We start from the raw sequence: 72,089 nt of genomic DNA on the forward strand, positions 1-72,089 counted from the left end.
TGGAACTGAAATCGAAACGCTCACTGACATTTCCCCTATCTGAAAGTCTGATGAACGCCGGAAAAATGACTAAGTCCAAAAAAAAATTTTTTTTCAACTTTTTTCAATTTTACCCCCGTGGGATATATTTTCTACCCACACACATTTGAAACTCTCCTGGGGTACCCTCACACATATTATTCCCTCATTTAGTGGATATTTTCACAAAAAAGGGAAATTTTCAAAAATCCAAAATATTGGCTGAAAACGATTAAATATCACGGACTCATTGTGCGAATCACTCTGGAACTGAAATCGAAACGCTCACTGACATTTGCCCTTTCTGAAAGTCTGATAAACGCCGGAAAAATGACTAAGTCCAAAAAAAATTGTTTTCAACTTTTTTCAATTTTACCCCCGTGGGATATATATTCTAACCACACACATTTGGAACTCTCCTGGGGTACCCTCACACATATTATTCCCTCATTTAGTGGATATTTTCACAAAAAAGTGAAATTTTCAAAAATCCAGAAAATTGGCTGAAAACGACTAAATATCAAGGACTCATTGGGCCAATCACTCTGGAACTGAAATCGGAACGCTCACTGACATATCCCCTATCTGAAAGACTGATAAACGCCAGAAAAATGACTAAGTCCAAAAAAAAAAATGTTTCAACTTTTTTAAATTTTACCCCCGTGGGATATATATTCTACCCACACACATTTGGAACTCTCCTGGGGTACCCTCACACATATTATTCCCTCAATTAGTGGATATTTTCACAAAAAAGTGAAATTTTCAAAAATCCAGAAAAATGGCTGAAGCGACTAAATATCAAGGACTCATTGGGCGAATCGCTCTGGAACTGAAATCGGAACGCTTAGTGACATTTCCCCTATCTGAAAGTCTGATAAACGGCGGAAAAATGACCAAGTCCAAAAAAAAAATTTTTTAAACTTTTTTCAATTTTACCCCCGTGGGATATATATTCTACCCACATACATTAGGAACTCTCCTGGGGTACCCTCACACATATTATTCCCTCATTTAGTGGATATTTTCACTAAAAAGTGAAAATTTCAAACAACCCGAAATTGGCTGAAAACGACTTAATATCCAGGACTCATTGGGCGAATTGCTCCGGAACTGAAATCGCAATGCTCACTGACATTTCCCCTATCTGAAAGTCTGATAAACGCCGGAAAAATGACTAAGTCCAAAAAAAAAATTTTTTTCAACTTTTTTCAATTTTTACCCCCGTGGGATATATTTTCTACCCACACACATTTGGAACTCTCCTGGGGTACCCTCACACATATTATTCCCTCATTTAGTGGATATTTTCACAAAAAAGAGACATTTTCAAAAATCCAGAAAATTGGCTGAAAACTACTTAATATCAAGGACTCATTGGGCGAATCGCTCTGGAACTGAAATCGAAACGCTCACTGACATTTCCCCTATCTGAAAGTCTGATAAACGCCGGAAAGATGACTAAGTCCAAAAAAAAAAAGTTTTCAACTTTTTTCAATTTTACCCCCGTGGGATATACATTTTACCCACACACATTTGGAACTCTCCTGGGGTACCCTCACACATATTATTCCCTCATTTAGTGGATATTTTCACAAAAAAGTGACATTTTCAAAAATCCAGAAAATTGGCTGAATATGAGTAAATATCAAGGACTCATCCGGCGAATCGCTGTGGAACTGAAATTGGAACGCTCACTGACATTTGCCCTATCTGAAAGTCTGATTAACGCTTTAAAGATGACTAAGTCCAAAAAAAAAATGTTTTCAACTTTTTTCAATTTTACCCCCGTGGGATATATATTCTACCCACACACATGTGGAACTCTCCTGGGGTACCCTCACACATATTATTCCCTCATTTAGTGGATATTTTCACAAAAAATTGAAATTTTCAAAAATCCAGAAAATTGGATGAAAACGACTAAATATCAGGAACTCATCCAGTGAATCGGTCTGGAACTGATATCGGAACGCTCACTGACATTTCCCCTATCTGAAAGTCTGATAAACGCCAGAAAAATGATTAAGTACAAAAAAAAATTTTTTTTCAACTTCTTTCAATTTTAACCCTTTGGGATATATATTCTACCCACACACATGTGGAACTCTCCTGGGGTACCCTCACACATATTATTCCCTCATTTAGTGGATATTTTCACAAAAAAGTGAAATTTTCAAAAATCCAGAAAATTGGCTGAAAACGACTAAATATCGAGGACTCATTGGGCGAATTGCTCTGAAATTGAAATGGGAATGCTCACTGATATTTGCCCTATCTGAAAGTCTGATAAACGCCGGAAAAATGACTAAGTCCAAAAAAAAATTTTTTCTACTTTTTTCAGTTTTACCCCCGTGGGATATATATTCTACCCACATACATTTGGAACTCTCCTGGGGTATCCTCACACATATTATTCCCTCATTTAGTGAATATTTTCACAAAAAAGCGAAATTTTCAAAAATCCAGAAAATTGGCTGAAAACGACTAAATATCAAGGACTCATTGGGCCAATCACTCTGGAACTGAAATCGGAACGCTCACTGACATATCCCCTATCTGAAAGACTGATAAACGCCAGAAAAATGACTAAGTCCAAAAAAAAAAATGTTTCAACTTTTTTAAATTTTACCCCCGTGGGATATATATTCTACCCACACACATTTGGAACTCTCCTGGGGTACCCTCACACATATTATTCCCTCAATTAGTGGATATTTTCACAAAAAAGTGAAATTTTCAAAAATCCAGAAAAATGGCTGAAGCGACTAAATATCAAGGACTCATTGGGCGAATCGCTCTGGAACTGAAATCGGAACGCTTAGTGACATTTCCCCTATCTGAAAGTCTGATAAACGGCGGAAAAATGACCAAGTCCAAAAAAAAAATTTTTTAAACTTTTTTCAATTTTACCCCCGTGGGATATATATTCTACCCACATACATTAGGAACTCTCCTGGGGTACCCTCACACATATTATTCCCTCATTTAGTGGATATTTTCACTAAAAAGTGAAAATTTCAAACAACCCGAAATTGGCTGAAAACGACTTAATATCCAGGACTCATTGGGCGAATTGCTCCGGAACTGAAATCGCAATGCTCACTGACATTTCCCCTATCTGAAAGTCTGATAAACGCCGGAAAAATGACTAAGTCCAAAAAAAAAATTTTTTTCAACTTTTTTCAATTTTTACCCCCGTGGGATATATTTTCTACCCACACACATTTGGAACTCTCCTGGGGTACCCTCACACATATTATTCCCTCATTTAGTGGATATTTTCACAAAAAAGTGACATTTTCAAAAATCCAGAAAATTGGCTGAAAACTACTTAATATCAAGGACTCATTGGGCGAATCGCTCTGGAACTGAAATCGAAACGCTCACTGACATTTCCCCTATCTGAAAGTCTGATAAACGCCGGAAAGATGACTAAGTCCAAAAAAAAAAAGTTTTCAACTTTTTTCAATTTTACCCCCGTGGGATATACATTTTACCCACACACATTTGGAACTCTCCTGGGGTACCCTCACACATATTATTCCCTCATTTAGTGGATATTTTCACAAAAAAGTGACATTTTCAAAAATCCAGAAAATTGGCTGAATATGAGTAAATATCAAGGACTCATCCGGCGAATCGCTGTGGAACTGAAATTGGAACGCTCACTGACATTTGCCCTATCTGAAAGTCTGATTAACGCTGGAAAGATGACTAAGTCCAAAAAAAAAATGTTTTCAACTTTTTTCAATTTTACCCCCGTGGGATATATATTCTACCCACACACATGTGGAACTCTCCTGGGGTACCCTCACACATATTATTCCCTCATTTAGTGGATATTTTCACAAAAAATTGAAATTTTCAAAAATCCAGAAAATTGGATGAAAACGACTAAATATCAGGAACTCATCCAGTGAATCGGTCTGGAACTGATATCGGAACGCTCACTGACATTTCCCCTATCTGAAAGTCTGATAAACGCCAGAAAAATGATTAAGTACAAAAAAAAATTTTTTTTCAACTTCTTTCAATTTTAACCCTTTGGGATATATATTCTACCCACACACATGTGGAACTCTCCTGGGGTACCCTCACACATATTATTCCCTCATTTAGTGGATATTTTCACAAAAAAGTGAAATTTTCAAAAATCCAGAAAATTGGCTGAAAACGACTAAATATCGAGGACTCATTGGGCGAATTGCTCTGAAATTGAAATGGGAATGCTCACTGATATTTGCCCTATCTGAAAGTCTGATAAACGCCGGAAAAATGACTAAGTCCAAAAAAAAATTTTTTCTACTTTTTTCAGTTTTACCCCCGTGGGATATATATTCTACCCACATACATTTGGAACTCTCCTGGGGTATCCTCACACATATTATTCCCTCATTTAGTGAATATTTTCACAAAAAAGCGAAATTTTCAAAAATCCAGAAAATTGGCTGAAAATGACTAAATATCAAGGACTCATTGGGCGAATCGCTCTGGAACTGAAATCGGAACGCTCACTGACATTTCCCCTATATGAAAGTCTGATAAAAGCAGGAAAAATGAATAAGTCCAAAAAAAAAATTTTTTCAACTTTTTTCAGTTTTACTCCCGTGGGATATATATTCTACCCACACACATTTGGAACTCTCCTGGGGTACCCTCACACATATTATTCCCTCATTTAGTGGATATTTTCACAAAAAAGTGAAATTTTCAAAAATCCAGAAAATTGGCTGAAAACGACTAAATATCAAGGACTCAGTCGGTGAATCGGTCTGGAACTGAAATCGGAACACTCACTGACATTTGCCCTATCTGAAAGTCTGATAAACGCCGGAAAAATGACTAAGTCCAAAAAAAAATTTTTTTCATCTTTTTTCAATTTTACCCCCGTGGGATATATATTCTACCCACACACATGTGGAACTCTCCTGGGGTACCCTCACACATATTATTCCCTCATTTAGTGGAAATTTTCACAAAAAAAGTGAAATTTTCAAAAATCCAGAAAATTGGCTGAATACGACTAAATATCAAGGACTCATTGGGAGAATCGCTCTTGAACTGAAATCGGAATGCTCACTGGCATTTCCCCTATCTGAAAGTCTGATAAACGCTGGAAAACTGACTAAGTCCCCCAAAAAATTTTTTCACCTTTTTTCAATTTTACCCCCATGGGATATATATTCTACCCACACACATTTGGAACTCTCCTCGGGTACCCTCACACATATTATTCCCTTATTTAGTGGATATTTTCACAAAAAAGTGAAATTTTCAAAAATCCAGAAAATTGGCTGAAAACTACTTAATATCAAGGACTCATTGGGCAAATCGCTCTGGAACTGAAATCGGAACGCTCACTGACATTTCCCCTATCTGAAAGTCTGATAAATGCGGGAAAAATGACTAAGTCCCAAAAAAAAATTTTTCAACTTTTTTCAATTTTAACCCTTTGGGATATATATTCTACCCACACACATTTGGAACTCTCCTGCGGTACCCTCACACATATTATTCCCTCAGTTAGTGGAGATTTTCACAAAAAAGTGAAATTTTCAAAAATCCTGAAAATTGGCTGAAAATGACTAAATATCAAGGACTCATTGGGCGAATCGCTCTTGAACTGAAATCGGAACGCTCACTGACATTTCCCCTATCTGAAAGTCTGATAAACGCTGGAAAACTGACTAAGTCCCCAAAAAATTTTTTTCACCTTTTTTCAACTTTACCCCCATGGGATATATATTCTACCCACACACATTTGGAACTCTCTTGGGGTACCCTCACACATATTATTCCCTCATTTAGTGGATATTTTCACAAAAAAGTGAAATTTTCAAAAATCCAGAAAATTGGCTGAAAACTACTTAATATCAAGGACTCATTGCGCGAATCGCTCTGGAACTGAAATCGGAACGCTCACTGACATTTCCCCTATCTGAAAGTCTGATAAACGCTGGAAAACTGACTAAGTCCCCAAAAAATTTTTTTCACCTTTTTTCAACTTTACCCCCATGGGATATATATTCTACCCACACACATTTGGAACTCTCTTGGGGTACCCTCACACATATTATTCCCTCAGTTAGTGGATATTTTCACAAAAAATGAAATTTTCAAAAATCCAGAAAATTGGCTGAAAACGTCTAAATATCAAGGACTCATCCGGCGAATCGCTCTGGAACTGAAATCGGAACGCTCACTGACTTTTGCCCTATCTGAAAGTCTGATAAACGCCGGAAAGATGACTAAGTACAAAAAAAAAATTTTTTTCAACTTCTTTCAATTTTAACCCCTTGCGATATATATTCTACCCACACACATTTGGAACTCTCCTGTGGTACCGGCACACATATTATTCCCTCAGTTAGTGGATATTTTCACAAAAAAGTTAAATTTTCAAAAATCCAGAAAATTGGCTGAAAACTACTTAATATCAAGGACTCATTGGGCGAATCGCTCTGGAACTGAAATCGGAAAGCTCACTGACATTTCCCCTATCTGAAAGTCTGATAAACGCGGGAAAAATGACTAAGTCCCAAAAAAAAATTTTTAAACTTTTTTCAGTTTTAACCCTGTGGGATATATATTCTACCCACACACATTTGGAACTCTCCTGCGGTACGCTCACACATATTATTCCCTCATTTAGTGGATATTTTCACAAAAAATTGAAATTTTCAAAAATCCAGAAAATTGACTGAAAACGACTAAATATCAAGAACTCATCCAGTGAATCGGTCTGGAACTGATATCGGAACGATCACTGACATATCAACTATATGAAAGTCTGATAAAAGCAGGAAAAATGACTAAGTCCAAAAAAAAATTTTTTCTACTTTTTTCAATTTTACCCCCGTGGGATATACATTCTACCCACATACATTTGGAACTCTCCTGGGGTACCCTCACACAAATTATTCCCTCATTTAGTGGATATTTTCACAAAAAAGTGAAATTTTCAAAAATCCAGAAAATTGGCTGAAAACGACTAAATATCAAGGACTCATTGGGCGAATTGCTCTGAAATTGAAATCGGAACGCTCACTGACATTTGCACTATCTGAAAGTCTGATAAACGCCGGAAAAATGACTAAGTCGAAAAAAAAAATGTTTCAACTTTTTTCAATTTTACCCCCGTGGGATATAAATGCTACACACACACATTTGGAACTCTCCTGGGGTACCCTCACACATATTATTCCCTCATTTAGTGGATATTTTCACAAAAAAGTGACATTTTCAAAAATCCAGAAAATTGGCTGAATATGAGTAAATATCAAGGACTCATTGGGCGAATCGCTCTGGAACTGAAATCGGAACGCTCACTGACATATCCCCTATCTGAAAGTCTGATAAATGTCGGAAAAATGACTAAGTCCAAAAAAAAATGTTTTCTACTCTTTTCAGTTTTACACCCGTGGGATATATATTCTACCCACATACATTTGGAACTCTCCTGGGGTATCCTTACACATATTGTTCCCTCATTTAGTGGATATTTTCACAAAAAAGTGAAATTTTCAAAAATCCAGGAAATTGGCTGAAAACGACTTAATATCCAGGACTCATTGGGCGAATCGCTCTGGAACTGAAATCGGAACGCTCACTGACATTTCCCCTATATGAAAGTCTGATAAAAGCCGGAAAAATGACTAAGTCCAAAAAAAATTTTTTTTTTAACTTTTTTCAATTTTACCCCCGTGGGATATATATTCTACCCACACACATTTGGAACTCTCCTGGGGTACCCTCACACATATTATTCCCTCATTTAGTGGACATTTTCACAAGAAAGTGAAAATTTCAAACATCCAGAAAATTGGCTGAAAACAACTTAAAATCCAGGACTCATTGGGCGAATCGCTCTGGAACTGAAATCGGAACGCTCACTGACATTTCCCCTATCTGAAAGTCTGAAAACGGTGGAAAAATGACTAAGTAAACAAAAAAATTTTTTAAACTTTTTTCAATTTTACCCCCGTGGGATATATATTCTACCCACACACATTTGAAACTCTCCTGGGGTACCCTCACACATATTATTCCCTCATTTAGTGGATATTTTCACAAAAAAGGGAAATTTTCAAAAATCCAAAATATTGGCTGAAAACGATTAAATATCACTGACTCATTGGGCGAATCACTCTGGAACTGAAATCGAAACGCTCACTGACATTTGCCCTATCTGAAAGTCTGATAAACGCCGGAAAAATGACTAATCCAAAAAAAATTGTTTTCAACTTTTTTCAATTTTACCCCCGTGGGATATATATTCTAACCACACACATTTGGAACTCTCCTGGGGTACCCTCACACATATTATTCCCTCATTTAGTGGATATTTTCACAAAAAAGTGAAATTTTCAAAAATCCAGAAAATTGGCTGAAAACGACTAAATATCAAGGACTCATTGGGCCAATCACTCTGGAACTGAAATCGGAACGCTCACTGACATATCCCCTATCTGAAAGACTGATAAACGCCAGAAAAATGACTAAGTCCAAAAAAAAAAATGTTTCAACTTTTTTAAATTTTACCCCCGTGGGATATATATTCTACCCACACACATTTGGAACTCTCCTGGGGTACCCTCACACATATTATTCCCTCAATTAGTGGATATTTTCACAAAAAAGTGAAATTTTCAAAAATCCAGAAAAATGGCTGAAACGACTAAATATCAAGGACTCATTGGGCGAATCGCTCTGGAACTGAAATCGGAACGCTTAGTGACATTTCCCCTATCTGAAAGTCTGATAAACGGCGGAAAAATGACCAAGTCCAAAAAAAAAAATTTTTAAACTTTTTTCAATTTTACCCCCGTGGGATATATATTCTACCCACATACATTAGGAACTCTCCTGGGGTACCCTCACACATATTATTCCCTCATTTAGTGGATATTTTCACAAAAAAGTGAAAATTTCAAACAACCCGAAAATTGGCTGAAAACGACTTAATATCCAGGACTCATTGGGCGAATTGCTCCGGAACTGAAATCGCAATGCTCACTGACATTTCCCCTATCTGAAAGTCTGATAAACGCCGGAAAAATGACTAAGTCCAAAAAAAAAATTTTTTTCAACTTTTTTCAATTTTACCCCCGTGGGATATATTTTCTACCCACACACATTTGGAACTCTCCTGGGGTACCCTCACACATATTATTCCCTCATTTAGTGGATATTTTCACAAAAAAGTGACATTTTCAAAAATCCAGAAAATTGCCTGAATATGAATAAATATCAAGGACTCATTGGGCGATTCACTCTGGAACTGAAATCGGAACGCTCACTGACATATCCCCTATCTGAAAGTCTGATAAATGTCGGAAAAATGACTAAGTCCAAAAAAAAATTTTTTCTACTCTTTTCAGTTTTACCCCCGTGGGATATATATTCTACCCACATACATTTGGAACTCTCCTGGGGTATCCTCACACATATTGTTCCCTCATTTAGTGGATATTTTCACAAATAAGTGAAATTTTCAAAAATCCAGGAAATTGGCTGAAAACGACTAAATATCAAGGACTCATTGGGCGAATCGCTCTGGAACTGAAATCGGAACGCTCACTGACATATCCCCTATATGAAAGTCTGATAAAAGCAGGAAAAATGACTAAGTCCAAAAAAAATTTTTTTAAACTTTTTTCAATTTTACCCCCATGGAATATATATTCTACCCACACACATTTGGAACTCTCCTGGGGTACCCGCACACATATTATTCCCTCATTTAGTGGATATTTTCACAAAAAAGTGACATTTTCAAAAATCCAGAAAACTGGCTGAAAACGACTTAATATCCAGGACTCATTGGGCGAATCGCTCTGGAACTGAAATCGGAACGCTCACTGACATTTCCCCTATATGAAAGTCTGATAAAAGCCGGAAAAATGACTAAGTCCAAAAAAAATTTTTTTTTTAACTTTTTTCAATTTTACCCCCGTGGGATATATATTCTACCCACACACATTTGGAACTCTCCTGGGGTACCCTCACACATATTGTTCCCTCATTTAGTGGACATTTTCATAAAAAAGTGAAAATTTCAAACATCCAGAAAATTGGCTGAAAACAACTTAAAATCCAGAACTCATTGGGCAAATCGCTCTGGAACTGAAATCGGAACGCTCACTGACATTTCCCCTATCTGAAAGTCTGAAAACGGCGGAAAAATGACTAAGTAAAAAAAAAAATTTTTTAAACTTTTTTCAATTTTACCCCCGTGGGATATATATTCTACCCATACACATTTGCAACTCTCCTGGGGTAGCCTCACACATATTATTCCCTCATTTAGTGGATATTTTCACAAAAAAGTGAAAATTTCAAACATCCCGAAAATTGGCTGAAAACGACTTAATATCCAGGACTCATTGGGCGAATCACTCTGGAACTGAAATCGGAACGCTCACTGACATATCCCCTATCTGAAAGACTGATAAACGCCGGAAAAATGACTAAGTCCAAAAAAAAAAAATGTTTCAACTTTTTTCAATTTTACCCCCGTGGGATATATATTCTACCCACATACATTAGGAACTCTCCTGGGGTACCCTCACACATATTATTCCCTCATTTAGTGGATATTTTCAAAAAAAAGTGAAAATTTCAAACAACCCGAAAATTGGCTGAAAACGACTTAATATCCAGGACTCATTGGGCGAATTGCTCTGGAACTGAAATCGGAACGCTCACTGACATTTCCCCGATCTGAAAGTCTGATAAACGCCAGAAAAATGACTAAGTCCAAAAAAAAAAATTTTTCAACTTTTTTCAATTTTACCCCCGTGGGATATATTTTCTACCCACACACATTTGGAACTCTCCTGGGGTACCATCACACATATTATTCCCTCATTTAGTGGATATTTTCACAAAAAAGTGAAATTTTCAAAAATCCAGAAAATTGGATGAAAACGATTAAATATCAAGGACTCATTGGGCGAATCACTCTGGAACTGAAATCGGAGTGCTCACTGACATATCCCCTATCTGAAAGACTGATAAACGCCGGAAAAATGACTAAATCCAAAAAAAAAAAATGTTTCAACTTTTTTAAATTTTACCCCCGTGGGATATATATTCTACCCACACACATTTGGAACTCTCCTGGGGTACCCTCACACATATTATTCCCTCAATTAGTGGATATTTTCACAAAAAAGTGAAATTTTCAAAAATCCAGAAAAATGGCTGAAACGACTAAATATCAAGGACTCATTGGGCGAATCGCTCTGGAACTGAAATCGGAACGCTTACTGACATTTCCCCTATCTGAAAGTCTGATAAATGGCGGAAAAATGACCAAGTCCAAAAAAAAAATTTTTTAAACTTTTTTCAATTTTACCCCCGTGGCATATATATTCTACCCACATACATTAGGAACTCTCCTGGGGTACCCTCACACATATTATTCCCTCATTTAGTGGGTATTTTCACAAAAAGGTAAAATTTTCAAAAATCCAGAAAATTGGCTGAAAACAACTAAATATCAAGGACTCATTGGGCGAATCGCTCTGGAACTGAAATCGAAACGCTCACTGACATTTGCCCTATCTGAAAGTCTGATAAACGCCGGAAAAATGACTAAGTCCAAAAAAATTTTTTTTCAACTTTTTGCAATTTTACCCCGTGGGATATATATTCTACCCACACACATTTGGAACTCTCCTGGGGTACCCTCACACATATTATTCCCTCATTTAGTGGATATTTTCACAAAAAAGGGAAATTTTCAAAAATCCAAAATATTGGCTGAAAACGATTAAATATCACGGACTCATTGGGCGAATCACTCTGGAACTGAAATCGAAACGCTCACTGACATTTGCCCTATCTGAAAGTCTGATAAACGCCGGAAAAATGACTAAGTCCAAAAAAAATTGTTTTCAACTTTTTTCAATTTTACCCCCGTGGGATATATATTCTAACCACACACATTTGGAACTCTCCTGGGGTACCCTCACACATATTATTCCCTCATTTAGTGGATATTTTCACAAAAAAGTGAAATTTTCAAAAATCCAGAAAATTGGCTGAAAACGACTAAATATCAAGGACTCATTGGGCGAATCACTCTGGAACTGAAATCGGAACGCTGACTGACATTTGCCCTATCTGAAAGTCTGATAAACGCCGGAAAAATGACTAAGTCCAAAAAAAATTTTTTTCAACTTTTTTCAATTTTACCGCCGTGGGATATATATTCTACCCACACTCATTTGGAACTTTCCTGGGGTACCCTCACACTTATTATTCCCTCATTTATTGGATATTTTCACAAAAAAGTGAAATTTACAAAAATCCAAAATATTGGCTGAAAACGACTAAATATCAAGGACTTATTGGGCGAATCACTCTGGAACTAAAATCGTAACGCTCAATGACATTTCCCCTATCTGAAAGTCTGATAAACGCCGGAAAAATGACTAAGTCCAGAAAAAAAAAATTTTCAACTTTTTTCAATTTTACCCCCGTGGGATATGTATTCTACCGACACACATTTGGAATTCTCCTGGGGTACCCTCACACATATTATTCCCTCATTTAGTGGATATTTTCACAAAAAAGTGAAATTTTCAAAAATCCAGAAAATTGGCTGAAAACGACGAAATATCAAGGACTCATTGGGCGAATTGCTCTGGAACTGAAATCGGAATGCTCACTGACATTTGCCGTATCTGAAACTCTGATAAACGCCGGAAAAATGACTAAGTCCAAAAAAAATTTTTTCAACTTTTTTCAATTTTACCCCCGTGGGATATGTATTCTACCGACACACATTTGGAATTCTCCTGGGGTACCCTCACACATATTATTCCCTCATTTAGTGGATATTTTCACAAAAGAGTGAAATTTTAAAAAATTCATAAAATTGGCTGAAAATGACTAAATATCAAGGACTCATTGGGAGAATCGCTCTGGAACTGAAATCGGAACGCTCACTTACATTTTCCCTATCTGAAAGTCTGATAAACGCCGGAAAAATGACTAAGTCGAAAAATACAATTTTTTCAACTTTTTTCAATTTTACCCCCGTGGGATATATATTCTACCCACACACATTTGGAACTCTCCTGGGGTACCCTCACACATATTATTCCCTCATTTAGTGGATATTTTCACAAAAAAGAGAAATTTTCAAAAATCCATAAAACTGGCTGAAAATGACTAAACATCAAGGACTCATTGGGAGAATCGCTCTGGAACTGAAATCGGAACGCTCACTGACATTTGCCGTATCTGAAACTCTGATAAACGCCGGAAAAATGACTAAGTCCAAAAAAAAAATTTTTTAAACTTTTTTTAATTTTACCCCTGTGGGATATATATTCTACCCACACACATTTGGAACTCTCCTGTGGTACCCTCACACATATTATTCCCTCATTTAGTGGATATTTTCACAAAAAAGTGAAATTTTCAAAAATCCATAAAATTGGCTGAAAATGACTAAATATCAAGGACTCATTGGGAGAATCGCTATGGAACTGAAATCACTGACATTTCCCCTATCTGAAAGTCTGATAAACGGCGGAAAAATGACTAAGTCCCCAAAAAATATTTTTCAACTTTTTTCAATTTTACCGCCATGGGATATATATTCTACCGACACACATTTGGAACTCTCCTGGGGTACCCTCACACATATTATACCCTCATTAGTGGATATTTTCACAAAAAAGTGAAATATTCAAAAATCCTGAAAATTGGCTGAAAACGACTAAATATCAAGGACTCATTGGGCGAATCGCTCTGGAACTGAAATCGGAACGCTCACTGACATTTCCCCTATCTGAAAGTCTGATAAACGCCGGAAAAATGACTAAGTCCCCAAAAAAATTTTTTAAAACTTTTTTCAATTTTACCTCTGTGGGATATATATTCTACCCACACACATTTGGAACTCTCCTGGGGTACCCTCACACATATTATTCCCTCATTTAGTGGATATTTTCACAAAAAAGTGAAATTTTAAAAAATCCAGAAAATTGGCTGAAAATGACTAAATATCAAGGACTCATTGGGCGAATCGCTCTGGAACTGAAATCGGAACGCTCACTGACATTTCCCCTATCTGAACGTGTGATAAACGCCGGAAAAATGACTAAGTCCAAAAAAAATTTTTTTCAACTTTTTTCAATTTTACCCCGTGGGATATATATTTTACCCACACACATTAAGAACTCTCCTGGTGTACGCTCACACATATTATTCCCTTATTTAGTGGATATTTTCACAAAAAGGTGAAAATTTCAAAAATCCAGAAAATTGGCTGAAAACGACTAAATATCAAGGACTCATTGGGCGATTCGCTCTGGAACTGAAATCGGAACGCTCACTGACATTTCCCCTCTCTGAAAGTCTGATAAACGCCGGAAAAATGACTAAGTCGAAAAATAAAATTTTTTCAACTTTTTTCAATTTTACCCCGGTGGGATATATATTCTACGCACACACATTTGGAACTCTCCTGAGGTACCCTCACACATATTATTCCCTTATTTAGTGGACATTTTCACAAAAAAGTGAAATTTACAAAAATCCAAAATATTGGCTGAAAACGACTAAATATCAAGGACTTATTGGGCGAATCACTCTGGAACTGAAATCGTAACGCTCACTGACATTTCCCCTATCTGAAAGTCTGATAAACGCCGGAAAAATGACTAAGTCCAGAAAAAAAAAAATTTCAACTTTTTTCAATTTTACCCCCGTGGGATATGTATTCTACCGACACACATTTGGAATTCTCCTGGGGTACCCTCACACATATTATTCCCTCATTTAGTGTATATTTTCACAAAAAAGTGAAATTTTCAAAAATCCAAAATATTGGCTGAAAATGAATAAATATCAAGGACTCATTGGGCGAATCACTCTGGAGCTGAAATCGAAACGCTCACTGACATTTGCCCTATCTGAAAGTCTGATAAACGCCGGAAAAATGACTAAGTCGAAAAATACAATTTTTTCAACTTTTTTCAATTTTACCCCCGTGGGATATATATTCTACCCACACACATTTGGAACTCTCCTGGTGTACCCTCACACATATTATTCCCTCATTTAGTGGATATTTTCACAAAAAAGTGAAATTTTCAAAAATCCAGAAAATTGGCTGAAAATTACTAAATATCAAGGACTCATTGGGCGAATCGCTCTGGAACTGAAATCGTAACGCTCACTGACATATCCCCTATCTGAAAGTCTGATAAATGCCGGAAAAATGACTAAGTCCAAAAAAAATTTTTTTCAACTTTTTTCAATTTTACCCCCGTGGGATATATATTCTACCCACACACATTTGGAACTCTCCTGGGGTACCCTCATACATATTATTCCCTCATTTAGTGGATATTTTCACAAAAAAGTAAAATTTTCTAAAATCCAGAAAATTGGCTGAAAACGACTAAATATCAAGGACTCATTGGGCGAATCGCTCTGGAACTGAAATCGGAACGCTCACTGACATTTGCCGTATCTGAAACTCTGATAAACGCCGGAAAAATGACTAAGTCCAAAAAAAAAATTTTTTAAACTTTTTTTAATTTTACCCCTGTGGGATATATATTCTACCCACACACATTTGGAACTCTCCTGTGGTACCCTCACACATATTATTCCCTCATTTAGTGGATATTTTCACAAAAAAGTGAAATTTTCAATAATCCATAAAATTGGCTGAAAATGACTAAATATCAAGGACTCATTGGGAGAATCGCTATGGAACTGAAATCGGAACGCTCACTTACATTTTACCTATCTGAAAGTCTGATAAACGCCGGAAAAATGAATAAGTCCAAAAAAAAAAAAAATTTCAACTTTTTTCAATTTTACCCCCGTGGGATATGTATTCTACCGACACACATTTGGAATTCTCCTGGGGTACCCTCACACATATTATTCCCTCATTTAGTGGATATTTTCACAAAAAAGTGAAATTTTAAAAAATCAATAAAATTGGCTGAAAATGACTAAATATCAAGGATTCATTGGGAGAATCGCTCTGGAACTGAAATCGGAACGCTCACTGACATTTGCCCTATCTGAAAGTCTGATAAACGCCGGAAAAATGACTAAGTCGAAAAATAAAATTTTTTCAACTTTTTTCAATTTTACCCCCGTGGGATATATATTCTATCCACACACATTTGGAACTCTCCTGGGGTACCCTCACACAAATTATTCCCTCATTTAGTGGATATTTTCACAAAAAAGTGAAATTTTCAAAAATCCAGAAAATTGGCTGAAAATTACTAAATATCAAGGACTCATTGGGCGAATCGCTCTGGAACTGAAATCGTAACGCTCACTGACATATCCCCTATCTGAAAGTCTGATAAATGCCGGAAAAATGACTAAGTCCAAAAAAAATTTTTTTCAACTTTTTTCAATTTTACCCCCGTGGGATATATATTCTACCCACACACATTTGGAACTCTCCTGGGGTACCCTCATACATATTATTCCCTCATTTAGTGGATATTTTCACAAAAAAGTAAAATTTTCTAAAATCCAGAAAATTGGCTGAAAACGACTAAATATCAAGGACTCATTGGGCGAATCGCTCTGGAACTGAAATCGGAACGCTCACTGACATTTGCCGTATCTGAAACTCTGATAAACGCCGGAAAAATGACTAAGTCCAAAAAAAAAATTTTTTAAACTTTTTTTAATTTTACCCCTGTGGGATATATATTCTACCCACACACATTTGGAACTCTCCTGTGGTACCCTCACACATATTATTCCCTCATTTAGTGGATATTTTCACAAAAAAGTGAAATTTTCAATAATCCATAAAATTGGCTGAAAATGACTAAATATCAAGGACTCATTGGGAGAATCGCTATGGAACTGAAATCGGAACGCTCACTTACATTTTACCTATCTGAAAGTCTGATAAACGCCGGAAAAATGAATAAGTCCAAAAAAAAAAAAAATTTCAACTTTTTTCAATTTTACCCCCGTGGGATATGTATTCTACCGACACACATTTGGAATTCTCCTGGGGTACCCTCACACATATTATTCCCTCATTTAGTGGATATTTTCACAAAAAAGTGAAATTTTAAAAAATCAATAAAATTGGCTGAAAATGACTAAATATCAAGGATTCATTGGGAGAATCGCTCTGGAACTGAAATCGGAACGCTCACTGACATTTGCCCTATCTGAAAGTCTGATAAACGCCGGAAAAATGACTAAGTCGAAAAATAAAATTTTTTCAACTTTTTTCAATTTTACCCCCGTGGGATATATATTCTATCCACACACATTTGGAACTCTCCTGGGGTACCCTCACACAAATTATTCCCTCATTTAGTGGATATTTTCACAAAAAAGTGAAATTTTCAAAAATCCAGAAAATTGGCTGAAAATGATTAAATATCAAGGACTCATTGGGCGAATCGCTCTGGAACTGAAATCGGAACGCTCACTGACATTTCCCCTATCTGAAAGTCTGATAAACGCCGGAAAAATTGCTAAGTCCAAAAAAATTTTTTTTTCAACTTTTTATAATTTTACCCCTGTGGGATATATATTCTACCCACACACATTTGGAACTCTCCTGGGGTACCCTCATACATATTATTCCCTCATTTAGTGGATATTTTCACAAAAAAGTAAAATTTTCAAAAATCCAGAAAATTGGCTGAAAATGACTAAATATCAAGGACTCATTGGGAGAATCGCTATGGAACTGAAATCACTGACATTTCCCCTATCTGAAAGTCTGATAAACGGCGGAAAAATGACTAAGTCCCCAAAAATTTTTTTCAACTTTTTTCAATTTTACCGCCATGGGATATATATTCTACCGACACACATTTGGAACTCTCCTGGGGTACCCTCACACATATTATACCCTCATTAATGGATATTTTCACAAAAAAGTGAAATTTTCAAAAATCCTGAAAATTGGCTGAAAACGACTAAATATCAAGGACTCATTGGGCGAATCGCTCTGGAACTGAAATCGGAACGCTCACTGACATTTCCCCTATCTGAAAGTCTGATAAACGCCGGAAAAATGACTAAGTCCCAAAAAAAAATTTTTAAAACTTTTTTCAATTTTACCTCTGTGGGATATATATTCTACCCACACACATTTGGACCTCTCCTGGGGTACCCTCACACATATTATTCCCTCATTTAGTGGACATTTTCACAAAAAAGTGAAATTTTCAAAAATCCAGAAAATTGGCTGAAAATGACTAAATATCAAGGACTCATTGGGCGAATCACTCTGGAACTGAAATCGGAACGATCACTTATATTTTCCCTATCTGAAAGTCTGATAAACGCCGGAAAAATGAATAAGTCCAAAAAAAAAAAAAATTTCAACTTTTTTCAATTTTACCCCCGTGGGATATATATATTCTACCCACACACATTTGGAACTCTCCTGGGGTACGCTCACACATATTATTCCCTCATTTAGTGGATATTTTCACAAAAAAGTGAAATTTTCAAAAATCCAAAATATTGGCTGAAAATGAATAAATATCAAGGACTCATTGGGGGAATCACTCTGGAGCTGAAATCGAAACGCTCACTGACATTTGCCCTATCTGAAAGTCTGATAAACGCCGGAAAAATGACTAAGTCCAGAAAAAAAAAATTTTCAACTTTTTTCAATTTTACCCCCGTCGGATATGTATTCTACCGACACACATTTGGAATTCTCCTGGGGTACCTTCACACATATTATTCCCTCATTTAGTGGATATTTTCACAAAAAAGTGAAATTTTAAAAAATCCATAAAATTGGCTGAAAATGACTAAATATCAAGGACTCATTGGAAGAATCGCTCTGGAACTGAAATCGGAACGCTCACTGACATTTCCCCTATCTGAAAGTCTGATAAACGCCGGAAAAATGACTAAGTCCAAAAAAAAAAAAATTTCAACTTTTTTCAATTTTACCCCCGTGGGATATATATTCTACCCACACACATTTGGAACTCTTCTGGGGTACCCTCACACATATTATTCCCTCATTTAGTGGATATTTTCACAAAAAAGTGAAATTTTCAAAAATCCAGAAAATTGGCTGAAAATGACTAAATATCAAGGACTCATTGGGCGAATCGCTCTGGAACTGAAATCGGAACGCTCACTGACATTTCCCCTATCTGAACGTGTGATAAACGCCGGAAAAATGACTAAGTCCAAAAAAAATTTTTTTCAACTTTTTTCAATTTTACCCCGTGGGATATATATTTTACCCACACACATTAAGAACTCTCCTGGTGTACGCTCACACATATTATTCCCTTATTTAGTGGATATTTTCACAAAAAGGTGAAAATTTCAAAAATCCAGAAAATTGGCTGAAAATGACTAAATATCAAGGACTCATTGGGCGATTCGCTCTGGAACTGAAATCGGAACGCTCACTGACATTTCCCCTCTCTGAAAGTCTGATAAACGCCGGAAAAATGACTAAGTCCAAAAAAATTTTAAATATTTCAACTTTTTTCAATTTTACCCCCGTGGGATATATATTCTACCCACACACATTTGGAACTCTCCTGGGGTACCCTCACACATATTATTCCCTCATTTAGTGGATATTTTCACAAAAAAGTGAAATTTTCAAAAATCCATAAAATTGGCTGAAAATGACTAAATATCAAGGACTCATTGGGAGAATCGCTATGGAACTGAAATCGTAATGCTCACTTACATTTTCCCAATCTGAAAGTCTGATAAACGCCGGAAAAATGAATAAGTCCAAAAAAAAAAAAAAATTTCAACTTTTTTCAATTTTACCCCCGTGGGATATATATTCTACCCACACACATTTGGAACTCTCCTGGGGTACCCTCACACATATTATTCCCTCATTTAGTGGATATTTTCATAAAAAAGTAAAATTTTGAAAAATCCAGAAAATTGGCTGAAAATGACTAAATATCAAGGACTCATTGGGCAAATCGCTCTGGAACTGAAATCGTAACGCTCAATGACATATCCCCTATCTGAAAGTCTGATCAATGCCGGAAAAATGACTAAGTCCAAAAAAAAAAATTTTTCAACTTTTTTCAATTTTACCCCATGGGATATATATTCTACCCACACACATTTGGACCTCTCCTGGGGTACCCTCACAAATATTATTCCCTCATTTAGTGGATATTTTCACAAAAAAGTGAAATTTTCAAAAATCCAGAAAATTGGCTGAAAACGACTAAATATCAAGGACTCATTGGGCGAATCGATCTGGAACTGAAATCACTGACATTTCCCCTATCTGAAAGTCTGATAAACGGCGGAAAAATGACTAAGTCCAAAAAAAATTTTTTTCAACTTTTTTCAATTTTACCCCCGTGGGATATATATTTTACCCACACACATTTGGAACTCTCCTGGTGTACCCTCACACATATTATTCCCTTATTTAGTGGATGTTTTCACAAAAAGGTGAAAATTTCAAAAATCCAGAAAATTGGCTGAAAATGACTAAATATCAAGGACTCATTGGGAGAATCGCTATGGAACTGAAATCGGAACGCTCACTTACATTTTCCCTATCTGAAAGTCTGATGAACGCCGGAAAAATGAATAAGTCCAAAAAAAAAAAATATTTCAACTTTTTTCAATTTTACCCCCGTGGGATATATCTTCTACCCACACACATTTGGAACTCTCCTGGGGTACCCTCACACATATTATTCCCTCATTTAGTGGATATTTTCACAAAAAAGTGAAATTTTCAAAAATCCAGAAAATTGGCTGAAAACGACTAAATATCAAGGACTCATTGGGCGAATCGCTCTGGAACTGAAATCGGAATGCTCACTGACATTTGCCCTATCTGAAAGTCTGATAAACGCCAGAAAAATGACTAAGTCCAAAAAAAAAAATTTTAAACTTTTTTCAATTTTACCCCCATGGGATATATATTCTACCCACACACATTTGAAACTCTCCTGGGGTACCCTCACACATATTATTCCCTCATTTAGAGGATATTTTCACAAAAAAGTGAAATTTTTGAAAAATCCAAAATGTTGGCTGAAAACGACTAAATATCAAGGACTCATTGGGCGAATCGCTCTGGAACTGAAATCGGAATGCTCACTGACATTTCCCCCATCTGAAAGTCTGATAAACGCCGAAAAAATGACTAAGTCCAAAAAAAAAATGTTTTCAACTTTTTTCAATTTTACCCCCGTGGGATATATATTCTAACCACACACATTTGGAACTCTCCTGGGTTACCGTCACACATATTATTCCCTCATTTAGAGGATATTTTCACAAAAAAGTGAAATTTTCAAAAATCCAAAATGTTGGCTGAAAACGACTAAATATCAAGGACTCATTTGGCGAATCGCTCTGGTACTGAAATCGGAATGCTCACTGACATTTTCCCCTATCTGAAAGTCTGATAAACGCCGGAAAAATGACTAAGTCCAAAAAAAAAGAATTTTTCAACTTTTTTCAATTTTACCCCCGTGGGATATATATTCTACCCACACACATGTGAAACTCTCCTGGGGTACCGTCACACATATTATTCCATCATTTAGAGGCTATTTTCACAAAAAAGTTAAATTTTCAAAAATCCAGAAAATTGGCTGAAAACAACTAAATATCAAGGACTCATTGGGCGAATCACTCTGGTACTGAAATCGGAATGCTCACTGACATTTTCCCCTATCTGAAAGTCTGATAAACGCCGGAAAAATGAGTAAGTCCAAAAAAAAATTTTTTTAAACTTTTTTCAATTTTACCCGCGTGGGATATATATTCTACCCACACACATTTGGAACTCTCCTGGGGTACCGTCACAGATATTATTCCCTCATTTAGAGGATATTTTCACAAAAAAGTGAAATTTTCAAAAATCCAGAAAATTGGCTGAAAACGACTAAATATCAAGGACTCATTGGGCGAATCGCTCTGGAACTGAAATCGGAATGCTCACTGACATTTCCCCCATCTGAAAGTCTGATAAACGCCGAAAAAATGACTAAGTCCAAAAAAAATATGTTTTCAAATTTTTTAAATTTTACCCCTTTGGGATATATTTTCTACCCACACACATTTGGAACTTTCCTCGGGTACCCTCACACATATTATTCCCTCATTTAGTGGATATTTTCACAAAAAAGTGAAATTTTCAAAAATCCAGAAAATTGGCTGAAAACGATTAAATATCAAGGACTCATTGGGTGAAACGCTCTGGAACTGAAATCGGAACGCTCACTGACATTTCCCCTATCTGAAAGTCTGATAAACACCGGAAAAATGACTAAGTCCAAAAAAAAATAATTTTTCAACTTTTTTCAATTTTACCCCCGTGGGATATATATTCTAACCACACACATTTGGAACTCTCCTGGGGTACCCTCACACATATTATTCCCTCTTTTAGTGGATATTTTCACAAAAAAGTGAAATTTTCAAAAATACAGAAAATTGGCTGAAAGCGACTTAATATCAAGGACTCACTTGTCGAATCGCTCTGGAACTGAAATTGGAACGCTCACTGACATTTCCCCTATATGAAAGTCTGATAAACGCCGGAAAAATGACTAAGTCCAAAAAAAATTTTATTTAAACTTTTTTCAATTTTACCCATGTGGGATATATATTCTTCCCACACACATTTGGAACTCTCCTGGGTTACCGTCACACATATTATTCCCTCATTTAGAGGATATTTTCACAAAAAAGTGAAATTTTCAAAAATCCAAAATGTTGGCTGAAAACGACTAAATATCAAGGACTCATTGGGCAAATCGCTCTGGAACTGAAATCAGAACGCTCACTGACATTTCCCCTATCTGAAAGTCTGATAAACACCGGAAAAATGACTAAGTCCAAAAAAAAAGAATTTTTCAACTTTTTTCAATTTTACCCCCGTGGGATATATATTCTAACCACACACATTTGGAACTCTCCTGGGGTACCCTCACACATATTATTCCCTCATTTAGTGGATATTTTCACAAAAAAGTGAAATTTTCAAAAATCCAGAAAATTGGCTGAAAACGACTTAATATCAAGGACTCATTGGGCGAATCGCTCTGGAACTGAAATCGGAACGCTCACTGACATTTGCCCTATCTGAAAGTCTAATAAATGCCGGAAAAATGAGTAAGTCCAAAAAAAAATTTTTTTCAACTTTTTTCAATTTTACCACCGTGGGATATATATTCTACCCACACACATTTGGAACTCTCCTGGGGTACTGTCACACATATTATTCCCTCATTTAGAGGATATTTTCACAAAAAAGTGAAATTTTCAAAACTCCAGAAAATTGGCTGAAAAGGACTAAATATCAAGGACTCATTGGGCGAATCGCTCTGGACCTGAAATCGGAACGCTCACTGACATTTCCCCTATCTGAAAGTCTGATAAACGCCGTAAAAATGACTATGTTCAAAAAAATTTTTTTTCAACTTTTTTCAATTTTACCCCCGTGGGATATATATTCTACCCACACACATTTGGAACTCTCCTGGGTTACCGTCACACATATTATTCCCTCATTTAGAGGATATTTTCACAAAAAAGTGAAATTTTCAAAAATCCAAAATGTTGGCTGAAAACGACTAAATATCAAGGACTCATTGGGCAAATCGCTCTGGAACTGAAATCGGAATGCTCACTGACATTTTCCCCTATCTGAAAGTCTGATAAACGCCGGAAAAATGACTAAGTCCAAAAAAAAAGAATTTTTCAACTTTTTTCAATTTTACCCCCGTGGGATATATATTCTACCCACACACATGTGGAACTCTCCTGGGGTACCGTCACACATATTATTCCCTCATTTAGAGGCTATTTTCACAAAAAAGTTAAATTTTCAAAAATCCAGAAAATTGGCTGAAAACGACTAAATATCAAGGACTCATTGGGCGAATCGCTCTGGAACTGAAATCGGAATGCTCACTGACATTTTCCCCTATCTGAAAGTCTGATAAACGCCGGAAAAATGAGTAAGTCCAAAAAAAAATTTTTTTAAACTTTTTTCAATTTTACCCGCGTGGGATATATATTCTACCCACACACATTTGGAACTCTCCTGGGGTACCGTCACACATATTATTCCCTCATTTAGAGGATATTTTCACAAAAAAGTGAAATTTTCAAAAATCCAGAAAATTGGCTGAAAACGACTAAATATCAAGGACTCATTGGGCGAATCGCTCTGGAACTGAAATCGGAATGCTCACTGACATTTCCCCCATCTGAAAGTCTGATAAACGCCGAAAAAATGACTAAGTCTAAAAAAAAATAATTTTTCAACTTTTTTCAATTTTACCCCCGTGGGATATATATTCTAACCACACACATATGGAACTCTCCTGGGGTACCCTCACACATATTATTCCCTCATTTAGTGGATATTTTCACAAAAAAGTGAAATTTTCAAAAATCCGGAAGATTGGCTGAAAACGACTAAATATCAAGGACTCATTGGGCGAATCGCTCTGGAACTGAAATCGGAACGCTTAATGACATTTGCCCTGTCTGAAAGTCTGATAAACGCCGGAAAAATGAGTAAGTCCAAAAAAAAATTTTTTTCAACTTTTTTCAATTTTACCCGCGTGGGATATATATTCTACCCACACACATTTGGAACTCTCCTGGGGTACCGTCACACATATTATTCCCTCATTTAGAGGATATTTTCACAAAAAAGTGAAATTTTCAAAAATCTAGAAAATTGGCTGAAAACGACTAAATATCACGGACTCATTGGGCGAATCGCTCTGGAACTGAAATCGGAATGCTCACTGACATTTCCCCCATCTGAAAGTCTGATAAACGCCGAAAAAATGACTAAGTCCAAAAAAAAAATGTTTTCAACTTTTTTCAATTTTACCACCGTGGGATATATATTCTACCCACACACATTTGGAACTCTCCTGGGGTACTGTCACACATATTATTCCCTCATTTAGAGGATATTTTCACAAAAAAGTGAAATTTTCAAAACTCCAGAAAATTGGCTGAAAAGGACTAAATATCAAGGACTCATTGGGCGAATCGCTCTGGACCTGAAATCGGAACGCTCACTGACATTTCCCCTATCTGAAAGTCTGATAAACGCCGTAAAAATGAGTAAGTCCAAAAAAAAAATGTTTTCAACTTTTTTCAATTTTACCCCCGTGGGATATATATTCTACCCACACACATTTGGAACTTTCCTCGGGTACCCTCACACATATTATTCCCTCATTTAGTGGATATTTTCACAAAAAAGTGACATTTTCAAAAATCCAGAAAATTGGCTGAAAACGATTAAATATCAAGGACTCATTGGGTGAAACGCTCTGGAACTGAAATCGGAACGCTCACTGACATTTCCCCTATCTGAAAGTCTGATAAACACCGGAAAAATGACTAAGTCCAAAAAAAAATAATTTTTCAACTTTTTTCAATTTTACCCCCGTGGGATATATATTCTAACCACACACATTTGGAACTCTCCTGGGGTACCGTCACACATATTATTCCCTCATTTAGTGGATATTTTCACAAAAAAGTGAAATTTTCAAAAATCCAGAAAATTGGCTGAAAACGATTAAATATCGAGGACTCATTGGGTCAAACGCTCTGGAACTGAAATCGGAATGCTCACTGACATTTCCCCTATCTGAAAGTCTGATAAATGCCGGAAAAATGACTAAGTCAAAAAAAATTTTTTTACAATTTTACCCCCGTGGGATATATATTCTACCCACACACATTTGGAACTCTCCTGGTTTACCGTCACACATATTATTCCCTCATTTAGAGGATATTTTCACAAAAAAGTGAAATTTTCAAAAATCCAAAATGTTGGCTGAAAACGACTAAATATCAAGGACTCATTGGGCAAATCGCTCTGGAACTATAATCGGAACGCTCACTGACAGTTCCCCTATCTGAAAGTCTGATAAACACCGGAAAAATGACTAAGTCCAAAAAAAAAGAATTTTTCAACTTTTTTCAATTTTACCCCCGTGGGATATATATTCTAACCACACACATTTGGAACTCTCCTGGGGTACCCTCACACATATTATTCCCTCATTTAGTGGATATTTTCACAAAAAAGTGAAATTTTCAAAAATCCTGAAAATTGGCTGAAAACGACTAAATATCAAGGACTCATTGGGCGAATCGCTCTGGAACTGAAATCGGAACGCTCACTGACATTTGCCCTGTCTGAAAGTCTGATAAACGCCGGAAAAATGAGTAAGTCCAAAAAAAAATTTTTTTCAACTTTTTTCAATTTTACCCGCGTGGGATATATATTCTACCCACACACATTTGTAACTCTCCTGGGGTACCGTCACACATATTATTCCCTCATTTAGAGGATATTTTCACAAAAAAGTGAAATTTTCAAAAATCCAAAATGTTGGCTGAAAACTACTAAATATCAAGGACTCATTGGGCGAATCGCTCTGGAACTGAAATCGGAACGCTCACTGACATTTCCCCTATCTGAAAGTCTGATAAATGCCGGAAAAATGACTAAGTCAAAAAAAAATTATTTTCAATTTTACCCCCGTGGGATATATATTCTACCCACACACATTTGGAACTCTCCTGGGGTACCATCACACATATTATTCCCTCATTTAGTGGATATTTTCACAAAAAAGTGAAATTTTCAAAAATCCAGTAAATAGACTGAAAACGACTAAATATCAAGGACTCATTCGGCGAATCGCTCTGGAACTGAAATCGGAACGCTCACTGATATTTCCCCTATCTGAAAGTCTGATAAACGGCGGAAAAATGACTAAGTCCCAAAAAATTTTTTTTCAACTTTTTTCAATTTTATTGCCGTGGGATATATATTCTACCGACACACATTTGGAACTCTCCTGGGGTTCCCTCACACATATTATTCCCTCATTTAGAGGATATTTTCACAAAAAAGTGACATTTTCAAAAATCCAGAAAATTGGCTGAAAACGATTAAATATCAAGAACTCATTGGGCGAATCGCTCTGGAACTGAAATCACTGACATTTCCCCTATCTGAAAGTCTGATAAACGGCGGAAAAATGACTAAGTCCCCAAAAAATTTTTTTAACTTTTTTCAATTTTACCGCCATGGGATATATATTCTACCGACACACATTTGGAACTCTCCTGGGTACCCTCACACATATTATTCCCTCATTAGTGGATATTTTCACAAAAAAGTGAAATTTTCAAAAATCCTGAAAATTGGCTGAAAACGACTAAATATCAAGGACTCATTGGGCGAATCGCTCTGGAACTGAAATTGGAACGCTCACTGACATTTCCCCTATCTGAAAGTCTGATAAACGCCAGAAAAATGACTAAGTCCAAAAAAAAATTTTTTTCAACTTTTTTCAATTTTACCCCCGTGGGATATATATTTTACCCACACACATTTGGAACTCTCCTGGGATACCCTCACACATATTATTCCCTCATTTAGTGGATATTTTCACAAAAAAGTGAAATTTTCAAAAATCCAGTAAATTGACTGAAAACGACTAAATATCAAGGATTCATTCGGCGAATCGCTCTGGAACTGAAATCGGAGCGCTCACTGACATTTCCCCTATCTGAAAGTCTGATAAATGCCGGAAAACTGATTAAGTCCAAAAAAATAAAATTTTTAAACTTTTTTCAATTTTACCCCCATGGGATATATATTTTACCCACACACATTTGGACCTCTCCTGGGGTACCCTCACACATATTATTCCCTCATTTAGTGGATATTTTCACAAAAAAGTGAAATTTTCAAAAATCCAGAATATTGGCTGAAAACGACTAAATATCAAGGACTCATTGGGCGAATCGCTCTGGAACTGAAATCACTGACATTTCCCCTATCTGAAAATCTGATAAACGGCGGAAAAATGACTAAGTCCCCTAAAATTTTTTTCAACTTTTTTCAATTTTACCGCCATGGGATATATATTCTACCGACACACATTTGGAACTCTCCTGGGGTACCCTCACACATATTATTCCCTCATTAGTGGATATTTTCACAAAAAAGTGAAATTTTCAAAAATACTGAAAATTGGCTGAAAACGATTAAATATCAAGGACTCTTTGGGCGAATCGCTCTGGAACTGAAATTGGAACGCTCACTGACATTTCCCCTATCTGAAAGTCTGATAAATGCCAGAAAAATGACTAAGTCCAAAAAAAAAGAATTTTTCAACTTTTTTCAATTTTACCCCCGTGGTATATATATTCTACCCACACACATTTGGAACTCTCCTGGGGTACCCTCAAACATATTATTCCCTCATTAGTGGATATTTTCACAAAAAAGTGAAATTTTCAAAAATCCTGAAAATTGGCTGAAAACGACTAAATATCAAGGACTCATTGGGCGAATCGCTCTGGAACTGAAATCGGAACGCTCACTGACATTTGCGCTATCTGAAAGTCTGATAAATGCCGGAAAAATGACTAAGTCAAAAAATTTTTTTGTTCAATTTTACCCCCGTGGGATATATATTCTACCCACACACATTTGGAACTCTGCTCGGGTACCCTCACACATATTATTCCCTTATTTAGTGGATATTTTCACAAAAAAGTGAAATGTTCAAAAATCCAGAAAATTGTCTGAAAACTACTTAATATCAAGGACTCATTGGGCGAATCGCTCTGGAACTGAAATCACTGACATTTCCCCTATCTGAAAGTCTGATAAACGGCGGAAAAATGACTAAGTCCCCAAAAAATTTTTTTAACTTTTTTCAATTTTACCGCCATGGGATATATATTCTACCGACACACATTTGGAACTCTCCTGGGTACCCTCACACATATTATTCCCTCATTAGTGGATATTTTCACAAAAAAGTGAAATTTTCAAAAATCCTGAAAATTGGCTGAAAACGACTAAATATCAAGGACTCATTGGGCGAATCGCTCTGGAACTGAAATTGGAACGCTCACTGACATTTCCCCTATCTGAAAGTCTGATAAACGCCAGAAAAATGACTAAGTCCAAAAAAAAATTTTTTTCAACTTTTTTCAATTTTACCCCCGTGGGATATATATTTTACCCACACACATTTGGAACTCTCCTGGGATACCCTCACACATATTATTCCCTCATTTAGTGGATATTTTCACAAAAAAGTGAAATTTTCAAAAATCCAGTAAATTGACTGAAAACGACTAAATATCAAGGATTCATTCGGCGAATCGCTCTGGAACTGAAATCGGAGCGCTCACTGACATTTCCCCTATCTGAAAGTCTGATAAATGCCGGAAAACTGATTAAGTCCAAAAAAATAAAATTTTTAAACTTTTTTCAATTTTACCCCCATGGGATATATATTTTACCCACACACATTTGGACCTCTCCTGGGGTACCCTCACACATATTATTCCCTCATTTAGTGGATATTTTCACAAAAAAGTGAAATTTTCAAAAATCCAGAATATTGGCTGAAAACGACTAAATATCAAGGACTCATTGGGCGAATCGCTCTGGAACTGAAATCACTGACATTTCCCCTATCTGAAAATCTGATAAACGGCGGAAAAATGACTAAGTCCCCTAAAATTTTTTTCAACTTTTTTCAATTTTACCGCCATGGGATATATATTCTACCGACACACATTTGGAACTCTCCTGGGGTACCCTCACACATATTATTCCCTCATTAGTGGATATTTTCACAAAAAAGTGAAATTTTCAAAAATACTGAAAATTGGCTGAAAACGATTAAATATCAAGGACTCTTTGGGCGAATCGCTCTGGAACTGAAATTGGAACGCTCACTGACATTTCCCCTATCTGAAAGTCTGATAAATGCCAGAAAAATGACTAAGTCCAAAAAAAAAGAATTTTTCAACTTTTTTCAATTTTACCCCCGTGGTATATATATTCTACCCACACACATTTGGAACTCTCCTGGGGTACCCTCAAACATATTATTCCCTCATTAGTGGATATTTTCACAAAAAAGTGAAATTTTCAAAAATCCTGAAAATTGGCTGAAAACGACTAAATATCAAGGACTCATTGGGCGAATCGCTCTGGAACTGAAATCGGAATGCTCACTGACATTTGCGCTATCTGAAAGTCTGATAAATGCCGGAAAAATGACTAAGTCAAAAAATTTTTTTGTTCAATTTTACCCCCGTGGGATATATATTCTACCCACACACATTTGGAACTCTGCTCGGGTACCCTCACACATATTATTCCCTTATTTAGTGGATATTTTCACAAAAAAGTGAAATGTTCAAAAATCCAGAAAATTGTCTGAAAACTACTTAATATCAAGGACTCATTGGGCAAATCGCTCTGGAACTGAAATTGGAACGCTCACTGACATTTCCCCTATCTGAAAGTCTGATAAACGCCAGAAAAATGACTAAGTCCAAAAAAAAAGAATTTTTCAACTTTTTTCAATTTTACCCCCGTGGGATTTATATTCTACCCACACACATTTGGAACTGTCCTGGGGTACCGTCACACATATTATTCCCTCATTTAGTGGATACTTTCACAAAAAAGTGAAATTTTCAAAAATCCAAAATATTGGCTGAAAACGACTAAATTTCAAGGAATCATTGGGCGACTCGCTCTGGAACTGAAATCGGAACGCTCACTGACATTTCCCCCATATGAAAGTCTGATAAACGCCGAAAAAATGACTAAGTCCAAAAAAAAATGTTGTCAACTTTTTTCAATTTTACACATGTGGGATATATATTCTAACCACACACATTTGGAACTCTCCTGGGGTACCCTCACACATATTATTCCCTCATTTAGTGGATATTTTCACAAAAAAGTGAACATTTCAAAAATCCAGAAAATTGGCTGAAAACGAATAAATATCAAGGACTCATTGGGCGAATCGCTCTGGAACTGAAATCGGAACGCTCACTGACATTTCTCCTATCTGAAAGTCTGATAAACGGCGGAAAAATGACTAAGTCCCAAAAAATTTTTTTTCAACTTTTTTCAATTTTACCACCGTGGGATATATATTCTACCGACACACATTTGGAACTGTCCTGGGGTACCCTCACACATATTATTCCCTCATTTAGTGGATACTTTCACAAAAAAGTGAAATTTTCAAAAATCCAAAATATTGGCTGAAAACGACTAAATATCAAGGACTCAATGGGCGAATCGCTCTGGAACTGAAATCGGAGCGCTCACTGACATTTCCCCTATCTGAAAGTCTGATAAATGCCAGAAAACTGATTAAGTCCAAAAAAATAAAATTTTTAAACTTTTTTCAATTTTACCCCCATGGGATATATATTTTACCCACACACATTTGGACCTCTCCTGGGGTACCCTCACACATATTATTCCCTCATTTAGTGGATATTTTCACAAAAAAGTGAAATTTTCAAAAATCCAGAATATTGGCTGAAAACGACTAAATATCAAGGACTCATTGGGCGAATCGCTCTGGAACTGAAATCACTGACATTTCCCCTATCTGAAAATCTGATAAACGGCGGAAAAATGACTAAGTCCCCTAAAATTTTTTTCAACTTTTTTCAATTTTACCGCCATGGGATATATATTCTACCGACACACATTTGGAACTCTCCTGGGGTACCCTCACACATATTATTCCCTCATTAGTGGATATTTTCACAAAAAAGTGAAATTTTCAAAAATACTGAAAATTGGCTGAAAACGATTAAATATCAAGGACTCTTTGGGCGAATCGCTCTGGAACTGAAATTGGAACGCTCACTGACATTTCCCCTATCTGAAAGTCTGATAAATGCCAGAAAAATGACTAAGTCCAAAAAAAAAGAATTTTTCAACTTTTTTCAATTTTACCCCCGTGGTATATATATTCTACCCACACACATTTGGAACTCTCCTGGGGTACCCTCAAACATATTATTCCCTCATTAGTGGATATTTTCACAAAAAAGTGAAATTTTCAAAAATCCTGAAAATTGGCTGAAAACGACTAAATATCAAGGACTCATTGGGCGAATCGCTCTGGAACTGAAATCGGAACGCTCACTGACATTTGCGCTATCTGAAAGTCTGATAAATGCCGGAAAAATGACTAAGTCAAAAAATTTTTTTGTTCAATTTTACCCCCGTGGGATATATATTCTACCCACACACATTTGGAACTCTGCTCGGGTACCCTCACACATATTATTCCCTTATTTAGTGGATATTTTCACAAAAAAGTGAAATGTTCAAAAATCCAGAAAATTGTCTGAAAACTACTTAATATCAAGGACTCATTGGGCAAATCGCTCTGGAACTGAAATTGGAACGCTCACTGACATTTCCCCTATCTGAAAGTCTGATAAACGCCAGAAAAATGACTAAGTCCAAAAAAAAAGAATTTTTCAACTTTTTTCAATTTTACCCCCGTGGGATTTATATTCTACCCACACACATTTGGAACTGTCCTGGGGTACCGTCACACATATTATTCCCTCATTTAGTGGATACTTTCACAAAAAAGTGAAATTTTCAAAAATCCAAAATATTGGCTGAAAACGACTAAATTTCAAGGAATCATTGGGCGACTCGCTCTGGAACTGAAATCGGAACGCTCACTGACATTTCCCCCATATGAAAGTCTGATAAACGCCGAAAAAATGACTAAGTCCAAAAAAAAATGTTGTCAACTTTTTTCAATTTTACACATGTGGGATATATATTCTAACCACACACATTTGGAACTCTCCTGGGGTACCCTCACACATATTATTCCCTCATTTAGTGGATATTTTCACAAAAAAGTGAACATTTCAAAAATCCAGAAAATTGGCTGAAAACGAATAAATATCAAGGACTCATTGGGCGAATCGCTCTGGAACTGAAATCGGAACGCTCACTGACATTTCTCCTATCTGAAAGTCTGATAAACGGCGGAATAATGACTAAGTCCCAAAAAATTTTTTTTCAACTTTTTTCAATTTTACCACCGTGGGATATATATTCTACCAACACACATTTGGAACTGTCCTGGGGTACCCTCACACATATTATTCCCTCATTTAGTGGATACTTTCACAAAAAAGTGAAATTTTCAAAAATCCAAAATATTGGCTGAAAACGACTAAATATCAAGGACTCAATGGGCGAATCGCTCTGGAACTGAAATCGGAACGCTCACTGACATTTCTCCTATCTGAAAGTCTGAAAAACGGCGGAAAAATGACTAAGTCCCCAAAAAATTTTTTTCAACTTTTTTCAATTTTACCACCGTGGGATATATATTCTACCCACACACATTTGGAGCTCTCCTCGGGTACCCTCACACATATTATTCCCTTATTTAGTGGATATTTTCACAAAAAAGTGAAATTTTCAAAAATCCAGTAAATTGGCTGAAAACTACGTAATATCAAGGACTCATTGGGCGAATCGCTCTGGAACTGAAATCGGAACGCTCACTGACATTTCCCCTATCTGAAAGTCTGATAAATGCCGGAAAAATGACTAAGTCCAAAAAAAAAAATTTTTCAACCTTTTTCAATTTTACCCCCGTGGGATATATATTCTACCCACACACATTTGGAACTCTCCTGGGGTACCCTCACACATATTATTCCCTCATTTAGTGGATACTTTCACAAAAAAGTGAAATTTTCAAAAATCCAAAATATTGGCTGAAAACGACTAAATATCAAGGACTCATTGGGCGAATCGCTCTGGAACTGAAATCGGAACGCTCACTGACATTTCTCCTATCTGAAAGTCTGATAAACGGCGGAAAAATGACTAAGTCCAAAAAAAAATTTTTTCAACTTTTTTCAATTTTACCCCCTTGGGATATATATTCTACCCACACACATTTGGAACTCTCCTCGGGTACACTCACACATATTATTCCCTCATTTAGTGGATATTTTCACAAAAAAGTGAAATTTTCAAAAATCCAGAAAATTGGCTGAAAACGACTTAATATCAAGGACTCATTGGGCGAATCGCTCTGGAACTGAAATCGGAACGCTCACTGAAATTTCACCTATCTGAAAGTCTGATAAACGGCGGAAAAATGACTAAGTCCCAAAAAATTTTTTTTCAACTTTTTTCAATTTTTCCGCTGTGGGATATATATTCTACCGACACACATTTGGAACTCTACTGGGGTACCCTCACACATATTATTCCCTCATTTAGTGGATACTTTCACAAAAATGTGAAATTTTCAAAAATCCAAAATATTGGCTGAAAACGACTAAATTTCAAGGAATCATTGGGCGACTCGCTCTGGAACTGAAATCGGAACGCTCACTGACATTTCCCCCATATGAAAGTCTGATAAACGCCGAAAAAATGACTAAGTCCAAAAAAAAAATGTTGTCAACTTTTTTCAATTTTACACATGTGGGATATATATTCTAACCACACACATTTGGAACTCTCCTGGGGTACCCTCACACATATTATTACCTCATTTAGTGGATATTTTCACAAAAAAGTGAAATTTTCAAAAATCCAAAATGTTGGCTGAAAACGACTAAATATCAAGGACTCATTGGGCGAATCGCTTTGGTACTGAAATCGTAACGCTCACTGACATTTGCCCTATCTGAAAGTCTGATAAACGCCGGAAAAATGAGTAAGTCCAAAAAAAAATTTTTTTCAACTTTTTTCAATTTTACCCCCATGGGATATATATTCTACCCACACACATTTGGAACTCTCCTGGGGTACCCTCACACATATTATTCCCTCATTAGTGGATATTTTCACAAAAAAGTGAAATTTTCAAAAATCCTGAAAATTGGCTGAAAACGACTAAATATCAAGGACTCATTGGGAGAATCGCTCTGGAACTGAAATTGGAACGCTCATGGATATTTCCCCTATCTGAAAGTCTGATAAACGCCGGAAAAATGACTAAGTCCAAAAAAAAATTTTTTTCAACTTTTTTAAATTTTACCCCCGTGGGATATATATTCTACCCACACACATTTGGAACTCTCCTGGGGTACCCTCACACATATTATTCCCTCATTTAGTGGATATTTTCACAAAAAAGTGAAATTTTCAAAAATCCAGAAAATTGGCTGAAAACGACTAAATATCAAGGACTCATTGGGCGACTCGCTCTGGAACTGAAATCGGAACGCTCACTGACATTTCCCCCATCTGAAAGTCTGATAAACGCCGAAAAAATGACTAAGTCCAAAAAAAAAATGTTTTCAACTTTTTTCAATTTTACCCCCGTGGGATACATATTCTACCCACACACATTTGGAACTCTCCTCGGGTACCCTCACACATATTATTCCCTCATTTAGTAGATATTTTCACAAAAAAGTGAAATTTTCAAAAATCCAGAAAATTGGCTGAAAATGAATTAATATCAAGGACTCATTGAGCGACTCGCTCTGGAACTGAAATCGGAACGCTCACTGACATTTCCCCTATCTGAAAGTCTGATAAACGCCGGAAAAATGACTAAGTCCAAAAAAAATTTTTTTTAACTTTTTTCAATTTTACCCCCTTGGGATATATATTCTACCCACACACATTTGGAACTCTCCTCGGGTACCCTCACACATATTATTCCCTCATTTAGTGGATATTTTCACAAAAAAGTGAGATTTTCAAAAATTCAGAAAATTGGCTGAAAACGACTTAATATCAAGGACTCATTGGGCAAATCGCTCTGGAACTGAAATCGAAACGCTCACTGACATTTGCCCTATCTGAAAGTCTGATAAATGCCGGAAATATGACTAAGTCCCAAAAAAATTTTTTTAAAACTTTTTTCAATTTTACCCCCGTGGGATATATATTCTACCCACACACATTTGGAACTCTCCTGGTGTACCCTCACACATATTATTCCCTCATTTAGTGGATATTTTCACAAAAAAGTAACATTTTCAAAAATCCAAAAAATTGGCTGAAAACAACTAAATATCAAGGACTCATTGGGCGAATCACTCTGGAACTGAAATCGAAACACCCACTGACATTTGCCCTAGCTGAAAGTCTGATAAACGCCGGAAAAATGACTGAGTCCAAAAAAAATTTTTTTTTCAATTTTACCCCCGTGTGATATATATATTCTACCCACACACATTTGGAACTCTCCTGGTGTACCCTCACACATATTATTCCCTCATTTAGTGGATATTTTCACAAAAAAGTGAAATTTTCAAAAATCCAGAAAATTGGCTGAAAACGACTAAATATCAAGGACTCATTGGGCGAATTGCTCTGGAACTGAAATCGGAACGCTCACTGACATTTCTCCTATCTGAAAGTCTGATAAACGGCGGAAAAATGACTAAGTCCTAAAAAATTTTTTTTCAACTTTTTTCAATTTTACCACCGTGTGATATATATTCTACCGACACACATTTGGAACTCTCCTGAGGTACCCTCACACATATTATTCCCTCATTTAGTGGATACTTTCACAAAAAAGTGAAATTTTCAAAAATCCAAAATATTGGCTGAAAACGACTAAATATCAAGGACTCATTGGGCGAATCGCTCTGGAACTGAAATCGGAACGCTCACTGACATTTCCCCCATCTGAAAGTCTGATAAACGCCGAAAAAATAACTAAGTCCAAAAAAAAAATGTTTTCAACTTTTTTCAATGTTACCCCCATGGGATATATATTCTACCCACACACATTTGGAACTCTCCTCGGGTACCCTCACACATATTATTCCCTCATTTAGAGGATATTTTCACAAAAAAGTGAAATTTTCAAAAATCCAGAAAATTGGCTGAAAACTACGTAATATCAAGGACTCATTGGGCGAATCGCTCTGGAACTGAAATCGGAACGCTCACTGACATTTCCCCTATCTGAAAGTCTGATAAATGCCGGAAAAATGACTAAGTCCAAAAAAAAAAATTTTTCAACCTTTTTCAATTTTACCCCCGTGGGATATATATTCTACCCACACACATTTGGAACTCTCCTGGGGTACCCTCACACATATTATTCCCTCATTTAGTGGATACTTTCACAAAAAAGTGAAATTTTCAAAAATCCAAAATATTGGCTGAAAACGACTAAATATCAAGGACTCATTGGGCGAATCGCTCTGGAACTGAAATCGGAACGCTCACTGACATTTCTCCTATCTGAAAGTCTGATAAACGGCGGAAAAATGACTAAGTCCAAAAAAAAATTTTTTCAACTTTTTTCAATTTTACCCCCTTGGGATATATATTCTACCCACACACATTTGGAACTCTCCTCGGGTACACTCACACATATTATTCCCTCATTTAGTGGATATTTTCACAAAAAAGTGAAATTTTCAAAAATCCAGAAAATTGGCTGAAAACGACTTAATATCAAGGACTCATTGGGCGAATCGCTCTGGAACTGAAATCGGAACGCTCACTGAAATTTCACCTATCTGAAAGTCTGATAAACGGCGGAAAAATGACTAAGTCCCAAAAAATTTTTTTTCAACTTTTTTCAATTTTTCCGCTGTGGGATATATATTCTACCGACACACATTTGGAACTCTACTGGGGTACCCTCACACATATTATTCCCTCATTTAGTGGACACTTTCACAAAAATGTGAAATTTTCAAAAATCCAAAATATTGGCTGAAAACGACTAAATTTCAAGGAATCATTGGGCGACTCGCTCTGGAACTGAAATCGGAACGCTCACTGACATTTCCCCCATATGAAAGTCTGATAAACGCCGAAAAAATGACTAAGTCCAAAAAAAAAATGTTGTCAACTTTTTTCAATTTTACACATGTGGGATATATATTCTAACCACACACATTTGGAACTCTCCTGGGGTACCCTCACACATATTATTACCTCATTTAGTGGATATTTTCACAAAAAAGTGAAATTTTCAAAAATCCAAAATGTTGGCTGAAAACGACTAAATATCAAGGACTCATTGGGCGAATCGCTTTGGTACTGAAATCGTAACGCTCACTGACATTTGCCCTATCTGAAAGTCTGATAAACGCCGGAAAAATGAGTAAGTCCAAAAAAAAATTTTTTTCAACTTTTTTCAATTTTACCCCCATGGGATATATATTCTACCCACACACATTTGGAACTCTCCTGGGGTACCCTCACACATATTATTCCCTCATTAGTGGATATTTTCACAAAAAAGTGAAATTTTCAAAAATCCTGAAAATTGGCTGAAAACGACTAAATATCAAGGACTCATTGGGAGAATCGCTCTGGAACTGAAATTGGAACGCTCATGGATATTTCCCCTATCTGAAAGTCTGATAAACGCCGGAAAAATGACTAAGTCCAAAAAAAAATTTTTTTCAACTTTTTTAAATTTTACCCCCGTGGGATATATATTCTACCCACACACATTTGGAACTCTCCTGGGGTACCCTCACACATATTATTCCCTCATTTAGTGGATATTTTCACAAAAAAGTGAAATTTTCAAAAATCCAGAAAATTGGCTGAAAACGACTAAATATCAAGGACTCATTGGGCGACTCGCTCTGGAACTGAAATCGGAACGCTCACTGACATTTCCCCCATCTGAAAGTCTGATAAACGCCGAAAAAATGACTAAGTCCAAAAAAAAAATGTTTTCAACTTTTTTCAATTTTACCCCCGTGGGATACATATTCTACCCACACACATTTGGAACTCTCCTCGGGTACCCTCACACATATTATTCCCTCATTTAGTAGATATTTTCACAAAAAAGTGAAATTTTCAAAAATCCAGAAAATTGGCTGAAAATGAATTAATATCAAGGACTCATTGAGCGACTCGCTCTGGAACTGAAATCGGAACGCTCACTGACATTTCCCCTATCTGAAAGTCTGATAAACGCCGGAAAAATGACTAAGTCCAAAAAAAATTTTTTTTAACTTTTTTCAATTTTACCCCCTTGGGATATATATTCTACCCACACACATTTGGAACTCTCCTCGGGTACCCTCACACATATTATTCCCTCATTTAGTGGATATTTTCACAAAAAAGTGAGATTTTCAAAAATTCAGAAAATTGGCTGAAAACGACTTAATATCAAGGACTCATTGGGCAAATCGCTCTGGAACTGAAATCGAAACGCTCACTGACATTTGCCCTATCTGAAAGTCTGATAAATGCCGGAAATATGACTAAGTCCCAAAAAAATTTTTTTAAAACTTTTTTCAATTTTACCCCCGTGGGATATATATTCTACCCACACACATTTGGAACTCTCCTGGTGTACCCTCACACATATTATTCCCTCATTTAGTGGATATTTTCACAAAAAAGTAACATTTTCAAAAATCCAAAAAATTGGCTGAAAACAACTAAATATCAAGGACTCATTGGGCGAATCACTCTGGAACTGAAATCGAAACACCCACTGACATTTGCCCTATCTGAAAGTCTGATAAACGCCGGAAAAATGACTGAGTCCAAAAAAAATTTTTTTTTCAATTTTACCCCCGTGTGATATATATATTCTACCCACACACATTTGGAACTCTCCTGGTGTACCCTCACACATATTATTCCCTCATTTAGTGGATATTTTCACAAAAAAGTGAAATTTTCAAAAATCCAGAAAATTGGCTGAAAACGACTAAATATCAAGGACTCATTGGGCGAATTGCTCTGGAACTGAAATCGGAACGCTCACTGACATTTCTCCTATCTGAAAGTCTGATAAACGGCGGAAAAATGACTAAGTCCTAAAAAATTTTTTTTCAACTTTTTTCAATTTTACCACCGTGTGATATATATTCTACCGACACACATTTGGAACTCTCCTGAGGTACCCTCACACATATTATTCCCTCATTTAGTGGATACTTTCACAAAAAAGTGAAATTTTCAAAAATCCAAAATATTGGCTGAAAACGACTAAATATCAAGGACTCATTGGGCGAATCGCTCTGGAACTGAAATCGGAACGCTCACTGACATTTCCCCCATCTGAAAGTCTGATAAACGCCGAAAAAATAACTAAGTCCAAAAAAAAAATGTTTTCAACTTTTTTCAATGTTACCCCCATGGGATATATATTCTACCCACACACATTTGGAACTCTCCTCGGGTACCCTCACACATATTATTCCCTCATTTAGAGGATATTTTCACAAAAAAGTGAAATTTTCAAAAATCCAGAAAATTGGCTGAAAATGACTTAATATCAAGGACTCATTGGGCGAATCGCTCTGGAACTGAAATTGGAACGCTCATGGATATTTCCCCTATCTGAAAGTCTGATAAACGCCGGAAAAATGACTAAGTCCAAAAAAAAATTTTTTTCAACTTTTTTAAATTTTACCCCCGTGGGATATATATTCTACCCACACACATTTGGAACTCTCCTGGGGTACCCTCACACATATTATTCCCTCATTTAGTGGATATTTTCACAAAAAAGTGAAATTTTCAAAAATCCAGAAAATTGGCTGAAAACGACTAAATATCAAGGACTCATTGGGCGACTCGCTCTGGAACTGAAATCGGAACTCTCACTGACATTTCCCCCATCTGAAAGTCTGATAAACGCCGAAAAAATGACTAAGTCCAAAAAAAAAATGTTTTCAACTTTTTTCAATTTTACCCCCGTGGGATACATATTCTACCCACACACATTTGGAACTCTCCTCGGGTACCCTCACACATATTATTCCCTCATTTAGTAGATATTTTCACAAAAAAGTGAAATTTTCAAAAATCCAGAAAATTGGCTGAAAATGAATTAATATCAAGGACTCATTGAGCGACTCGCTCTGGAACTGAAATCGGAACGCTCACTGACATTTCCCCTATCTGAAAGTCTGATAAACGCCGGAAAAATGACTAAGTCCAAAAAAAATTTTTTTTAACTTTTTTCAATTTTACCCCCTTGGGATATATATTCTACCCACACACATTTGGAACTCTCCTCGGGTACCCTCACACATATTATTCCCTTATTTAGTGGATATTTTCACAAAAAAGTGAAATTTTCAAAAATCCAGAAAATTGGCTGAAAACGACTAAATATCAAGGACTCATTGGGCGAATCACTCTGGAACTGAAATCGAAACACGCACTGACATTTGCCCTATCTGAAAGTCTGATAAACGCCGGAAAAATGACTGAGTCCAAAAAAAATTTTTTTTTCAATTTTACCCCCGTGTGATATATATATTCTACCCACACACATTTGGAACTCTCCTGGTGTACCCTCACACATATTATTCCCTCATTTAGTGGATATTTTCACAAAAAAGTGAAATTTTCAAAAATCCAGAAAATTGGCTGAAAACGACTAAATATCAAGGACTCATTGGGCGAATCGCTCTGGAACTGAAATCGGAACGCTCACTGACATTTCTCCTATCTGAAAGTCTGATAAACGGCGGAAAAATGACTAAGTCCTAAAAAAATTTTTTTCAACTTTTTTCAATTTTACCACCGTGTGATATATATTCTACCGACACACATTTGGAACTCTCCTGAGGTACCCTCACACATATTATTCCCTCATTTAGTGGATACTTTCACAAAAAAGTGAAATTTTCAAAAATCCAAAATATTGGCTGAAAACGACTAAATATCAAGGACTCATTGGGCGAATCGCTCTGGAACTGAAATCGGAATGCTCACTGACATTTCCCCCATCTGAAAGTCTGATAAACGCCGAAAAAATAACTAAGTCCAAAAAAAAAATGTTTTCAACTTTTTTCAATGTTACCCCCATGGGATATATATTCTACCCACACACATTTGGAACTCTCCTCGGGTACCCTCACACATATTATTCCCTCATTTAGAGGATATTTTCACAAAAAAGTGAAATTTTCAAAAATCCAGAAAATTGGCTGAAAATGACTTAATATCAAGGACTCATTGGGCGAATCGCTCTGGAACTGAAATTGGAACGCTCATGGATATTTCCCCTATCTGAAAGTCTGATAAACGCCGGAAAAATGACTAAGTCCAAAAAAAAATTTTTTTCAACTTTTTTAAATTTTACCCCCGTGGGATATATATTCTACCCACACACATTTGGAACTCTCCTGGGGTACCCTCACACATATTATTCCCTCATTTAGTGGATATTTTCACAAAAAAGTGAAATTTTCAAAAATCCAGAAAATTGGCTGAAAACGACTAAATATCAAGGACTCATTGGGCGACTCGCTCTGGAACTGAAATCGGAACTCTCACTGACATTTCCCCCATCTGAAAGTCTGATAAACGCCGAAAAAATGACTAAGTCCAAAAAAAAAATGTTTTCAACTTTTTTCAATTTTACCCCCGTGGGATACATATTCTACCCACACACATTTGGAACTCTCCTCGGGTACCCTCACACATATTATTCCCTCATTTAGTAGATATTTTCACAAAAAAGTGAAATTTTCAAAAATCCAGAAAATTGGCTGAAAATGAATTAATATCAAGGACTCATTGAGCGACTCGCTCTGGAACTGAAATCGGAACGCTCACTGACATTTCCCCTATCTGAAAGTCTGATAAACGCCGGAAAAATGACTAAGTCCAAAAAAAATTTTTTTTAACTTTTTTCAATTTTACCCCCTTGGGATATATATTCTACCCACACACATTTGGAACTCTCCTCGGGTACCCTCACACATATTATTCCCTTATTTAGTGGATATTTTCACAAAAAAGTGAAATTTTCAAAAATCCAGAAAATTGGCTGAAAACGACTAAATATCAAGGACTCATTGGGCGAATCGCTCTGGAACAGAAATCGGAACGCTCACTGACATTTCTCCTATCTGAAAGTCTGATAAACGGCGGAAAAATGACTAAGTCCTAAAAAAATTTTTTTAAACTTTTTTCAATTTTACCACCGTGTGATATATATTCTACCGACACACATTTGGAACTCTCCTGGGGTACCCTCACACATATTATTCCCTCATTTAGTGGATACTTTCACAAAAAAGTGAAATTTTCAAAAATCCAAAATATTGGCTGAAAACGACTAAATATCAAGGACTCATTGGGCGAATTGCTCTGGAACTGAAATCGGAACGCTCACTGACATTTCCCCCATCTGAAAGTCTGATAAACGCCGAAAAAATGACTAAGTCCAAAAAAAAAATGTTTTCAACTTTTTTCAATGTTACCCCCATGGGATATATATTCTACCCACACACATTTGGAACTCTCCTCGGGTACCCTCACACATATTATTCCCTCATTTAGAGGATATTTTCACAAAAAAGTGAAATTTTCAAAAATCCAGAAAATTGGCTGAAAATGACTTAATATCAAGGACTCATTGGGCGAATCACTCTGGAACTGAAATTGGAACGCTCATGGATATTTCCCCTATCTGAAAGTCTGATAAACGCCGGAAAAATGACTAAGTCCAAAAAAAAATTTTTTTCAACTTTTTTAAATTTTACCCCCGTGGGATATATATTCTACCCACACACATTTGGAACTCTCCTGGGGTACCCTCACACATATTATTCCCTCATTTAGTGGATATTTTCACAAAAAAGTGAAATTTTCAAAAATCCAGAAAATTGGCTGAAAATGCCTTAATATCAAAGACTCATTGGGCGACTCGCTCTGTAACTGAAATCGGAATGCTCACTGACATTTGCCCTATCTGAAAGTCTGATAAACGCCGGAAAAATGACTAAGTCCAAAAAAAAATTTTTTTTAACTTTTTTCAATCTTACCGCCGTGGGATATATATTCTACCCACACACATTTGGAACTCTCCTCGGGTGTCCTCACACATATTATTCCCTCATTTAGTGGATATTTTCACAAAAAAGTGAAATTTTCAAAAATCCAAAATGTTTGCTGAAAACGACTAAATATCAAGGACTCATTGGGCAAATCGCTCTGGAACTGAAATCGGAATGCTCACTGATATTTCCCCTATCTGAAAGTCTGATAAACCCCGGAAAAATGACTAAGTCCAAAAAAAAAAATTTTTCAACTTTTTTCAATTTTACCCCCGTGGGATCGATATTCTACCGACACACATTTGGAACTCTCCTGGGGTACCCTCACACATATTATTCCCTCATTTAGTGGATATTTTCACAAAAAAGAGAAATTTTCAAAAATCCAGAAAATTGGCTGAAAATGACTAAATATCAAGGACTCATTGCGCAAATCGCTGTGGAACTGAAATCGGAACGCTCATTGATATTTCCCCTCTCTGAAAGTCTGATAAACGGCGGAAAAATGACTAAGTCCAAAAAAAAATTTTTTAAACTTTTTTCAATTTTACCCCCGTGGGATGTATATTCTACCCACACCCATTTGGAACTCTCCTGGGGTACCCTCACACATATTATTCCCTCATTTAGTGGATATTTTCACAAAAAAAGTGAAATTTTCAAAAATCCAGAAAATTGGCTGAAAACGACTAAATATCAAGGACTCATTGGGCGAATCACTCTGGAACTGAAATCGAAACGCTCACTGACATTTGCCCTTTCTGAAAGTCTGATAAACGCCGGAAAAATGACTAAGTCCAAAAAAAAAATTTTTTGAACTTTTTTCAATTTTACCCCCGTGGGATATGTATTCTACCGACACACAATTGGAACTCTCCTGGGGTACCCTCACACATATTATTCCCTCATTTAGTGGATATTTTCACAAAAAAGTGAAATTTTCAAAAATTCAGAAAATTGGCTGAAAATGAATAAATATCAAGGACTCATTGGGCAAATCGCTCTGGAACTTAAATCGGAACGCTCACTGACATTTGCCCTATCTGAAAGTCTGATAAACGCCGGAAAAATGACTAAATCCCAAAAAAATTTTTTTAAACTTTTTTCAATTTTACCCTCGTGGGATATGTATTCTACCGACACACATTTGGAACTCTCCTGGGGTACCCTCACACATATTATTCCCTCATTTAGTGGATATTTTCACAAAAAAGTGAGATTTTCAAAAATTCAGAAAATTGGCTGAAAACGACTTAATATCAAGGACTCATTGGGCAAATCGCTCTGGAACTGAAATCGAAACGCTCACTGACATTTGCCCTATCTGAAAGTCTGATAAATGCCGGAAATATGACTAAGTCCCAAAAAAATTTTTTAAAAACTTTTTTCAATTTTACCCCCGTGGGATATATATTCTACCCACACACATTTGGAACTCTCCTGGTGTACCCTCACACATATTATTCCCTCATTTAGTGGATATTTTCACAAAAAAGTAAAATTTTCAAAAATCCAAAAAATTGGCTGAAAACAACTAAATATCAAGGACTCATTGGTCGAATCACTCTGGAACTGAAATCGAAACACGCACTGACATTTGCCCTATCTGAAAGTCTGATAAACGCCGGACAAATGACTGAGTCCAAAAAAAATTTTTTTTTCAATTTTACCCCCTTGTGATATATATATTCTACCCACACACATTTGGAACTCTCCTGGTGTACCCTCACACATATTATTCCCTCATTTAGTGGATATTTTCACAAAAAAGTGAAATTTTCAAAAATCCAGAAAATTGGCTGAAAACGACTAAATATCAAGGACTCATTGGGCGAATCGCTCTGGAACTGAAATCGGAACGCTCACTGACATTTCTCCTATCTGAAAGTCTGATAAACGGCGGAAAAATGACTAAGTCCTAAAAAATTTTTTTTCAACTTTTTTCAATTTTACCACCGTGTGATATATATTCTACCGACACACATTTGGAACTCTCCTGAGGTACCCTCACACATATTATTCCCTCATTTAGTGGATACTTTCACAAAAAAGTGAAATTTTCAAAAATCCAAAATATTGGCTGAAAACGACTAAATATCAAGGACTCATTGGGCGAATCGCTCTGGAACTGAAATCGGAACGCTCACTGACATTTCCCCCATCTGAAAGTCTAATAAACGCCGAAAAAATAACTAAGTCCAAAAAAAAAATGTTTTCAACTTTTTTCAATGTTACCCCCATGGGATATATATTCTACCCACACACATTTGGAATTCTCCTCGGGTACCCTCACACATATTATTCCCTCATTTAGAGGATATTTTCACAAAAAAGTGAAATTTTCAAAAATCCAGAAAATTGGCTGAAAACGACTTAATATCAAGGACTCATTGGGCGAATAGCTCTGGAACTGAAACTCATGGATATTTCCCCTATCTGAAACTCTGATAAACGCCGGAAAAATGACTAAGTCCAAAAAAAAATTTTTTTCAACTTTTTTAAATTTTACCCCCGTGGGATATATATTCTACCCACACACATTTGGAACTCTCCTGGGGTACCCTCACACATATTATTCCCTCATTTAGTGGATATTTTCACAAAAAAGTGAAATTTTCAAAAATCCAGAAAATTGGCTGAAAACGACTAAATATCAAGGACTCATTGGGCGAATCGCTCTGGAACTGAAATCGGAACACTCACTGACATTTCTCCTATCTGAAAGTCTGATAAACGGCGGAAAAATGACTAAGTCCTAAAAAATTTTTTTTCAACTTTTTTCAATTTTACCCCCGTGGGATATATATTCTACCCACACACATTTGGAACTCTCCTGGGTTACCGTCACACATATTATTCCCTCATTTAGTGGATATTTTCACTAAAAAGTGAAATTTTCAAAAATTCAGAAAATTGGCTGAAAATGACTAAATAACAAGGACTGATTGGGCAAATCGCTCTGGAACTGAAATCGGAACGCTCACTGACATTTCCTCTATCTGAAAGTCTGATAAACGCCGGAAAAATGACTAAGTCCAAAAAAAAATTTTTTTCAACTTTTTTCAATTTTACCCCCGTGGGATATATATTCTACCGACACACATTTGGAACTCTCCTGGGGTACCCTCACACATTTTATTCCCTCATTTAGTGGATATTTTCACAAAAAAGTGAAATTTTCAAAAATACAGAAAATTGGCTGAAAATGACTAAATATCAAGGCAAATCGCTATGGAACTGAAATCGGAACGCTCACTGACATTTCCCTTATCTGAAAGTCTGATAATCGCCGGAAAAATGACTAAGTCCAAAAAAAAAATGTTTTCAACTTTTTTCAATTTTACCCCCATGGGATATGTATTCTACCGACACACATTTGGAACTCTCCTGGGGTACCCTCACACATATTATTCCCTCATTTAGTGGATATTTTCACAAAAAAGTGAAATTTCAAAAATTCAGAAAATTGGCTGAAAACGACTTAATATCAAGGACTCATTGGGCAAAACGCTCTGGAACTGAAATCGAAACGCTCACTGACATTTGCCCTATCTGAAAGTCTGATAAATGCCGGAAAAATGACTAAGTCCAAAAAAAAATTTTTTAAATCTTTTTTCGATTTTACCCCCCGTGGGATATATATTCTACCGACACACATTTGGAACTTTCCTGGGGTACACTCACACATATTATTCCCTTATTTAGTGGATATTTTCACAAAAAAGTGAAAATTTCAAAAATCCAGAAAATTGGTTGAAAACGACTTAATATCAAGGACTCATTGGGCGACTTGCTCTAGAACTGAAATCGGAACGCTCACAGATATTTCCCCTATCTGAAAGTCAGATAAACGCCGGAAAAATGACTAAGTCCAAAAAAAAAAATTTTTTTCAATTTTACCCCCGTGGGATATATATTCTACCCACACACATTTGGAACTCTCCTGGTCTACCCTCACACATATTATTCCCTCATTTAGTGGATATTTTCACAAAAAAGTAAAATTTTCAAAAATCCAAAAAATTGGCTGAAAACAACTAAATATCAAGGACTCATTGGGCGAATCACTCTGGAACTGAAATCGAAACACTCACTGACATTTGCCCTATCTGAAAGTCTGATAAACGCCGGAAAAATGACTAAGTCCAAAAAAAAAATGTTTTCAACTTTTTTCAATTTTACCCCCATGGGATATGTATTCTACCGACACACATTTGGAACTCTCCTGGGGTACCCTCACACATATTATTCCCTCATTTAGTGGATATTTTCACAAAAAAGTGAAATTTTCAAAACTCCAGATAATTGGCTGAAAACGACTTAATATCAAGGACTCATAGGGCGAATCGCTCTGGAACTGAAATCGTAATGCTCACTGACATTTTCCCTATCTGAAAGTCTGATAAACGCCGGAAAAATGACTAAGTAAAAAAAAAAAAATGTTCAACTTTTTTCAATTTTACCCCCGTGGGATATATATTCCACCCACACACATTTGGCAGTCTCCTGGGGTGCCCTCACACATATTATTCCCTTATTTAGTGGATATTTTCACAAAAAAGTGAAAATTTCAAAAATGCAGAAAATTGGCTGAAAACGACTTAATATCAAGGACTCATAGGGCGAATCGCTCTGGAACTGAAATTGGAATGCTCACTGACATTTCCCCTATCTGAAAGTCTGATAAACGCCGGAAAAATGACTAAGTAAAAAAAAAAATTTTTTCAACTTTTTTCAATTTTACCCCCGTGGGATATATATTCTACCGAAACACATTTGGAACTCTCCTGGGGTACCCTCACACATATTATTCCCTCATTTAGTGGATATTTTCACAAAAAAGTGAAAATTTCAAAAATCCAGAAAATTGGCTGAAAACGAGTTAATATCCAGGACTCATTGGGCAAATCGCTCTGGAACTGAAATAGAAACGCTCACTGACATTTGCCCTATCTGAAAGTCTGATAAATGCCAGAAAAATGACCAAGTCCAAAAAAAAATGTTTTAAAACTTTTTTCGATTTTACCCCCGTGGGATATATATTCTACCCACACATATTTGGAACTCTCCTGGTGTACCCTCACACATATTATTCCCTCAATTAGTGGATATTTTCACAAAAAAGTGAAATTTTCAAAAATCCAGAAAATTGGCTGAAAACGACTTAATATCAAGGACTCATTGGGCAAAACGCTCTGGAACTGAAATCGAAACGGTCACTGACATTTGCCCTATCTGAAAGTCTGATAAATGCCGGAAAAATGACCAAGTCCAAAAAAAATTTTTTTTAAACTTTTTTCAATTTTACCCCACCGTGGGATATATATTCTACCCACATACATTTGGAACTCTCCTGGGGTACCCTCACACATATTATTCCCTCATTTAGTGGATATTTTCACAAAAAAGTAAAATTTTCAAAAATCCAGAAAATTGGTTGAAAACGACTTAATATCAAGGACTCATAGGGCGAATCGCTCTGGAACTGAAATCGGAATGCTCACTGACATTTCCCCTATCTGAAAGTCTGATAAACGCCGGAAAAATGACTAGGTAAAAAAAAAATTTTTTTCAACTTTTTTCAATTTTACCCCCGTGGGATATATATTCTACCCACACACATTTGGAACTCTCCTGGGGTACCCTCACACATATTATTCCCTCATTTAGTGGATATTTTCACAAAAAAGTGAAATTTTCAAAACTCCAGATAATTGGCTGAAAACGACTTAATATCAAGGACTCATAGGGCGAATCGCTCTGGAACTGAAATTGGAATGCTCACTGACATTTCCCCTATCTGAAAGTCTGACAAACGCCGGAAAAATGACTAAGTCCCAAAAAAATTTTTTTAAAACTTTTTTCAATTTTACCCCCGTGGGATATGTATTCTACCCACACACATTTGGAACTCTCCTGGTGTACCCTCACACATATTATTCCCTCATTTAGTGGATATTTTCACAAAAAAGTGAAAATTTCAAAAATTCAGAAAATTGGCTGAAAACGACTTAATATCAAGGACTCATTGGGCAAAACGCTCTGGAACTGAAATCGAAACGCTCACTGACATTTGCCCTATCTGAAAGTCTGATAAATGCCGGAAAAATGACTAAGTCCAAAAAAAAATTTTTTAAATCTTTTTTCGATTTTACCCCCCGTGGGATATATATTCTACCGACACACATTTGGAACTTTCCTGGGGTACACTCACACATATTATTCCCTTATTTAGTGGATATTTTCACAAAAAAGTGAAAATTTCAAAAATCCAGAAAATTGGTTGAAAACGACTTAATATCAAGGACTCATTGGGCGACTTGCTCTAGAACTGAAATCGGAACGCTCACAGATATTTCCCCTATCTGAAAGTCAGATAAACGCCGGAAAAATGACTAAGTCCAAAAAAAAAAATTTTTTTCAATTTTACCCCCGTGGGATATATATTCTACCCACACACATTTGGAACTCTCCTGGTCTACCCTCACACATATTATTCCCTCATTTAGTGGATATTTTCACAAAAAAGTGAAATTTTCAAAAATCCAGCAAATTGGCTGAAAACAACTTAATATCAAGGACTCATTGGGCAAATCGCTCTGGAACAGAAATCGAAATGATCACTGACATTTGCCCTATCTGAAAGTCTGATAAATTCCGGAAAAATGACTAAGTCCAAAAAAAATTTTTTTTAAACTTTTTTCAATTTTTCCCCGTGGGATATATATTCTACACACACACATTTGGAACTCTCCTGGGTTACCGTCACACATATTATTCCCTCATTTAGTGGATATTTTCACAAAAAAGTAAAATTTTCAAAAATCCAAAAAATTGGCTGAAAACAACTAAATATCAAGGACTCATTGGGCGAATCACTCTGGAACTGAAATCGAAACACTCACTGACATTTGCCCTATCTGAAAGTCTGATAAACGCCGGAAAAATGACTAAGTCCAAAAAAAAAATGTTTTCAACTTTTTTCAATTTTACCCCCATGGGATATGTATTCTACCGACACACATTTGGAACTCTCCTGGGGTACCCTCACACATATTATTCCCTCATTTAGTGGATATTTTCACAAAAAAGTGAAATTTTCAAACCTCCAGATAATTGGCTGAAAACGACTTAATATCAAGGACTCATAGGGCGAATCGCTCTGGAACTGAAATCGTAATGCTCACTGACATTTTCCCTATCTGAAAGTCTGATAAACGCCGGAAAAATGACTAAGTAAAAAAAAAAAAATGTTCAACTTTTTTCAATTTTACCCCCGTGGGATATATATTCCACCCACACACATTTGGCAGTCTCCTGGGGTGCCCTCACACATATTATTCCCTTATTTAGTGGATATTTTCACAAAAAAGTGAAAATTTCAAAAATGCAGAAAATTGGCTGAAAACGACTTAATATCAAGGACTCATAGGGCGAATCGCTCTGGAACTGAAATTGGAATGCTCACTGACATTTCCCCTATCTGAAAGTCTGATAAACGCCGGAAAAATGACTAAGTAAAAAAAAAAATTTTTTCAACTTTTTTCAATTTTACCCCCGTGGGATATATATTCTACCGAAACACATTTGGAACTCTCCTGGGGTACCCTCACACATATTATTCCCTCATTTAGTGGATATTTTCACAAAAAAGTGAAAATTTCAAAAATCCAGAAAATTGGCTGAAAACGAGTTAATATCCAGGACTCATTGGGCAAATCGCTCTGGAACTGAAATAGAAACGCTCACTGACATTTGCCCTATCTGAAAGTCTGATAAATGCCAGAAAAATGACCAAGTCCAAAAAAAAATGTTTTAAAACTTTTTTCGATTTTACCCCCGTGGGATATATATTCTACCCACACATATTTGGAACTCTCCTGGTGTACCCTCACACATATTATTCCCTCAATTAGTGGATATTTTCACAAAAAAGTGAAATTTTCAAAAATCCAGAAAATTGGCTGAAAACGACTTAATATCAAGGACTCATTGGGCAAAACGCTCTGGAACTGAAATCGAAACGGTCACTGACATTTGCCCTATCTGAAAGTCTGATAAATGCCGGAAAAATGACCAAGTCCAAAAAAAATTTTTTTTAAACTTTTTTCAATTTTACCCCACCGTGGGATATATATTCTACCCACATACATTTGGAACTCTCCTGGGGTACCCTCACACATATTATTCCCTCATTTAGTGGATATTTTCACAAAAAAGTAAAATTTTCAAAAATCCAGAAAATTGGTTGAAAACGACTTAATATCAAGGACTCATAGGGCGAATCGCTCTGGAACTGAAATCGGAATGCTCACTGACATTTCCCCTATCTGAAAGTCTGATAAACGCCGGAAAAATGACTAGGTAAAAAAAAAATTTTTTTCAACTTTTTTCAATTTTACCCCCGTGGGATATATATTCTACCCACACACATTTGGAACTCTCCTGGGGTACCCTCACACATATTATTCCCTCATTTAGTGGATATTTTCACAAAAAAGTGAAATTTTCAAAACTCCAGATAATTGGCTGAAAACGACTTAATATCAAGGACTCATAGGGCGAATCGCTCTGGAACTGAAATTGGAATGCTCACTGACATTTCCCCTATCTGAAAGTCTGACAAACGCCGGAAAAATGACTAAGTCCCAAAAAAATTTTTTTAAAACTTTTTTCAATTTTACCCCCGTGGGATATGTATTCTACCCACACACATTTGGAACTCTCCTGGTGTACCCTCACACATATTATTCCCTCATTTAGTGGATATTTTCACAAAAAAGTGAAAATTTCAAAAATTCAGAAAATTGGCTGAAAACGACTTAATATCAAGGACTCATTGGGCAAAACGCTCTGGAACTGAAATCGAAACGCTCACTGACATTTGCCCTATCTGAAAGTCTGATAAATGCCGGAAAAATGACTAAGTCCAAAAAAAAATTTTTTAAATCTTTTTTCGATTTTACCCCCCGTGGGATATATATTCTACCGACACACATTTGGAACTTTCCTGGGGTACACTCACACATATTATTCCCTTATTTAGTGGATATTTTCACAAAAAAGTGAAAATTTCAAAAATCCAGAAAATTGGTTGAAAACGACTTAATATCAAGGACTCATTGGGCGACTTGCTCTAGAACTGAAATCGGAACGCTCACAGATATTTCCCCTATCTGAAAGTCAGATAAACGCCGGAAAAATGACTAAGTCCAAAAAAAAAAATTTTTTTCAATTTTACCCCCGTGGGATATATATTCTACCCACACACATTTGGAACTCTCCTGGTCTACCCTCACACATATTATTCCCTCATTTAGTGGATATTTTCACAAAAAAGTGAAATTTTCAAAAATCCAGCAAATTGGCTGAAAACAACTTAATATCAAGGACTCATTGGGCAAATCGCTCTGGAACAGAAATCGAAACGATCACTGACATTTGCCCTATCTGAAAGTCTGATAAATTCCGGAAAAATGACTAAGTCCAAAAAAAATTTTTTTTAAACTTTTTTCAATTTTTCCCCGTGGGATATATATTCTACACACACACATTTGGAACTCTCCTGGGTTACCGTCACACATATTATTCCCTCATTTAGTGGATATTTTCACAAAAAAGTAAAATTTTCAAAAATCCAAAAAATTGGCTGAAAACAACTAAATATCAAGGACTCATTGTGCGAATCACTCTGGAACTGAAATCGAAACACTCACTGACATTTGCCCTATCTGAAAGTCTGATAAACGCCGGAAAAATGACTAAGTCCAAAAAAAAAATGTTTTCAACTTTTTTCAATTTTACCCCCATGGGATATGTATTCTACCGACACACATTTGGAACTCTCCTGGGGTACCCTCACACATATTATTCCCTCATTTAGTGGATATTTTCACAAAAAAGTGAAATTTTCAAAACTCCAGATAATTGGCTGAAAACGACTTAATATCAAGGACTCATAGGGCGAATCGCTCTGGAACTGAAATCGTAATGCTCACTGACATTTTCCCTATCTGAAAGTCTGATAAACGCCGGAAAAATGACTAAGTCCAAAAAAAATTTTTTTTTCAATTTTACCCCCGTGTGATATATATATTCTACCCACACACATTTGGAGCTCTCCTGGTGTACCCTCACACATATTATTCCCTCATTTAGTGGATATTTTCACAAAAAAGTGAAATTTTCAAAAATCCAGAAAATTGACTGAAAACGACTTAATATCAAGGACTCATTGGGCGAATCGCTCTGGAACTGAAAACGGAACGCTCACTGATATTTCCCCTATCTGAAAGTCTGATAAACGCCGGAAAAATGACTAAGTAAAAAAAAAAAAATGTTCAACTTTTTTCAATTTTACCCCCGTGGGATATATATTCCACCCACACACATTTGGCAGTCTCCTGGGGTGCCCTCACACATATTATTCCCTTATTTAGTGGATATTTTCACAAAAAAGTGAAAATTTCAAAAATGCAGAAAATTGGCTGAAAACGACTTAATATCAAGGACTCATAGGGCGAATCGCTCTGGAACTGAAATTGGAATGCTCACTGACATTTCCCCTATCTGAAAGTCTGATAAACGCCGGAAAAATGACTAAGTAAAAAAAAAAATTTTTTCAACTTTTTTCAATTTTACCCCCGTGGGATATATATTCTACCGAAACACATTTGGAACTCTCCTGGGGTACCCTCACACATATTATTCCCTCATTTAGTGGATATTTTCACAAAAAAGTGAAAATTTCAAAAATCCAGAAAATTGGCTGAAAACGAGTTAATATCCAGGACTCATTGGGCAAATCGCTCTGGAACTGAAATAGAAACGCTCACTGACATTTGCCCTATCTGAAAGTCTGATAAATGCCAGAAAAATGACCAAGTCCAAAAAAAAATGTTTTAAAACTTTTTTCGATTTTACCCCCGTGGGATATATATTCTACCCACACATATTTGGAACTCTCCTGGTGTACCCTCACACATATTATTCCCTCAATTAGTGGATATTTTCACAAAAAAGTGAAATTTTCAAAAATCCAGAAAATTGGCTGAAAACGACTTAATATCAAGGACTCATTGGGCAAAACGCTCTGGAACTGAAATCGAAACGGTCACTGACATTTGCCCTATCTGAAAGTCTGATAAATGCCGGAAAAATGACCAAGTCCAAAAAAAATTTTTTTTAAACTTTTTTCAATTTTACCCCACCGTGGGATATATATTCTACCCACATACATTTGGAACTCTCCTGGGGTACCCTCACACATATTATTCCCTCATTTAGTGGATATTTTCACAAAAAAGTAAAATTTTCAAAAATCCAGAAAATTGGTTGAAAACGACTTAATATCAAGGACTCATAGGGCGAATCGCTCTGGAACTGAAATCGGAATGCTCACTGACATTTCCCCTATCTGAAAGTCTGATAAACGCCGGAAAAATGACTAGGTAAAAAAAAAATTTTTTTCAACTTTTTTCAATTTTACCCCCGTGGGATATATATTCTACCCACACACATTTGGAACTCTCCTGGGGTACCCTCACACATATTATTCCCTTATTTAGTGGATATTTTCACAAAAAAGTGAAAATTTCAAAAATCCAGAAAATTGGCTGAAAACAACTTTATATCAAGGACTCATAGGGCGAATCACTCTGGAACTGAAATCGAAATGCTCACTGACATTTTCCCTATCTGAAAGTCTGATAAATGCTGAAAAAATGACTAAGTCCAAAAAAAACTTTTTTAAACTTTTTTCAATTTTACCCCCGTGGGATATATATTCTACTCACACATATTTGGAACTCTCCTGGGGTACCCTCACACATATTATTCCCTCAATTAGTGGATATTTTCACAAAAAAGTAAAATTTTCAAAAATCCAGAAAATTGGCTGAAAATGACTAAATATCAAGGACTCATAGGGCGAATCGCTCTGGAACTGAAATTGGAATGCTCACTGACATTTCCCCTATCTGAAAGTCTGATAAACGCCGGAAAAATGACTAAGTAAAAAAAAAATTTTTTTAAACTTTTTTCAATTTTACCCCCGTGGGATATATATTCTACCGACACACATTTGGAACTCTCCTGGGGTACCCTCACACATATTATTCCCTCAATTAGTGGATATTTTCACAAAAAAGTGAAATTTTCAAAAATCCAGAAAATTGGCTGAAAACGACTTAATATCAAGGACTCATTGGGCAAAACGCTCTGGAACTGAAATCGAAACGGTCACTGACATTTGCCCTATCTGAAAGTCTGATAAATGCCGGAAAAATGACCAAGTCCAAAAAAAATTTTTTTTAAACTTTTTTCAATTTTACCCCCGTGGGATATATATTCTACCCACATACATTTGGAACTCTCCTGGGGTACCCTCACACATATTATTCCCTCATTTAGTGGATATTTTCACAAAAAAGTAAAATTTTCAAAAATCCAGAAAATTGGCTGAAAACGACTTAATATCAAGGACTCATAGGGCGAATCGCTCTGGAACTGAAATCGGAATGCTCACTGACATTTCCCCTATCTGAAAGTCTGATAAACGCCGGAAAAATGACTAGTTAAAAAAAAATTTTTTTTCAACTTTTTTCAATTTTACCCCCGTGGGATATATATTCTACCCACACACATTTGGAACTCTCCTGGGGTACCCTCACACATATTATTCCCTTTTTTAGTGGATATTTTCACAAAAAAGTCAAAATTTCAAAAATCCAGAAAATTGGCTGAAAACGACTTTATATCAAGGACTCATAGGGCGAATCACTCTGGAACTGAAATCGAAATGCTCACTGACATTTTCCCTATCTGAAAGTCTGATAAATGCTGAAAAAATGACTAAGTCCAAAAAAAACTTTTTTAAACTTTTTTCAATTTTACCCCCGTGGGAAATATATTCTACACACACACATTTGGAACTCTCCTGGGGTACTCTCACACATATTATTCCCTCATTTAGTGGATATTTTCACAAAAAAGTGAAATTTTCAAAAATCCAGAAAATTGGCTGAAAACGACTTAATATCAAGGACTCATTGGGCAAATCGCTCTGGAGCTGAAATCGGAACGCTCACTGACATTTCCCCTATCTGAAAGTCTGATAAACGCCGGAAAAATGACTAAGTTCAAAAAAAATAATTTTTCAACTTTTTTCAATTTTACCCCTATTGGATATATATTCTACGCACACACATTTGGAACTCTCCTGGGGTACCCTCACACATATTATTCCCTCATTTAGTGGATATTTTCACAAAAATATGAGATTTTCAAAAATCCAGAAAATTGGGTGAAAATGACTAAATATCAAGGACTCATTGGGTAAATCGCTCTGGAACTGAAATCGGAACGCTCACTGACATTTCCCCTATCTGAAAGTCTGATAAACGCCGGAAAAATGACTAAGTCCAAAAAAAAATAATTTAAAACTTTTTTCAATTTTGCCCCCGTGGGATATATATTCTACCCACACACATTTGGAACTCTCCTGGGGTACCCTCACACATATTATTCCCTCATTTAGTGGATATTTTCACAAAAAAGTAAAATTTTCAAAAATCCAAATAATTGGCTGAAAACAACTAAATATCAAGGACTCATTGGGCGAATCACTCTGGAACTGAAATCGAAACGCTCACTGACATTTGCCCTATCTGAAAGTCTGATAAACGCCGGAAAAATGACTAAGTTCAAAAAAACATTTTTTTCAACTTTTTTCAACTTTTTTCAATTTTACCCCCATGAGATATATATTCTACCCACACACATTTGGAACTCTCCTGGGGTACCCTCACACATATTATTCCCTCATTTAGTGGATATTTTCACAAAATAATGAAATTTTCAAAAATCCAGAAAATTGGCTGAAAACGACTTAATATCAAGAACTCATTGGGCGAATCGCTCTGGAACTGAAACCGGAACGCTCACTGACATTTCCCCTATCTGAAAGTCTGATAAACGCCGGAAAAATGACTAAATCCAAAAAAAAATAATTTTTAACTTTTTTCAATTTTACCCCCGTGGGATATATATTCTACCCACACACATTTGGAACTCTCCTGGGGTACCCTCACACATATTATTCCCTCATTTAGTGGATATTTTCACAAAAAAGTAAAATTTTCAAAAATCCAAATAATTGGCTGAAAACAACTAAATATCAAGGACTCATTGGGCGAATCACTCTGGAACTGAAATCGAAACGCTCACTGACATTTGCCCTATCTGAAAGTCTGATAAACGCCGGAAAAATGACTAAGTTCAAAAAAACATTTTTTTCAACTTTTTTCAATTTTACCCCCATGAGATATATATTTTACCCACACACATTTGGAACTCTCCTGGGGTACCCTCACACATATTATTCCCTCATTTAGTGGATATTTTCACAAAATAATGAAATTTTCAAAAATCCAGAAAATTGGCTGAAAACGACTTAATATCAAGAACTCATTGGGCGAATCGCTCTGGAACTGAAACCGGAACGCTCACTGACATTTCCCCTATCTGAAAGTCTGATAAACGCCGGAAAAATGACTAAATCCAAAAAAAAATAATTTTTAACTTTTTTCAATTTTACCCCCGTGGGATATATATTCTACCCACACACATTTGGAACTCTCCTGGGGTACCCTCACACATATTATTCCCTCATTTAGTGGATATTTTCACAAAAAAGTGAAATTTTTGAAAAATCCAAAAAATTGGCTGAAAACGAATTAATGTCAAGGACTCATTGGGCAAATAGCTCTGGAACTGAAATTGGAACGCTCACTGACATTTCCCCTATCTGAAAGTCTGATAAACGCCGGAAAAATGACTAAGTCCAAAAAAAAATTTTTTTCAACTTTTTTCAATTTTACCCCCATGGGATATATATTCTACCCACACACATTTGGAACTCTCCTGGGGTACCCTCACACATATTATTCCCACATTTAGTGGATATTTTCACAAAAAGTGAAATTTTCAAAAATGCAAAAAATTGGCTGAAAACAACTAAATATCAAGGACTCATTGGGCGAATCACTCTGGAACTGAAATCGAAACGCTCACTGACATTTGCCCTATCTGAAAGTCTGATAAACGCCGGAAAAATGACTAAGTCCAAAAAAAAATAATTTTTAACTTTTTTCAATTTTACCCCCGTGGGATATATATTCTACCCACACACATTTGGAACTCTCCTGGGGTACCCTCACACATATTATTCCCTCATTTAGTGGATATTTTCACAAAAAAGTGACATTTTCAAAAATCCAAAAAATTGGCTGAAAACGAATTAATATCAAGGACTCATTGGGCAAATAGCTCTGGAACTGAAATTGGAACGCTCACTGACATTTCCCCTATCTGAAAGTCTGCTAAACGCCGGAAAAATGACTAAGTCCAAAAAAAAATTTTTTTCAACTTTTTTCAATTTTGCCCCCATGGGATATATATTCTACCCACACACATTTGGAACTCTCCTGGGGTACCCTCACACATATTATTCCCTCATTTAGTGGATATTTTCACAAAAAAGTGAAAGTTTCAAAAATCCAAAAAATTGGCTGAAAACGAATTAATATCAAGGACTCATTGGTCGAATCGCTCTGGAACTGATATCGGAACTCTCACTGATATATCCCCTATCTGAAAGTCTGATAAACGCCGGAAAAATGACTAAGTCCAAAAAAATTTTTTTTTCAACTTTTTTCAATTTTACCCCCATGGGATATATATTCTACGCACACACATTTGGAACTCACCTGGGGTACCCTCACACATATTATTCCCTCATTTAGTGGATATTTTCACAAAAAGTGAAATTTTCAAAAATCCAGAAAATTGGCAGAAAACGACTAAATATCAAGGACTCATTGGGCGAATCGCTCTGGAACTGAAATTGGAACGCTCACTGACATTTCCCCTATCTGAAAGTCTGATAAATGCTGGAAAAATGACGAAGTCCAAAAAAAATAATTTTTCAACTTTTTTCAATTTTACCCCCATGGAATATATATTCTACCCACACACATTTGGAACTCTCCTAGGGAACCCTCACACATATTATTCCCTCATTTAGTGAATATTTTCACAAAAAAAGTGAAATTTTCAAAAATCCAGAAAATTGGCAGAAAACGACTAAATATCAAGGACTCATTGGGCGAATCGCTCTGGAACTGAAATTGGAACGCTCACTGACATTTCTCCTATCTGAAAGTCTGATAAACGCCGGAAAAATGACTAAGTCCAAAAAAAAAATTTTTTTCAACTTTTTTCAATTTTACCCTCGTGGGATATATATTCTACCCACACACATTTGGAACTCTCCTGGGGTACTCTCACAAATATTATTTAGTGGATATTTTCACAAAAAAGTGAAATTTTAAAAAATCCAGAAAATTGGCTGAAAACGACTAATTATCAAGGAGTCATTGGGCGAATCGCTCTGGAACTGAAATCGGAACGCTCACTGACATTTCCCCGTTCTGAAAGTCTGATAAACGACGGGAAAATGACTAAGTCCAAAAAAAAAATTTTTTCAACTTTTTTCAATTGTACCCCCGTGGGATATATGTTCTACCCACACGCATTTGGAACTCTCCTCGGGTATCCTGACACATATTATTTCCTCATTTAGTGGATATTTTCCCAAAAAAGTGAAATTTTCAAAAATCCAAAATATTGGCTGAAAACGACTAAATATCAAGGACTCATTGGGCGAATTGCTCTGGAATTGAAATCGGAACGCTCACTCATATTTCCCCTATCTGAAAGTCTGATAAACGCCAGAAAAATGAGTAAGTCCAAAAAATAATTTTTTTCAACTTTTTTCAATTTTACCCCCGTGGGATATATATTCTACCCACACACATTTGGAACTCTCCTGGGGTACCCTCACACATATTATTCACTCATTTAGTGGATATTTTCACAAAAAAGTGAAATTTTCAAAAATCCAAAATATTGGCTGAAAACGACTAAATATCAAAGACTCATTGGGCAAATCACTTTGGAACTGAAATTGGAAGGCTCACTGAAATTTCCTCTATCTGAAAGTCTGATAAACGCCGGAAAAATGACTAAGTCTTAAAAAAAATGTATTTCAATTTTACGCCCGTGGGATGTATATTCTTCCCACACACATGTGGAACTCTCCTGGGGTACCCTCACACATATTATTCCCTTATTTAGTGGATATTTTCACAAAAAAGTGAAATTTTCAAAAATCCAGAAAATTGCCTGAAAACGACGAAATATCAATGACTCATCCGGCGAATCTGTCTGGAATTGAAATCGGAACGCTCACTGACATTTCCCCTATCTGAAAGTCTGATAAACGCCGGAAAATTGACTAAGTACAAAAAAAAAATTTTTTTCAACTTTTTTCCATTTTAGCCCTGTGGGAAATTTATACTACCCACACAGATTTGGAACTCTCCTGGGGTACCTCACACATATTATTCCCTTATTTAATGGATATTTTCACAAAAAAGTGAAATTTTCAAAAATCCAGAAAATTGGCTGAAAACGACTAAATATCAAGGACTCATTGGGCGAATCGCTCTTGAAGTGAAATCGGAACGCTCACTGACATATCCCCTATCTGAAAGTCTGATAAAAGCCGGAAAAAGGACTAAGTCCAAAAAAAAAATTTTTTTTAACTTTTTTCAATTTTACACTTGTGATATATATTCCACCCACACACATTTGGAACTATCCTGGGGTACCGTCACACATATTATTCCCTCATTTAGTGGATATTTTCACAAAAAAAGTGAAATTTTCAAAAATCCAGAAAATTGGCTGAAAACGACTAAATATCAAGGACTCATTGGGCGAATCGCTCTGGAACTGAAATCGGAAAGCTCACTGACATATCCCCTATCTGAAAGTCTGATAAATGGCGGAAAAATGACTAAGTAAAAAAAAAAAATGTTCTACTTTTTTCAATTTTACCCCCGTGGGATATATATTCTACCCACACACATTTGGAACTCTCCTGGGGTACCCTCACACATATTATTCCCTCATTTAGTGGATATTTTCACAAAAAAAGTGAAATTTTCAAAAATCCAAAATATTGGCTGAAAACGATTAAATATCAAGGACTCATTGGGCGAATCACTCTGGAACTGAAATCGAAACGCTCACTGACATATCCCCTATCTGAAAGTCTGATAAACGCTGGAAAAATGACTAAATCCAAAAAAAAAAATTTTTTTACTTTTTTCAATTTTACCCCCGTGGGATAAATATTCTAACCACACACATTTGGAGCTCTCCTGGGGTACCCTCACACATATTATTCCCTCATTTAATGGATATTTTCACAAAAAAGTGAAATTTTCAAAAGTCCAGAAAATTGTCTGAAAATTAGTTAATATCCAGGACGCATTGGGCGAATCGCTCTGGAACTGATATCGGAACGCTCACTGACATTTCCCCTATCTGAAAGTCTGATAAACGGCGGAAAAATGACTAAGTCCAAAAAAAATTTTTTTAAAACTTTTTTCAATTTTACCCCCGTGGGAAATATATTCTACCCACACACATTTGGAACTCTACTGGGGTACCCTCACACATATTATTCCCTCATTTAGTGGATATTTTCACAAAAAAGTGAAATTTTCAAAAATCCAGAAACTTGGCTAAAAAGACTAAATATCAAGGACTCATTGGGCGAATCGCTCTGCAACTGAAATCGGAACGCTCACTGACATTTCCCCTAGCTGAAAGTCTGATAAACGCCGGAAAAATTACTAAGTCCCAAAAAATTTATTTCAACTTTTTTCAATTTTACCGCTGTGAGATATATATTCTACCCACACACATTTGGAACTCTCCTGGGGTACCCTCACACATATTATTCCCTCATTTAGCGGATATTTTCACAAAAAAGTGAAATTTTCAAAAATTCAGAAAATTGGCTGAAAACGACTTCATATCCAGGAATCATTGGTGGAATCGCTCTGGAACTGAAATCGGAACGCTCACTGACATTTCCCCTATTTGAAAGTCTGATAAACGGTGGAAAAAAGACTAAATCCCCAAAAAAAATTTTTTAAACTTTTTTCAATTTTACCCCCGTGGGATATATATTCTACCGACAAACTTTTGCAACTCTCCTGGGGTACCCTCACACATATTATTCCCTCATTTAGTGGATATTTTCACAAAAAAGTGAAATTTTCAAAAATCCAGAAAATTGGCTGAAAACGACTTCATATCCAGGAATCATTGGGCGAATCGCTCTGGAACTGAAATCGGAACGCTCTCTGACATTTGCCCTATCTGAAAGTCTGATAAATGCCGGAAAAATGACTACGTCAAAAAATAAAATTTTTCTACTTTTTTCAATTTTACCCCCGTGGGATAAATATTCTACCCACACACATTTGGAACTCTCCTGGGGTACCCTCACACATATAATTCCCTCATTTAATGGATATTTTCACAAAAAAGTGAAATTTTCAAAAATCCAGAAAATTGGCTGAAAACGACTAAATATCAAGGACTCATTGGGTGAATCGCTCTGGAACTGAAATCGGAACGCTCTCTGACATTTCCCCTATCTGAAAGTCTAATAAACGTAAGAAAAATGACTAAGTCCCAAAAAAAATTTTCAACTTTTTTCAATTTTACCCCAGTAGGATATATATTCTTCCCACACACATTTGGAACTCTCCTGGGGTACCCTCACACATATTATTCCCTCATTTAGTGGATATTTTCACAAAAAAGTGAAATTTTCAAAAATCCAAAATATTGGCTGTGAACGACTAAATATCAAGGACTCATTGGGCGAATCGCACTGGCACTGAAATCGGAACGCTCACTGACATTTCCCCTACCTGAAAGTCTGATAAACGTAAGAAAAATGACTAAGTCCAAAAAAAAAATGTTTTCAACTTTTTTCAATTTTACCCCAGTAGGATATATATTCTACCCACACACATTTGGAACTCTCCTGGGATACCCTCACACATATTATTCCCTCATTTAGTGGATATTTTCACAAAAAAGTGACATTTTCAAAAATCCAGAAAGTTGACAGAAAACGACTAAATATTAAAGGACTCATTTTGCGAATCGCTCTGGAACTGAAATCGGAACGCTCACTGACATTTGCCCTATCTGAAAGTCTGATAAACCTTGGAAAAATGACTAAGTCCAAAAAAATTTTTTTTAAACTTTTTTCAATTTAACCCCCATGGGATATATATTCTACCCACACACATTTGGAACTCTCCTGGGGTACCCTCACACATATTATTCCCTCATTTAGTGGATATTTTCACAAAAAAGTGAAATTTTCAAAAATCCAGAAAATTGACTGAAAACGACTAAATATCAAGGACTTAATGGGCGAATCGCTCTGGAACTGAAATCGGAATGCTCACTGACATTTCCCCTATCTGAAAGTCTGATAAACGTCGGAAAAATGATTAAGTCCAAAAAAAAAAATTTTTCAACTTTTTTCAATTTTACCCCCGTGGGATATATATTATACCCACACACATTTGTAACTCTCCTGGGGTACCCTCACACATATTATTCCCTCATTTAATGGATATTTTCACAAAAAAGTGAAATTTTCAAAAATCCAGAAAGTTGACTGAAAACGACTAAATATTAAAGGACTCATTGGGCGAATCGCTCTGGAACTGAAATCGGAACGCTCACTGACATTTGCCCTATCTGAAAGTCTGATAAACCTTGGAAAAATGACTAAGTCCAAAAAAATTTTTTTTAAACTTTTTTCAATTTAACCCCCGTGGGATATATATTCTACCCACACACATTTGGAACTCTCCTGGGGTACCCTCACACATATTATTCCCTCATTTAGTGGATATTTTCACAAAAAAGTGAAATTTTCAAAAATCCAGAAAATTGACTGAAAACGACTAAATATCAAGGACTTAATGGGCGAATCGCTCTGGAACTGAAATCGGAACGCTCACTGACATTTGCCCTATCTGAATGTCTGATAAATACCAGAAAAATGACTAAGTCCAAAAAAAAAATGTTTTCAACTTTTTTCAATTTTACCCCCATGGGATATATATTCTACCCACACACATTTGGAACTCTCCTGGGGTACCCTCACACATATTATTCCCTCATTTAGTGGATATTTTCACAAAAAAGTGAAATTTTCAAAAATCCAGAAAGTTGACTGAAAACGACTAAATATTAAAGGACTCAGTGGGCGAATCGCTCTGGAACTGAAATCGGAACGCTCACTGACATTTCCCCTATCTGAAATTCTGATAAACGTCGGAAAAATTACTAAGTCCAAAAAAAAATGTTTTCAACTTTTTTCAATTTTACCCCCGTGGGATATATATTATACCCACACACATTTGTAACTCTCCTGGGCTACCCTCAAACATATTATTCCCTCATTTAATGGATATTTTCACAAAAAAGTGAAATTTTCGAAAATCCGGAAAGTTGACTGAAAACGTCTAAATATTAAAGGACTCATTGGGCGAATCGCTCTGGAACTGAAATCGGAACGCTTACTGACATTTGCCCTATCTGAAAGTCTGGTAAACGTCGGAAAAATGACTAAGTCCAGAAAAAATTTTTTTTCAACTTTTTTCAAGTTAACCCCCATGGGATATATATTCTACCCACACACATTTGGAACTCTCCTGGGGTACCCTCACACATATTATTCCCTCATTTAGTGGATATTTTCACAAAAAAGTGAAATTTTCAAAAATCCAAAATATTGGCTGAGAGCGACTAAATATCAAGGACTCATTGGGCGAATTGCTCTGGCACTGAAATCGGAACGCTCACTGACATTTCCCCTATCTGAAAGTCTGATAAACGTAAGAAAAAATGACTAAGTCCCAAAAAAAAATTTTTTAAACTTTTTTCAATTTTACCCCAGTAGGATATATATTCTACCCACACACATTTGGAACTTTTCTGGGGTACCCTCACACATATTATTCCTTCATTTAGTGGATATTTTCACAAAAAAGTGAAATTTTCAAAAATCCAGAAAGTTGACTGAAAACGACTAAATATTAAAGGACTCATTGGGCGAATCGCTATGGAACTGAAATCGGAACGCTTACTGACATTTGCCGTATCTGAAAGTCTGATAAACGCCAGAAAAATGACTAAGTCCAAAAAAAAAATGTTTTCAACTTTTTTCAATTTTACCCCCATGGGATATATATTCTACCCACACACATTTGGAACTCTCCTGGGGTACCCTCACACATATTATTCCCTCATTTAGTGGATATTTTCACAAAAAAGTGAAATTTTCAAAAATCCAGAAAGTTGATTGAAAACGACTAAATATTAAAGGACTCAGTGGGCGAATCGCTCTGGAACTGAAATCGGAATGCTCACTGACATTTCCCCTATCTGAAAGTCTGATAAACGCCGGAAAAATTACTAAGTCCAAAAAAAATTTTTCAACTTTTTCAATTTTACCCCCGTGGGATATAAATTCTACCCACACACATTTGTAACTCTCCTGGGGTATCCTCACACATATTATTCCCTCATTTAATGGATATTTTCACAAAAAAGTGAAATTTTCAAAAATCCGGAAAGTTGACTGAAAACGACTAAATATTGAAGGACTCATTGGGCGAATCGCTCTGGAACTGAAATCGGAATGCTCACTGACATTTCCCCTATCTGAAAGTCTGATAAACGTAAGAAAAATGACTAAGTCCCAAAAAAAAATTTTTTTAACTTTTTTCAATTTTACCCCAGTAGGATATATATTCTACCCACACACATTTGGAACTCTCCTGGGGTACCCTCACACATATTATTCCCTCATTTAATGGATATTTTCACAAAAAAGTGAAATTTTCAAAAATCCAGAAAGTTGACTGAAAACGACTAAATATTAAAGGACTCATTGGGCGAATCGCTATGGAACTGAAATAGGAACGCTTACTGACATTTGCCGTATCTGAAAGTCTGATAAACGCCGGAAAAATGACTAAGTCCAAAAAAAAAATGTTTTCAACTTTTTTCAATTTTACCCCAGTAGGATATATATTCTACCCACACACATTTGGAACTCACCTGGGGTACCCTCACACATATTATTCCCTCATTTAGTGGATATTTTCACAAAAAAGTGAAATTTTCAAAAATCCAGAAAGTTGAGTGAAAACGACTAAATATTAAAGGAGACTGAAAACGACTAAATATTAAAGGACTCATTGGGCGAATCACTCTGGAACTGAAATCGGAATGCTCACTGACATTTCCTCTATCTGAAATTCTGATAAACGTCGGAAAAATTACTAAGTCCAAAAAAAAATTTTTTCAACTTTTTTCAATTTTACCCCCGTGGGATATATATTATACTCACACACATTTGTAACTCTCCTGGGGTACCCTCAAACATATTATTCCCTCATTTAATGGATATTTTCACAAAAAAGTGAAATTTTCAAAAATCCGGAAAGTTGACTGAAAACGACTAAATATTAAAGGACTCATTGGGCGAATCGCTCTGGAACTGAAATCGGAACGCTTAATGACATTTGCCCTATCTGAAAGTCTGATAAACGTCGGAAAAATGACTAAGTCCAGAAATAAATTTTTTTCAACTTTTTTCAATTTAACCCCCGTGGGATATATATTCTACCCACACACATTTGGAACTCTCCTGGGGTACCCTCACACATATTATTCCCTCATTTAGTGGATATTTTCACAAAAAAGTGAAATTTTCAAAAATCCAAAATATTGGCTGAGAACGACTAAATATCAAGGACTCATTGGGCGAATTGCTCTGGCACTGAAATCGGAACGATCACTGACATTTCCCCTATCTGAAAGTCTGATAAATGTAAGAAAAAATGACTAAGTCCCAAAAAAAAATTTTTTAAACTTTTTTCAATTTTACCCCAGTAGGATATATATTCTACCCACACACATTTGGAACTTTTCTGGGGTACCCTCACACATATTATTACCTCATTTAGTGGATATTTTCACAAAAAAGTGAAATTTTCAAAAATCCAGAAAATTGACTGAAAACGACTAAATATCAAGGACTTATTGGGCGAATCGCTCTGGAACTGAAATCGGAATGCTCACTGACATTTCCCCTATCTAAAAGTCTGATAAACGCCGGAAAAATGACTAAGTCCAAAAAAAAAAATGTTTTCAACTTTTTTCAATTTTACCCCCATGGGATATATATTCTACCCACACACATTTGTAACTGTCCTGGGGTACCCTCACACATATTATTCCCTCATTTAGTGGATATTTTCACAAAAAAGTGACATTTTCAAAAATCCAGAAAGTTGACAGAAAACGACTAAATATTAAAGGACTCATTTTGCGAATCGCTCTGGAACTGAAATCGGAACGCTCACTGACATTTGCCCTATCTGAAAGTCTGATAAACCTTGGAAAAATGACTAAGTCCAAAAAAATTTTTTTTAAACTTTTTTCAATTTAACCCCCATGGGATATATATTCTACCCACACACATTTGGAACTCTCCTGGGGTACCCTCACACATATTATTCCCTCATTTAGTGGATATTTTCACAAAAAAGTGAAATTTTCAAAAATCCAGAAAATTGACTGAAAACGACTAAATATCAAGGACTTAATGGGCGAATCGCTCTGGAACTGAAATCGGAATGCTCACTGACATTTCCCCTATCTGAAAGTCTGATAAACGTCGGAAAAATGATTAAGTCCAAAAAAAAAAATTTTTCAACTTTTTTCAATTTTACCCCCGTGGGATATATATTATACCCACACACATTTGTAACTCTCCTGGGGTACCCTCACACATATTATTCCCTCATTTAATGGATATTTTCACAAAAAAGTGAAATTTTCAAAAATCCAGAAAGTTGACTGAAAACGACTAAATATTAAAGGACTCATTGGGCGAATCGCTCTGGAACTGAAATCGGAACGCTCACTGACATTTGCCCTATCTGAAAGTCTGATAAACCTTGGAAAAATGACTAAGTCCAAAAAAATTTTTTTTAAACTTTTTTCAATTTAACCCCCGTGGGATATATATTCTACCCACACACATTTGGAACTCTCCTGGGGTACCCTCACACATATTATTCCCTCATTTAGTGGATATTTTCACAAAAAAGTGAAATTTTCAAAAATCCAGAAAATTGACTGAAAACGACTAAATATCAAGGACTTAATGGGCGAATCGCTCTGGAACTGAAATCGGAACGCTCACTGACATTTGCCCTATCTGAATGTCTGATAAATACCAGAAAAATGACTAAGTCCAAAAAAAAAATGTTTTCAACTTTTTTCAATTTTACCCCCATGGGATATATATTCTACCCACACACATTTGGAACTCTCCTGGGGTACCCTCACACATATTATTCCCTCATTTAGTGGATATTTTCACAAAAAAGTGAAATTTTCAAAAATCCAGAAAGTTGACTGAAAACGACTAAATATTAAAGGACTCAGTGGGCGAATCGCTCTGGAACTGAAATCGGAACGCTCACTGACATTTCCCCTATCTGAAATTCTGATAAACGTCGGAAAAATTACTAAGTCCAAAAAAAAATGTTTTCAACTTTTTTCAATTTTACCCCCGTGGGATATATATTATACCCACACACATTTGTAACTCTCCTGGGCTACCCTCAAACATATTATTCCCTCATTTAATGGATATTTTCACAAAAAAGTGAAATTTTCGAAAATCCGGAAAGTTGACTGAAAACGTCTAAATATTAAAGGACTCATTGGGCGAATCGCTCTGGAACTGAAATCGGAACGCTTACTGACATTTGCCCTATCTGAAAGTCTGGTAAACGTCGGAAAAATGACTAAGTCCAGAAAAAATTTTTTTTCAACTTTTTTCAAGTTAACCCCCATGGGATATATATTCTACCCACACACATTTGGAACTCTCCTGGGGTACCCTCACACATATTATTCCCTCATTTAGTGGATATTTTCACAAAAAAGTGAAATTTTCAAAAATCCAAAATATTGGCTGAGAGCGACTAAATATCAAGGACTCATTGGGCGAATTGCTCTGGCACTGAAATCGGAACGCTCACTGACATTTCCCCTATCTGAAAGTCTGATAAACGTAAGAAAAAATGACTAAGTCCCAAAAAAAAATTTTTTAAACTTTTTTCAATTTTACCCCAGTAGGATATATATTCTACCCACACACATTTGGAACTTTTCTGGGGTACCCTCACACATATTATTCCTTCATTTAGTGGATATTTTCACAAAAAAGTGAAATTTTCAAAAATCCAGAAAGTTGACTGAAAACGACTAAATATTAAAGGACTCATTGGGCGAATCGCTATGGAACTGAAATCGGAACGCTTACTGACATTTGCCGTATCTGAAAGTCTGATAAACGCCAGAAAAATGACTAAGTCCAAAAAAAAAATGTTTTCAACTTTTTTCAATTTTACCCCCATGGGATATATATTCTACCCACACACATTTGGAACTCTCCTGGGGTACCCTCACACATATTATTCCCTCATTTAGTGGATATTTTCACAAAAAAGTGAAATTTTCAAAAATCCAGAAAGTTGATTGAAAACGACTAAATATTAAAGGACTCAGTGGGCGAATCGCTCTGGAACTGAAATCGGAATGCTCACTGACATTTCCCCTATCTGAAAGTCTGATAAACGTCGGAAAAATTACTAAGTCCAAAAAAAATTTTTCAACTTTTTCAATTTTACCCCCGTGGGATATAAATTCTACCCACACACATTTGTAACTCTCCTGGGGTATCCTCACACATATTATTCCCTCATTTAATGGATATTTTCACAAAAAAGTGAAATTTTCAAAAATCCGGAAAGTTGACTGAAAACGACTAAATATTGAAGGACTCATTGGGCGAATCGCTCTGGAACTGAAATCGGAATGCTCACTGACATTTCCCCTATCTGAAAGTCTGATAAACGTAAGAAAAATGACTAAGTCCCAAAAAAAAATTTTTTTAACTTTTTTCAATTTTACCCCAGTAGGATATATATTCTACCCACACACATTTGGAACTCTCCTGGGGTACCCTCACACATATTATTCCCTCATTTAATGGATATTTTCACAAAAAAGTGAAATTTTCAAAAATCCAGAAAGTTGACTGAAAACGACTAAATATTAAAGGACTCATTGGGCGAATCGCTATGGAACTGAAATAGGAACGCTTACTGACATTTGCCGTATCTGAAAGTCTGATAAACGCCGGAAAAATGACTAAGTCCAAAAAAAAAATGTTTTCAACTTTTTTCAATTTTACCCCAGTAGGATATATATTCTACCCACACACATTTGGAACTCACCTGGGGTACCCTCACACATATTATTCCCTCATTTAGTGGATATTTTCACAAAAAAGTGAAATTTTCAAAAATCCAGAAAGTTGAGTGAAAACGACTAAATATTAAAGGAGACTGAAAACGACTAAATATTAAAGGACTCATTGGGCGAATCACTCTGGAACTGAAATCGGAATGCTCACTGACATTTCCTCTATCTGAAATTCTGATAAACGTCGGAAAAATTACTAAGTCCAAAAAAAAATTTTTTCAACTTTTTTCAATTTTACCCCCGTGGGATATATATTATACTCACACACATTTGTAACTCTCCTGGGGTACCCTCAAACATATTATTCCCTCATTTAATGGATATTTTCACAAAAAAGTGAAATTTTCAAAAATCCGGAAAGTTGACTGAAAACGACTAAATATTAAAGGACTCATTGGGCGAATCGCTCTGGAACTGAAATCGGAACGCTTAATGACATTTGCCCTATCTGAAAGTCTGATAAACGTCGGAAAAATGACTAAGTCCAGAAATAAATTTTTTTCAACTTTTTTCAATTTAACCCCCGTGGGATATATATTCTACCCACACACATTTGGAACTCTCCTGGGGTACCCTCACACATATTATTCCCTCATTTAGTGGATATTTTCACAAAAAAGTGAAATTTTCAAAAATCCAAAATATTGGCTGAGAACGACTAAATATCAAGGACTCATTGGGCGAATTGCTCTGGCACTGAAATCGGAACGATCACTGACATTTCCCCTATCTGAAAGTCTGATAAATGTAAGAAAAAATGACTAAGTCCCAAAAAAAAATTTTTTAAACTTTTTTCAATTTTACCCCAGTAGGATATATATTCTACCCACACACATTTGGAACTTTTCTGGGGTACCCTCACACATATTATTACCTCATTTAGTGGATATTTTCACAAAAAAGTGAAATTTTCAAAAATCCAGAAAATTGACTGAAAACGACTAAATATCAAGGACTCATTGGGCGAATCGCTCTGGAACTGAAATCGGAATGCTCACTGACATTTCCCCTATCTAAAAGTCTGATAAACGCCGGAAAAATGACTAAGTCCAAAAAAAAAAATGTTTTCAACTTTTTTC

The sequence above is a fragment of the Phyllobates terribilis genome, unplaced genomic scaffold (genome assembly GCF_046119375.1).
Source record: "Phyllobates terribilis strain yellow unplaced genomic scaffold, ASM4611937v1 Scaffold_2__4_contigs__length_985480577, whole genome shotgun sequence".
NCBI classification, from domain to species: domain Eukaryota; kingdom Metazoa; phylum Chordata; class Amphibia; order Anura; family Dendrobatidae; genus Phyllobates; species Phyllobates terribilis.